This window comes from Oncorhynchus gorbuscha, linkage group LG10, assembly GCF_021184085.1.
Source record: "Oncorhynchus gorbuscha isolate QuinsamMale2020 ecotype Even-year linkage group LG10, OgorEven_v1.0, whole genome shotgun sequence".
Taxonomy (NCBI): domain Eukaryota; kingdom Metazoa; phylum Chordata; class Actinopteri; order Salmoniformes; family Salmonidae; genus Oncorhynchus; species Oncorhynchus gorbuscha.
Genome location: NC_060182.1, coordinates 16,894,759 through 16,957,424, shown reverse-complemented (window position 1 = coordinate 16,957,424; position 62,666 = coordinate 16,894,759). Strand labels below are relative to the sequence as shown.

The following is a 62,666-nucleotide window of genomic DNA, read 5'->3' as shown; positions in this document are numbered from 1 at the left end:
CCCATACCAAAGGGTCTGAATTGTTTTGCAAACATTTCTAAAAACCTGTTTTCTCTTCGTCATTATGGGGTACTGTGTGCAGACTGCAGAGAATTGGTTTTCATTTAATCCATTTTAGAAAAAGGCTGCAACTTAACAAAATGTGGAAACAGTGAAGGGGTATGAATACTTTCTGAAAGCACTGTATGTAGTCACTGGTATGGTGTTGGAGATAGTCACTGGTATGGTGTTGGAGATAATCACTGATATGGTGTTGGAGATAATCACTGGTATGGTGTTGGAGATAGTCACTGGTATGGTGTTGGAGATAGTCACTGGTATGGTGTTGGAGATAATCACTGGTATGGTGTTGGAGATAGTCACTGGTATGGTGTTGGAGATAATCACTGGTATGGTGTTGGAGATAATCACTGGTATGGTGTTGGAGATAGTCACTGGTATGGTGTTGGAGTTAATCACTGGTATGGTGTTGGAGATAGTCACTGGTATGGTGTTGGAGATAGTCACTGGTATGGTGTTGGAGATAATCACTGGTATGGTGTTGGAGATAATCACTGGTATGGTGTTGGAGATAGTCACTGGTATGGTGTTGGAGATAATCACTGGTATGGTGTTGGAGATAATCACTGGTATGGTGTTGGAGATAGTCACTGGTATGGTGTTGGAGATAATCACTGATATGGTGTTGGAGATAATCACTGGTATGGTGTTGGAGATAGTCACTGGTATGGTGTTGGAGATAGTCACTGGTATGGTGTTGGAGATAATCACTGGTATGGTGTTGGAGATAGTCACTGGTATGGTGTTGGAGATAATCACTGGTATGGTGTTGGAGATAATCACTGGTATGGTGTTGGAGATAGTCACTGGTATGGTGTTGGAGATAATCACTGGTATGGTGTTGGAGATAGTCACTGGTATGGTGTTGGAGATAGTCACTGGTATGGTGTTGGAGATAATCACTGGTATGGTGTTGGAGATAATCACTGGTATGGTGTTGGAGATAGTCACTGGTATGGTGTTGGAGATAATCACTGGTATGGTGTTGGAGATAATCACTGGTATGGTGTTGGAGATAATCATTGGTATGGTGTTGGAGATAATCACTGGTATGGTGTTGGAGATAATCACTGGTATGGTGTTGGAGATAATCACTGGTATGGTGTTGGAGATAATGAACATGTGGCGGTGTTGCCATAAGTAGTACTTCAAATTATTTTGACCTAAGTACTTAACTCCACTTATTTTATGCCAAGGTGGAGGAGCCATTATAGCCCTAGACCAAAATGAAATAACAAAATATTAACAATATTGCCAGGATGGATGCAAAATGTATAATTTATTAGGTTTTATATTGTATCTTTATTCCCCAATATGTTTCATTACGCAATACATTTTCTATAAGATATAAAATAAAACATAAAGCCATGGTGTGCTCTTGTGGTACTCAATCCTAATATATTTATTGTGTGTGTATGTGTCTGTGTGAGAAAGAAAACATGTGACTGTGTGTGTTGTTCGTGTGTGTGTGTGTGTGTGTGTGTGTGTGTGTGTGTGTGTGTGTGTGTGTGTGTGTGTGTGTGTGTGTGTGTGTGTGTGTGTGTGTGTGTGTGTGTGTGTGTGTGTGTGTGTGTGTGTGTGTGTGTGTGTGTGTGTGTGTGTGTGCGTGTGCGTGCATACATGTAGCATATGTGTTTGTGCACATTTATGTATCTGTTTATGTGCCAATGTGTGCATGGGTCTGTGATGGTCCTGTAGATAATGCATGGAAGTGAACATTTCCGCTTGCAAGTTTGTAGAAATGTGCATTTTGGCATGTGTCGTGTAGACAATGTGAACATGTTGAGCACAAGGTCAGACCAGCCTATCCCTCAGAGTACGCTTTAAAAAGATAATTTTGAGAGAAATGCTGGGGGAAGGGGAACTATGGGAGCGATGTGCCCTTGGCCATGCCAAAGAGGAAATGGTAAAGGGAGAAAAAGAGTAGTGTTGGTGTGTACGTGATCACCCCAAGCCATCCAGTCAGTCACCACCTACATTCATAACTTCTGCCTTAGGCATGGCTCAGCACAACCAGGCATTCAAATGTTGGTTACCGTAATTTGACTGGCAACCAACAGCATAACAGCATCCTGATTTAAATGTCAGGTCTGATGGTACAAAGAAGCAGTGAGCATCTGGTTTAATTTACTGTAGACCCATTGAATGTGGAACAATGGGCAGTATGGGGCTGGGCTGAAGATTGCCTTTAATTGTTTGTAGGCCTATCAAACATGTTCATTTCAATAGTTATTTTACTACTATTTTCACCCCAATGCCACTTGTCTCGAATTTTCTCCATGTAAAATAGACTAGGCCTACTCTTTCCAGTCCAGTCGCTATATAATGCAGGAATGCTCTTTCTTCAGAAACTACAAATCCCGTGAAAAGTCATATCTTATTGCAATTTATTGCAATTTTATTTTACCTTTATTTAACTAGGCAAGTCAGTTAAGAACACATTCTAATTTCCAATGATGGCCTAGGAACAGCGGGTTAACTGCTTTGTTCAGGGGCAGAACGACAGATTGTTTACCTTGTCAGCTCCGGGATTCGAGGGAAATTATAGGAAATTACCTGAAGGCAAAGCCCATTAAACCACTCTAAATATTCAAATCGATGTGAAGATTGTATAGTGTGGTTGTTGATATTACTATTTTTGGCGAGTTTATATTTTATATCCATAAATCAGCACATAAAATGATCTAGTCAATTTGAAGAACTTCCTGGTGGCACGTAAAAACTACAACTCCCTGCTAGTTCAAACAGGAAGCAGAGTTGTGATGTGGCCAACATGCGATGAAACAGAAATGGATGTGCAAGTATTTTCTCTTAAAACCATCGCTTTGCTGTTTTAAAAGCATTATTTGAAGAATGAAAGGCTCCGCGTATCATCTTGTTATTTGTCTTTTGTTGACGTGGCCAAATTTGTTCACGACAGAACGAGTTGAGAGACAAAAATCGTTGTTAGATTTGCACGACAGAGACGATGTTGGATTGGAACAGGATCATACAATTATTCCTGATGACAACAAAAAATCATCGAGAAACGAAGGAAATATAGCTGCTGCCAATCCTCAACAAGACGGCCACGCAGAGCAATCAACCAGGTGTGATTATAGCTTTTTAATGCGTTGCCCTTGACTGCAACTGGTGAAACAGCTGTCGTTATTCGTGGATGACGTGTGTAGAGCAAGGATAGGGGTAGCTGACTAAACTCCACTCCATGGTGATGAAGTTAGAGTTCATCAGACACTTCCTTAACCGCGGAGTTTATTCGGCTACGGTCATGTTTGTTAGGCCAAGGTGACCCATTGCATACTCTTGGTAGCCTAGCTAAAATGTAGTCTCGTTTGCTTCCTCCTCAAGCCTGGGGATGAGGTTACCTAAAATGTAATGTCAGTAATGATATTCCTTTACATTGAGACACATTCTTATCACACAGGATAAAAACACACATTGACAAATTACTCTCAAATGACACCCATGTACACAGGCATAGAGCAGGCTGCACTATGCCTGACCAGAGCCAGGTGCACTTCTGTTTTAGCCATAGGATGTCATTTGATAGCCTATTTACCCACGTGTCTCAAAATGATAACTCTTATTCTGTCTCTTTGTTCCAGCCTGTTAAATGACACAGATAACTCCAGTAATGACACCCTCCACGCTACCACTGTGGGTGTCAAGGCAACCCCTAAGCCAACCCCGAAGCCCATCCTGCCAGGTGCTGGGGTCAAGGCCCAGGAGGAGGAACAGTCTAGTGGGATGACCATATTCTTCAGCCTACTGGTCATCGGTCAGTAGTGTCTGTCCATCAATCTTCTGCATATTTTTATTATTATTATTATTAAAGCGCCTATAGATTTTGAATCTTAAAAACAAAAAAACAAAAAAATTAGAGAAGTACTAAATTGTATAGCCTATATTCCATGTTCATGGCTCTATCCATACCCCATCGTTGCAGCACTAAAACACTACCACTCCCTCCGATTAGGGGGATCCCTTCACTACACTTAATCCATAGATTGACCTTTGTAGGAAGGATTGTTGACATATGTTTGACATTTGTATCTTAAAGCATAATTTAGAAGTAATTAATTGAAGTGGGAGCATAATGCTGTATGGATTAAATTGATACAATCCATAAAATCGTGGTCTTTTTGTTCTAGTTTAATTCAAAGTAGTGTTTTGGAGGAAGCAAGGAATGGATGATGGGGAATGATGTGGCAGCACTTCAGACGATCTAAAGAGGACATAAGCCTACATGTTCTGCCTCTTAGGAATTCCAGTCCTCTGCATTAGTATCGATTAGTGCAGCCTCTAGAGTTTGAAGATATATTCTAAATCAGACGACCAGTGTTTCCCAAATGGTGGGTCAGTCAGAGGTTGTGGCTGAATCATTTTGTCAAGGCTTAGGACTGGATCCTAGACTGGTTCTTAGACTAGATATAGCATATTTGTTGTGTTAACTCAGTGGGTCACAAGTACATAAAAGTTTAGTTGCAATGTCGGCCGAGCACAATAAAAAAAATATCCATATAATTAATTCAACAAAACCAAATACTCTCACATTGCATCTGCAAAACAATTGTATTGTATATGAGACTCTACCAGGAAAGCTATCCTATACAATGCTTAACACTTCCTTGAGCTGCCAATTCATCTTTGGTGAAAGTCAATCTTTAAGTGAGAGGTTTAAATGGATTGAGTGCTTCCTTATTCCTAAATACTCGTTAGTCTATTGTCTACACTACAGCTTTCAGGAAATGACTCAAGACCCGCAATCATTATTCTAGCTCATTAGTAAAAGGGAAAACCAAAGTATTTGGTCCACAGATTGATGCAAGTGTTCTACCCTGACGGTTTTCAACTTTTTGTTTTCACAACACACAAATGGAAGCAGTGTTGATCAGCACAATTCAGTATGTGGATTCCCAGCACTTTGGGAGATAAGAGGTTAGACGTCAGACTGTTCACAGCATCAAACTTGGGAGTCTGGTTGGACACTATTTGGATGTTCAACTAAGTTGATTATTGCAGATTAGTTTATGATGGTCTAAACACATGGATTGGTTCCATTTGAAATAAAATAGTGAAATGAAGCTATAATAACTTAAATTCATTCCACAGCATTTTTGATTTTCTTGAAGTCAAATTGTTTGGATGCTCTCAAATACTGTATTTTGTCCATTTTTAACATGTGATCTTAACTATGTTTCATTCTCAAATTGACACTGTCCCATTGTATCGGTTTTCTCAGGTATCTGCATCATATTGGTGCACCTGCTTATTAAGTTCAAACTACATTTTCTGCCGGAGAGTGTGGCTGTTGTGTCCTTAGGTAAGTACCACGTGTGATGTGCAATCTGTTGCACTACTTTAGATTCATACTGTTTGAGCACTCATTGGACCTAAATCTGTTTTCTTGTCTTACAATTTTGTTTTATTCATTTATTACACCATTATTTCTGTCTCCCAACCCCAATTGGGTTGGGCTGTATGTCAGATATCTCCATTTTAGATCTTTGCGAGGGCACGGCATCTGAAACAGAAATAGCCTTGCAGGTTGACAGAGTAGAATAGATTTTTGTGTAAGATATTACACAGAGAACACATCTAGATGGAGAAGATACTCAACTGTGAGGTAATTTCCCAGATTGAAGTTTTTCTGGAGAGGAAATAGTGTTGTATAATTAAGCAATAAGGCCTGTGGGGGGTTTGGTATATGCCCAATATACCACGGCTGTGGGCTGTTCTTATGCAAGACACAACGCGGCGTGCCTGGATTCAGTCCTTAGCTGTGGTATATTGGCCATATACCACAAACTCTGAGGTGCCTTAACGCTATTATAAACTGGTTACCAATGTAATTAGAGCAGTAAAAATAAATGTTGTCATACCTGTGGTATGCATTCTGATATACCACTGCTGTCAGCCAGTCAGCATTCAGGGATCGAACCACCCAGTTTATAATGCCTGTCGCACACACACAAACAAACTAACCCCTTTCCCCTGTGCCCAAGGGGACTTCCACAAAGAAACGTTATTAGACAATAGCTTTCTTATTCTTTTAAAGATAATACATTAATGCCCTACTTGGTTAACATCCACACACTAATGGTCTTTAGGAGTTGGTATTTCCATTTCAAGGACATGTGACCTTTTCTTAGCTTTGATAATGTGAGACCTTTAAAACTGTCATGGAGATGAGTTTTTTTATGTGTTGGTGAACTCTTCATTATATCTTGTGGTTGTCTTTCTCTTCCAGGGATCCTGATGGGAGGCTTCATAAAGATCATTGAGTTTCATGAGCTAGCTAATTGGAAGGTACACTACACACTTTGCTGTAAATGTTTAATTCCTGCTTGTTGAATAGAGTCCCTTAAAAGGGCCTTTTTATTCTAGGAGTAGACTGATTACTCATGCACAGAATATGTGAATGTTTGAGATGTTGTCTTGTTTTTACAACTTTCTTAGTGTCTATTGGAGTCTGTGTCTGCCCCAGGTTCCCAGTACCCGTGCGTCTGCCCCAGGTTCCCAGTACCCGTGCGTCTGCCCCAGGTTCCCAGTACCCGTGCGTCTGCCCCAGGTTCCCAGTACCCGTGCGTCTGCCCCAGGTTCCCAGTACCCGTGCGTCTTCCCCAGGTTCCCAGTACCCGTGCGTCTGCCCCAGGTTCCCAGTACCCGTGCGTCTGCCCCAGGTTCCCAGTACCCGTGCGTCTGCCCCAGGTTCCCAGTACCCGTGCGTCTGCCCCAGGTTCCCAGTACCCGTGCGTCTGCCCCAGGTTCCCAGTACCCGTGCGTCTGCCCCAGGTTCCCAGTACCCGTGCGTCTGCCCCAGGTTCCCAGTACCCGTGCGTCTGCCCCAGGTTCCCAGTACCCGTGCGTCTGCCCCAGGTTCCCAGTACCCGTGCGTCTGCCCCAGGTTCCCAGTACCCGTGCGTCTGCCCCAGGTTCCCAGTACCCGTGCGTCTGCCCCAGGTTCCCAGTACCCGTGCGTCTGCCCCAGGTTCCCAGTACCCGTGCGTCTGCCCCAGGTTCCCAGTACCCGTGCGTCTGCCCCAGGTTCCCAGTACCCGTGCGTCTGCCCCAGGTTCCCAGTACCCGTGCGTCTGCCCCAGGTTCCCAGTACCCGTGCGTCTGCCCCAGGTTCCCAGTACCCGTGCGTCTGCCCCAGGTTCCCAGTACCCGTGCGTCTGCCCCAGGTTCCCAGTACCCGTGCGTCAGCCCCAGGTTCCCAGTACCCGTGCGTCAGCCCCAGGTTCCCAGTACCCGTGCGTCTGCCCCAGGTTCCCAGTACCCGTGCGTCTGCCCCAGGTTCCCAGTACCCGTGCGTCTGCCCCAGGTTCCCAGTACCCGTGCGTCTGCCCCAGGTTCCCAGTACCCGTGCGTCTGCCCCAGGTTCCCAGTACCCGTGCGTCTGCCCCAGGTTCCCAGTACCCGTGCGTCTGCCCCAGGTTCCCAGTACCCGTGCGTCTGCCCCAGGTTCCCAGTACCCGTGCGTCTGCCCCAGGTTCCCAGTACCCGTGCGTCTGCCCCAGGTTCCCAGTACCCGTGCCCCAGGTTCCCAGTGCCCCTGCCCCAGGTTCCCAGTACCCGTGCGTCTGCCCCAGGTTCCCAGTACCCGTGCGTCTGCCCCAGGTTCCCAGTACCCGTGCGTCTGCCCCAGGTTCCCAGTACCCTGCCCCAGGTTCCCAGTACCCGTCTGCCCCAGGTTCCCAGTACCCGTGCGTCTGCCCCAGGTTCCCAGTACCCGTGCCCTGCCCCAGGTTCCCAGTACCCGTGCGTCTGCCCCAGGTTCCCAGTACCCGTGCGTCTGCCCCAGGTTCCCAGTACCCGTGCGTCTGCCCCAGGTTCCCAGTACCCGTGCGTCAGTACCCGTGCGTCAGCCCCAGGTTCCCAGTACCCGTGCGTCAGCCCCAGGTTCCCAGTACCCGTGCCAGCCCCAGGTTCCCAGTACCCGTGCGTCAGCCCCAGGTTCCCAGTACCCGTGCGTCAGCCCCAGGTTCCCAGTACCCGTGCGTCAGCCCCAGGTTCCCAGTACCCGTGCCAGCCCCAGGTTCCCAGTACCCGTGCGTCAGCCCCAGGTTCCCAGTACCCGTGGTCAGCCCCAGGTTCCCAGTACCCGTGCGTCAGCCCCAGGTTCCCAGTACCCGTGCGTCAGCCCCAGGTTCCCAGTACCCCCCAGTTCCCAGTACCCGTGCCCCAGGTTCCCAGTACCCGTGCGTCAGCCCCAGGTTCCCAGTACCCGTGCGTCAGCCCCAGGTTCCCAGTACCCGTTCCCAGGTTCCCAGTACCCGTGCGTCAGCCCCAGGTTCCCAGTACCCGTGCGTCAGCCCCAGGTTCCCAGTACCCGTGCGTCAGCCCCAGGTTCCCAGTACCCGTGCGTCAGCCCCAGGTTCCCAGTACCCGTGCGTCAGCCCCAGGTTCCCAGTACCCGTCGTCAGCCCCAGGTTCCCAGTACCCGTGCGTCAGCCCCAGGTTCCCAGTACCCGTGTTCCCAGTACCCGTGCGTCAGCCCCAGGTTCCCTGTACCCGTTCAGCCCCAGGTTCCCAGTACCCGTGCGTCAGCCCCAGGTTCCCAGTACCCGTGCGTCAGCCCCAGGTTCCCAGTACCCGTGCGTCAGCCCCAGGTTCCCAGCCCCAGGTTCCCAGTACCCGTCGTCAGCCCCAGGTTCCCAGTACCCGTGCGTCCAGCCCCAGGTTCCCAGTACCCGTGCGTCCAGCCCCAGGTTCCCAGTACCCGTGCGTCAGCCCCAGGTTCCCAGTACCCGTGCGTCAGCCCCAGGTTCCCAGTACCCGTGCCAGCCCCAGGTTCCCAGTACCCGTGCGTCAGCCCCAGGTTCCCAGTACCCGTGCGTCAGCCCCAGGTTCCCAGTACCCGTGCGTCAGCCCCAGGTTCCCAGTACCCGTGCGTCAGCCCCAGGTTCCCAGTACCCGTGCGTCAGCCCCAGGTTCCCAGTACCCGTGCGTCTTCCCAGTACCCGTGCGTCAGCCCCAGGTTCCCAGTACCCGTCCCAGCCCCAGGTTCCCAGTACCCGTGCGTCAGCCCCAGGTTCCCAGTACCCGTCGTCAGCCCCAGGTTCCCAGTACCCGTGCCTCAGCCCCAGGTTCCCAGTACCCGTGCCCTGCCCCAGGTTCCCAGTACCCGTGCGTCTGCCCCAGGTTCCCAGTACCCGTGCGTCTGCCCCAGGTTCCCAGTACCCGTGCGTCTGCCCCAGGTTCCCAGTACCCGTGCGTCTGCCCCAGGTTCCCAGTACCCGTGCGTCTGCCCCAGGTTCCCAGTACCCGTGGTCTGCCCCAGGTTCCCAGTACCCGTTCTGCCCCAGGTTCCCAGTACCCGTGCGTCTGCCCCAGGTTCCCAGTACCCGTGCGTCTGCCCCAGGTTCCCAGTACCCGTGCGTCTGCCCCAGGTTCCCAGTACCCGTGCCTGCCCCAGGTTCCCAGTACCCGTGGCTGCCCCAGGTTCCCAGTACCCGTGCGTCTGCCCCAGGTTCCCAGTACCCGTGCGTCTGCCCCAGGTTCCCAGTACCCGTGCGTCTGCCCCAGGTTCCCAGTACCCGTCGTCTGCCCCAGGTTCCCAGTACCCGTGCGTCTGCCCCAGGTTCCCAGTACCCGTGCGTCTGCCCCAGGTTCCCAGTACCCGTGCGTCTGCCCCAGGTTCCCAGTACCCGTGCGTCTGCCCCAGGTTCCCAGTACCCGTGCGTCTGCCCCAGGTTCCCAGTACCCGTGCGTCTGCCCCAGGTTCCCAGTACCCGTGCGTCTGCCCCAGGTTCCCAGTACCCGTGCGTCTGCCCCAGGTTCCCAGTACCCGTGCGTCTGCCCCAGGTTCCCAGTACCCGTGCGTCTGCCCAGGTTCCCAGTACCCGTGCCTGCCCCAGGTTCCCAGTACCCGTGCGTCTGCCCCAGGTTCCCAGTACCCGTGCGTCTGCCCCAGGTTCCCAGTACCCGTGCGTCTGCCCCAGGTTCCCAGTACCCGTGCGTCTGCCCCAGGTTCCCAGTACCCGTGCGTCTGCCCCAGGTTCCCAGTTCCCAATCTGGAGCCAACCTAAACCATTCCTTGTCTGATATACGCACGGTCTTGTTGTTTTCTGTGTGACAGTGACTCAACCTTCAGTATCTGAGAGTTATTTCATGAGTCTCTCACGCTCCTACTCTTTCTCTATCTGGTACTGGCAGACTTTGCGTGGATTGGATTGCCAGATCGGTGTCTTTGGGATGCCGTTTCTCACTTACTGCAGTTGTGATCCATGCGTACTGGTTCGAATCTCCATATCCACAGTGCTAACCTCACACTGAGCTGTTTCTTTGGCACTACCCCTTCCCCCCCAGGACCATGCTGCCAACTGCCAAGGCCACACTCTACCAACCCCTCAGGCAATGACATCCTGTCTTCACTGGCTATGCTCTCATCCTTTTCCATTCATCCCTCTATCTCTCTTCTCCAACATGTCTACTTTTCCCTTATGTGCTTCCCTCCTGTTATCCTTTCACTCGCTGCCTCCTTCTCCTCCCATTTCTCCTTCTCCTCCCATTTCTACTTCTCCTCCCATTTCTACTTCTCCTCCCATTTCTACTTCTCTTCCTGTGTCGTTCCTTTGCCGGCAGTCCTTTTTTTACCGCATCATTTCCTCCTTTCCTCCTCCACTCCAACCTGTTGGCTCTTCCCGTATGTCCTTTCCTCCTCCACTCCAACCTGTTGGCTCTTCCCGTATGTCCTTTCCTCCTCCACTCCAACGTGTTCTTCCCGGTCCTTTCTTCCACTCCAACGTGTTGGCTCTTCCCGTATGTCCTTTCCTCCTCCACTCCAACGTGTTGGCTCTTCCCGTATGTCCTTTCCTCCTCCACTCCAACGTGTTGGCTCTTCCCGTATGTCCTTTCCTCCTCCACTCCAACGTGTTGGCTCTTCCCGTATGTCCTTTCCTCCTCCACTCCAACGTGTCTCTTTCCTCCTTTCCTCCTCCACTCCAACGTGTTGGCTCTTCCCGTATGTCCTTTCCTCCTCCACTCCAACGTGTTGGCTCTTCCCGTATGTCCTTTCCTCCTCCACTCCAACCTGTTGGCTCTTCCCGTATGTCCTTTCCTCCTCCACTCCAACCTGTTGGCTCTTCCCGTATGTCCTTTCCTCCTCCACTCCAACGTGTTGGCTCTTCCCGTATGTCCTTTCCTCCTCCACTCCAACGTGTTGGCTCTTCCCGTATGTCCTTTCCTCCTCCACTCCAACGTGTTGGCTCTTCCCGTATGTCCTTTCCTCCTCCACTCCAACCTGTTGGCTCTTCCCGTATGTCCTTTCCTCCTCCACTCCAACCTGTTGGCTCTTCCCGTATGTCCTTTCCTCCTCCACTCCAACCTTGTTAGCATTGCTGACAAAAAAATACCTTCCTTGCTGAGTTTGCAAGGAAGGCATTTCACTGTACTTGTGCATGTGACATAAAACATGTGAAACTAAAATTGCATTAGAAGATTTAACTGAACTAGAAACAGTTCCTAATTCTTATCCAGAATATAAAGTGTCAGTCTATCTACTTCCTCTTATTTAGAGTGGTAACACAATGTACCTTAGTAGTCAAGCCTTATGACTAATCAACCTTCTCTATGGTCAGGATTAGATAGACCTGTTTGCTCAGAAATCTGCTTTGCATGTCCAAACTGCCCTGTCAGCACAAAGCAGACAGGTTAGCCTAGTAAAAACAAATGACAACATCAAAGATCCACCACCATATTTTACAGTAGGGATGAAGTATTTTCTGCATATGCATTGTTCTTTTGAGGCCAAGCCCACCTCTGGTGTGCGGTGGGTTTGAGTATATCTCTAATTTCTTGTCATATGACCATGAGCACTGGTTCCAATCCAAGTGCCAATGCCGTTTCGCACCGCCTGGAGTTTTCTATGTTCAGAGGACAGGAAAAAGAGCTGTTTGGACGCACGCACCAATGTCCTTCGAAAGAACAATGCAGAAAATACCTCATCCCTACTGTAAAATATGTTGGTGGATCTTTATGGGGCTGTTTTGCTTCCACTGGGCCTGGGGCCCTTGTTAAGGTCAATGGCATCATGGAATTTACCAAGTACCAGGGCATTTTTATCCCAAAACCTGGTTGCCTCTGCCAGGGGGCTGAAACTTTGCCTCAAGTTATCTTCCAGCAAGATAATAACCCTAAGCACATGTCAAAATCCACAAAGAAATAGTTAATTAACCACAAAATCAACATTTTGCGATCTCCATCTCCGGACTTGAACCCTATTGAAAACCTGTGGTTTGAAGAGGGCAGTCCATAAGTACAGGTGCAGGTTTTCAAGGATCTGGAAAGATTCTGTATGGTTGAATGGTCTAATATCCCTCCCAAAGTTTTCTCCAATCTCATAAAACATGATAGAAACGCTGTATCGTTATCCTCACAAGGGGAGGGTTCTGGAGTATTGAAAACAGGGGATCCTACTTCTTCGTCTCTCCCTGAATGATTTGTATTATAATTTGTATTAAATTTTTTAGCAAGCAATATAGCTCAGTATTTGTATCATTTATTTTAAACTTCTGTGCCACACTGGATATGGTATTCAGGTTGACTATGCATAACAATAAAATGATTGTACACACTTAGTTACACCTGAATCACTAACATGCCGTACTTACTGTCACGCATGTTGATATTTATAGTCAGCATCGATATAGTGAGGCGATTTACAATCCCCACACACAACGTAATGCAACAGCACATGACGCCTACTCCTGATCCAGGAGCCCAGACATTTTAGCTGAGAGCCAACAATGATTTCATTATATCCCATTAACCTAACGTAGCAGGTGTACAAGAAACGCCTGAGCGGAGTCCCCACATCCGGTTTTCAGGGGAAACGGAAGCTAGGTTGAAGATGCTGTATCCCGGGAAAACCGGATGTTTCCCCCCCGCATAACTGATGCGAAAGAGGTCACAGGTCAGGGTACAGTGTGAGTCAGATAAAGTACCATAAATCTGAGTGTGTACATTATGTATGCATGACTAGGTTTGTAGACGTGTGTGCCCCTGAGGGGCTTATCATGTGCGTCATGGTGGTGCTAGGCTAGGTCAAACTCAGTCTTGTGCCGCTAAGGGGAGCCTCACTATGATTCATTAGTGTGTGTGTGTGTGAAGCTCTCTTGAAGTCGAACTGAAAGATGTGTTTTGACAAATCGAGGTCTGTTGCTAACTTATGTCTTTCCTGTCTCCTATTTTCATTTTTTCTCATCCTTTCCACTCGCTCCCACTGACTGCAGTCACCTGAATTATTTTGTTGCAAAAATCATTGCTAAAGATGAAACGAGGTTGAGTGTGTTAACCACCATGTCCCCTGATAGGAAGAGGAGATGTTTCGTCCCAACATGTTCTTCCTCCTGCTTCTGCCGCCCATCATCTTCGAATCAGGATACTCTCTACATAAGGTGTGTGTGTACTTGCGTACGTGTGTGTCTACGTGTGTTTACGAGCGTGTCTACGTGTGTTTACGAGCGTGTGTCTACGTGTGTTTACGAGCGTGTCTACGTGTGTTTACGAGCGTGTGTCTACGTGTGTCTACGAGCGTGTGTCTACGTGTGTCTAGCGTGTGTCTACGAGCGTGTGTCTACGAGCGTGTTTCTGTGTTTACGAGCGTGTGTCTACGAGCGTGTTTCTGTGTTTACGAGCTTACGTGTTTCCTCTTGGTGTATTGGGATATTTGGTGCTCATCTTTCCACCTCCATGTGTTCTGGTTGCCAGGGTAACTTCTTCCAGAACATTGGTTCCATCACACTGTTTGCTGTCATTGGGACAGCCATCTCTGCCTTCATCGTAGGTGGAGGGATCTACTTCCTAGGACAGGTGAGGCTTCTAGAAATCTATAGGGTTGTTGGGTCCCCTGCAATTCCTGGGACCGATGGGCTTCTAGAACTCTATCTCCCCATTCCACATCTGTTTGAGCTAATCCACCACCAGGGCTTTACTGATGAGTAGTTCGTTTAGTTAGTTGTCTAGTTTTGGACTTTAATGTAGAATGTCTTGGAAATCGCTGTTATAGAATATCTTGGGTACCCCGGAGACTGGCTTGGAAATCACTGTTATAGAATGGCTTGGGTACCCCGGAGACCGGCTTGGAAATCACTGTTATAGAATGGCTTGGGTACCCCGGAGACCGGAGACACTGTTATAGAATGGCTGGAAATCACTGTTATAGAATGGCTTGGGTACCCCGGAGACCGGCTTGGAAATCACTGTTATAGAATGGCTTGGGTACCCCGGAGACCGGCTTGGAAATCACTGTTATAGAATGGCTTGGGTACCCCGGAGACCGGCTTGGAAATCACTGTTATAGAATGGCTTGGGTACCCCGGAGACCGGCTTGGAAATCACTGTTATAGAATGGCTTGGGTACCCCGGAGACCGGCTTGAAATCACTGTTATAGAATGGCTTGGGTACCCCGGAGACCGGCTTGGAAATCACTGTTATAGAATGGCTTGGGTACCCCGGAGACGGGCTTGGAAATCACTGTTCAAGAATTAAATTGATTCGCAATTAATTGATTTGTGTATAATAATAAAAAACACATTCAAGATGTACAATGTATTCCTCTGGGAATATGGCACTTAAAAGTATGAATTAGAACGCATGTTTCCAAAGGTGTCCTCAATAGTAACATGTTTTTGGTAACATTTTTCATATATTACCAAACATTTCACTGGCATTGACACAAGTGTGATTGCATTGTCAGTCTAGGAATATGTGTGAGAAACTGATAAACCTTTTACAAAACAACCACGAAACAGTAGGGCATGTGAGCAATCACTTGAGACATGCAGTCCTCAGTGTTGCAAACTGTTGTGCAATGCTGCAATATTGAAAAAATCGCACAAAATGGTTTCTATTGTAAATGTGTGATGTGTCCTATCTTTCTCGCTTTCTCACAGGCTGATGTGATCTACAAGATGAGTATGACTGACAGGTGAGGAGATCAGCATGACTGACTGGTGAGGAGATCAGCATGACTGACTGGTGAGGAGATCAGCATGACTGACTGGTGAGGAGATCAGCATGACTGACTGGTGAGGAGATCAGCATGACTGACTGGTGAGGAGATCAGCATGACTGACTGGTGAGGAGATCAGCATGACTGACTGGTGAGGAGATCAGCATGACTGACTGGTGAGGAGGTGGAAATTAGCAAGACACCCCCAATAAAGGAGTGGTTCTGCAGGTGACCACAGACAACTTCTCAGTTCCTATGCTTCCTGGCTGATGTTTTGGTCACTTTTGAATGCTGGCGGTGCTTTCACTCTAGTGTGGTAGCATGAGACGGAGTCTACAACCCACACAAGTGGCTCAGGTAGTGCAGCTCATCCAGGATGGCACATCAATGCGAGCTGTGGCAAGAAGGTTTGCTGTGTCTGTCAGCGTAGTGTCCAGAGCATGGAGGCGCTACCAGGAGACAGGCCAGTACATCAGGAGACGTGGAGGAGGCCGTAGGAGGGCAACAACCCAGCAGCAGGACCGCTACCTCCGCCTTTGTTTAAGGAGGAGCAGGAGGAGCACTGCCAGAGCCCTGCAAAATGACCTCCAGCAGGCCACAAATGTGCATGTGTTTGCTCAAACGGTCAGAAACAGACTCCATGAGGGTGGAATGAGGGCCCGACGTCCACAGGTGGGGGTTGTGCTTACAGCCCAACACTGTGCAGGACGTTTGGCACTTGCAAGAGAACACCAAGATTGGCAAATTCGTCACTGGCGCCCTGTGCTCTTCACAGAGGGTCAGTCATGGTGTGGGTTGGCATTTCTTTGGGGGGCACAGCCCTCCATGTGCTCGCCAGAGGTAGCCTGACTGCCATTAGGTACCGAGATGAGATCCTCAGACCCCTTGTGAGACCATATGCTGGTGCGGTTGGCCCTGGGTTCCTCCTAATTCAAGACAATGCTAGACCTCATGTGGCTGGAGTGTGTCAGCAGTTCCTGCAAGTGGAAGACATTGATGCTATGGACTGTCTCGCCCGTTCCCCAGACCTGAATCCAATTGAGTACATCTGGGACATCATGTCTCGCTCCATCCACGCTTTAGTCCAGGTCTGGGAGGAGATCCCTCAGGAGACCATCCGCCACCTCATCAGGAGCATGCCCAGGCATTGTAGGGAGGTCATACAGGCACGTGGAGGCCACACACACTACTGAGCCTCATTTTGACTTGTTTTAAGGACATTACATCAAAGTTGGATAAGCCTGTAGTGTGGTTTTCCACTTTAATTTTGAGTGTGACTCCAAATCCAGAACTCCATGGGTTGATAAATTTGATTTCCATTGATAATTTTTGTGTGATATTGTCAGCACATTCAACTATGTAAAGAAAAAAGTATTTAATAAGAATATTTCATTCATTCAGATCTAGGATGTGTTATTTTAGTGTTCACTTTATTTTTTGGAGCAGTGTGTGTGTGTGTGTGTGTGTGTGTGTGTGTGTGTGTGTGTGTGTGTGTGTATATATACAGTGCCTTGCGAAAGTATTCGGCCCCCTTGAACTTTGTGACCTTTTGCCACATTTCAGGCTTCAAACATAAAGATATAAAACTATTTTTTTTGTGAAGAATCAACAACAAGTGGGACACGATCATGAAGTGGAACGACATTTATTGGATATTTCAAACTTTTTTAACAAATCAAAACTGAAAAATTGGGCGTGCAAAATTATTCAGCCCCTTTTACTTTCAGTGCAGCAAACTCTCTCCAGAAGTTCAGTGAGGATCTCTGAATGATCCAATGTTGACCTAAATGACTAATGATGATAAATACAATCCACCTGTGTGTAATCAAGTCTCTGTATAAATGCACCTGCACTGTGATAGTCTCAGAGGTCCGTTAAAAGCGCAGAGATCATCATGAAGAACAAGGAACACACCAGGCAGGTCCGAGATACTGTTGTGAAGAAGTTTAAAGCCGGATTTGGATACAAAAAGATTTCCCAAGTTTTAAACATCCCAAGGAGCACTGTGCAAGCAATAATATTGAAATGGAAGGAGTATCAGACCACTGCAAATCTACCAAGACCTGGCCGTCCCTCTAAACTTTCAGCTCATACAAGGAGAAGACTGATCAGAGATGCAGCCAAGAGGCCCATGATCACTCTGGATGAACTGCAGAGATCTACAGCTGAGGTGGGAGACTCTGTCCATAGGACAACAATCAGTCGTTTATTGCACAAATCTGGCCTTTATGGAAGAGTGGCAAGAAGAAAGACATTTCTTAAAGATATCCATAAAAAGTGTCGTTTAAAGTTTGCCACAAGCCACCTGGGAGACACACCAAACATGTGGAAGAAGGTGCTCTGGTCAGATGAAACCAAAATTGAACTTTTTGGCAACAATGCAAAACGTTATGTTTGGCGTAAAAGCAACACCCTGAACACACCATCCCCACTGTCAAACATGGTGGTGGCAGCATCATGGTTTGGGCCTGCTTTTCTTCAGCAGGGACAGGGAAGATGGTTAAAATTGATGGGAAAATGGATGGAGCCAAATACAGGACCATTCTGGAAGAAACCTGATGGAGTCTGCAAAAGACCTGAGACTGGGCTGGAGATTTGTCTTCCAACAAGACAATGATCCAAAACATAAAGCAAAATCTACAATGGAATGGTTCAAAAATAAACCTATCCAGGTGTTAGAATGGCCAAGTCAAAGTCCAGACCTGAATCCAATCGAGAATCTGTGGAAAGAACTGAAAACGGCTGTTCACAAATGCTCTCCATCCAACCTCACTGAGCTCGAGCTGTTTTGCAAGGAGGAATGGGAAAAAATGTCAGTCTCTCGATGTGCAAAACTGATAGACATACCCCAAGCGACTTACAGCTGTAATCACAGCAAAAGATGGCGCTACAAAGTATTAACTTAATGGGGCTGAATAATTTTGCACGCCCAATTTTTCCGTTTTTGATTTTGATTTGTTCAAATTTGAAATAACCAATAAATGTCGTTCCACTTCATGATTGTGTCCCACTTGTTGTTGATTCTTCACAAAAAAATATAAAACTGTATCTTTGTTTTGAAGCCTGAAATGTGTCAAAAGGGCGCAAAGTTCAAGGGGGCCGAATACTTTCGCAAGGCACTGTATGTGTGTATATATATATATATATATATATATTACACACACACACAGAGTATACATAACATTATGAACACCTGCTCTTTCCATTATGTAGAGTGACCAGGGGAAAGCTGTGATCCTTATTGATGTCACTTGTTAAACCCATTTAAATCAGTGTAGATGAAGGGGAGGAGTCTGGTTAAAGAAGGATTTTTAAGCCTTGAGACATGGATTGTGTATGTGTGCCATTTAGAGGTTGAATGGGCAAGACAAAAGATTTAAGTGCCTTTGAACGGGGTATGGTAGTAGTTGCCAGGCGTGCCAGTTTGTATCAAGAACTGCAACGCTGCTGGGTTTTTCATGCTCTAGTTTCCTGTGTGTGTATCAAGTATGGTCCCAGCATCCCTGTGGAATGCTTTTGACACTTTGAAATGTCTCTGCCCAGACGAATTGAGGCTGTTCAGCGGCATAGCTGGAGCCCTGTGCTGGATATAATTTTATTTGTGATAATTTATTATAGATGGTTAACAGTGGCACACCCTCCCTCAATACATCTAACACTCAAGCCTAGTAGCTACAGTGTCATCACGTAACAATAGTGTATCCTTTCATAGAAAGAGCAGATATTTTCCTCTTCACATTTGATTTATTTCACCTTAATTTAACCAGGTAGGCCAGCTGAGAACAAGTTCTCATTTCCAGCTGCGACCTGGACAAGATAAAGCATAGCGGTGTGACAATAGCAACACAGTTACCCATAAACAAACAGTCAATAGCAGTCAATAACACAAAATAAATTAAAAGGGAAGAATCTATGTACAGTGTGTGCAAATGTAGGGAGATAGGCAATAAATAGCCCGTAGAGGCTAAAATAGTTACAGCTTAGCATTTATACTGGAGTGATATATGTGCAGATTACGTGCAAGTAGAGATACTGGGGTGCAAGAGGGTAAGTAGTATGGGGATGAGGTAGTTGGGTGTGCTATTTACAGATTGGCTGTGTACAGGTACAGTGATCGGTAAGCTGCTCTGACAGCTTATGCTTAAATTTAGAGAGGGAGACAAAATTCGTTCTAGTCTTTGGCAGCAGAGAACTGTAAGGAAAGGCGGCCGAAGTTGGCTTTGGGGAAGATCAATGAAATATACATGCTGGTGCGTGTGCTACGGGTGGGTGTTGCTATGGTGACCAGTGAGCTGAGATAAGGCGTGCTTTACCTAGCAAAGACTTATAGATGACCTGGAGCCAGTGGGTTTGGTGACGGATATGTAGTGAGGGCCAGTCAACGAGAGCATACAGGTCGCAGTGTTGGGTTGTATGTGGGGCTTTGGTGATAAAACGGATGGCACTGTGATAGACTACATCCAGTTTGCTGAGTAGAGTGTTGGAGGCTATTTTGTAAATGACATCACCGAAGTCAAGGATCGGTAGGATAGTCAATTTTACGAGGGTATGTTTGGCACCATTAGTGAAGGAGGCTTTGTTGAGAAATAGGAAACCGATTCTAGATTTAATTTTGGATTGGAGCTTAATTTGAGTCTGGACGGAGAGTTTGCAGTCTAACCAAACACTTAGGGATTTTTCGTTGTCCACATATTCTAGGTCAGAACCGTCCAGAGTAATGATGTTAGTCGGGCAGGAGGGTGGGGGCAGCAATCGGTTGAAGAGCATAGTGTCCAAAGAAGGGCCAGATGTATACAGAATGGTGTCGCCTGCATAGAGGTGGATCAGAGAATCACCAGCAGCAAGAGCGACATCATTGATATATATACAGAGAAAAGAGTCGGCCCGAGAATTGAGCCCTGTGGCACCCCCATAGAGAATGCCAGAGGTCCAGACAACAGGCACGATATGACACACTGAACTCTATCTGAGACGTAGTTGGTGAACCAGGCGAGGCAGACATTTTGAGAAGCCCGGGCTGAGCATATGGATTGAGCATATTTCCAAAGGAGGGCAGCAGCTTTAGGATAAGGAAGTGGTGTGTTTGAATGTTCACCCAATGTCTCTGTAGTCACATGCTGTGGTGTGTATTTACTGTAGTCAGTCTGTTTTCGTGAGTCACTCTCTGCCTTTTCTGTCTATATGTTTTCACTGACTGTGTTATCTACCCCTTTCCTACTGTTTTTAACCATGATTTAAACAGCCTGTAAAATAAGTCCAAAGCTTTGTCCAATAAATTCTTGTCCCTCTCCCTCCTCAAGCTTTGCGTTTGGTTCTCTGATCTCGGCTGTGGACCCCGTAGCAACCATCGCCATCTTCAATGCCCTCAACGTGGACCCTGTCCTCAACATGCTGGTGTTTGGAGAGAGCATCCTCAACGATGCTGTCTCTATCGTACTCACAAAGTACGTACTCCTCCTCCTCACCCCCTCTTTCCTCTTCCTCCTCATAATGTTTTATCAAGGCACTATATTTGAGCAAGGCACTACATGTACATCTTCTGGTGAAGGCCAGTATAATGTGTGTAATTCTTAGTCCGTGCACTCGCCCTTTGTCCCTGTGTTGTAATTCTAAATGTCAGATGAGCTACCATGCCTTGGAGTTGGTACCCACCTTTTGCGGCTATAACAGCCTCTTCTGTTCTGGGAAGGATTTACACTAAATGTTGGAACATTATTGCAGGGACTTGCTTCTATTCAGCCACTAAAGCATTAGTGAGGTCGGCCACTGATATTGGGTGATTAGGCCTGACTCGCAGTCAGCCTTCAAATTCGTCCCAAAAGTCTGCGATGGGTTTGAGGTCAGGGCTCTGTGCAGGCCGGTCAGGTTTTTCCACACCGATCTCAACAAACCATTTCTGTATGCACCTTGCTTTGTGCGCTGGGGCATTGTCATGCTGAAACAGGAAAGGGCCCTCCCCAAACTGTTGCCACTAAGTTGGAAACACAGAATAATCTAGAATGTCATGGAATGCTGTGGCGTTAAGTTTTCTCTTTACTGGAACTAAGGGGCCTAGCCCGAACCATGAAAAACAGCCTTTCCGCCCCCAAGATTTACAGTTGGCACTATGGATTGGGGCAGGTAGCTTCTCCTGGCATCGGCCAAACCCAGATTCCTCTATTGGACTGCCAGATATTGAGGTGTGAATCATCACTCCAGCGAAAGCGTTTCCACTCCTACAGAGTCCCATGGCAGTGAGCTTTACACCAGCTAACGCTTTTCACTGCGCATGGTGATCTGAGGCTTGTGTGCGGCTGCTCGGCCATGGAAACCCATTTCATGAAGGTCCTGAAGAACAGTTTGTGTGCTGACGTGGCTTCCGAAGGTAGTTTGTAACTTGAGTGATGCAACCGAGGACAGATGATTTTTACGAGCTACATGCTTCAGCCCTCAGTGGTCCTGTTCCTTTAGCTTTTGTGGCCTACAACTTTGTGCCTGAGCAGCTGTTGCTCCTAGATATTCCACTTCACAATAACATCGCTTACAGTTGACCAGGGCAGCTCTAGCAGGGCAGAAATCTGACGAACTGACTTATTGGAAAGCTGGCTTCCTATGACGGTGCCATGTTGAAAGTTACTGAGCTCTTCAGTAAGGCTATTCTACTGACAATCTCTCTCTGTCATGGTGCTCTCGCGTGTTGCCTCGCCTTTATACATTAAATGAACCCATGTACAGTTGGCCACTGATAGCGGGTGACCACGCCTTGACTTGGGAGGACGATGAGATCACGGATTAACATCAGATTAACTTGAATACCCTACTGCTTGAAGTTTGCAGTTCAATGTGCACTTTGCACTGTTTCTCAAGAGTTAAATATGATCAAGCCTAAACTGTGCGATGTAGTAGGGAGTTGTAGTTTCCAACAGGCCAATATTCCACGTAGTTTAGTGTAGAAAATGTGGTAATTGACTACAATGACCAACTTTGTATAGTCTTTGTTTCTTTTATGCCTACTACACTAGGTTGTAGCTTCGGGTGTTGCAGACACTGAGAGTGATGAGACAGAAGAGGGATAGAGAGTAGTTGCTACTGTATCTCTTCCTGAAAATGCACGTTCTAAGAGTGAGTGATAGTTGGTATCCAGCAGTCAAAAAATATGCCTTATTTACTTTGAAGAACTACAAAATAGTGATTTTGTCAGACAGCGTAGGCAGCAACGTGTTACAACGTTCAACCCATATAATGCGGATTGCATTTAATGTAAAAATAAATAAATAAATCAATGTCAATCAATTTTTTTATGATCTAACTAAAACCGAACCGACCTCCAAAAGCACTAATCACTCAGTACAACAGGTTAGTTTTAGAGTTCTCCGAGAATGACCTTGTTTGTATTCATACATCAGATATACTGTGTTCCTTGTGTCATCTTTGACTGGCTAGGTCACAGGAAAATACTTGTCACGTCTCCGATGTGTACAGAGCAATCTGATAACCCTGTGTTGGGAGAACAGGTTCTCACACAGACGGAGAGGAAGACACACACATGCACTTGTGCACATTGCAGATAGTAGATTGAGAGAAGGTTAAACATTAGGTTTTGGTGATGCAACGTGACTGCCCTCTTGGGTGACATCATATTAGTGCATGAATGAATGAATGAAAATGTTTATTTTCGTGTCAAATCGCCAATTGGCAACCCATCCCTTATGGTATTTAATTGACACATAAGCAAACATTAAAACAATTCACTATGGTAATAAAAAATAAAAAAATTCTTCCTGTGTTATCTGCATTGCGCATCGCATATGGAGTGAAAAAAAAAACTGCATGTTGGATGAGTTACACTATGGCCTTCTGGCAAAATAAAAAGCATATACACTTGCAGCCTGAGTCTTTTAGGTCAAATGGGTTACGTATTCCCTCCCTAAGGTAATCTATTATAATGTATTATATTTCCCAAGTAATTATTGACTAACAAAACCATATGAAACGCTCTATACCTAACATCACCATGATGTATTCTTTTCCCTCTTTATGTCATTGTGTCGTTCAGTACGGCCGAGGGCTTTGCCCGGGATGATAACTCCATGGTAACGGGCTGGGAGACATTCCTCCAGGCGTTGGGATACTTCCTCAAGATGTTCTTCGGTTCCGCTGCCCTCGGAACCCTCACTGGACTCATATCAGCCATTGTATCTTCTCTGTGTGTGATTGAGTGTTTTGTGTAGTATGTTGATAATATTCCCATTTAACATGTTCATACACCTTGTAAACACGAGCCTGTTACTGTTTTACCCTTGACCCCTGTGCCAGTTCCTGAAACACTTTGACCTGAGGAAGACTCCGTCTTTAGAGTTTGGCATGATGATCATCTTTGCCTACCTGCCCTACGGCCTGGCAGAGGGCATTAAACTCTCTGGTGAGTCCTCTCATGTCAGTGTAATATCAAGCACACAATGGAATGTCATGAATTTTTCTATGCATTTCCTACCCTCTCGTTCACCCCTCTATCTCTCTGTGCAGGTATCATGTCTATCCTGTTTTCGGGGATAGTGATGTCACACTACACCCATCACAACCTGTCTCCTGTCACTCAGATCCTAATGCAGCAGACCCTCCGCTCGGTGGCCTTCATGTGTGGTTAGCACTTGTCTTTCTGCCTCACGAGTCCTTTCCCCCATATCCTGTTGTAAAAAACAATGACTTGTGTTATTTATTTTTAACCAGGTAAGAACCATTGTCCTATTTTTCGAGGGCAACCTGGCAAGAAGGCAAAACAGGGAAATAGCAGCGTGTACATAAAATATTACAAATACGAAATACACACACAAGACAGTGTCACACGTTTGTTTTCTTCTCCACAGAGACTTGTGTTTTTGCTTTCCTGGGTCTCTCCATCTTCAGCTTCCCTCACAAGTTTGAGCTTTCCTTCGTCATCTGGTGTATAGTAAGTACTCCCAGCCTGTAGTGACCAGGTATAGCCTAGCATTACTCCCAGCCTGTAGTGACCAGGCATAGCATAGCATTACTACCAACCTGTAGTGACCAGGTATAGCCTAGCATTACTACCAACCTGTAGTGACCAGGTATCACCTAGCATTACTACCAACCTGTAGTGACCAGGTATAGCCTAGCATTACTACCAACCTGTAGTGACCAGGTATAGCCTAGCATTACTCCCAGCCTGTAGTGACCAGGTATAGCCTAGCATTACTCCCAGCCTGTAGTGACCAGGCATAGCATAGCATTACTACCAACCTGTAGTGACCAGGCATAGCCTAGCATTACTACCAACCTGTAGTGACCAGGTATAGCCTAGCATTACTACCAACCTGTAGTGACCAGGTATAGCTTAGCATTACTACTAACCTGTAGTGACCAGGTATAGCCTAGCATTACTACCAACCTGTAGTGACCAGGTATAGCCTAGCATTACTACCAACCTGTAGTGACCAGGTATAGCCTAGCATTACTACCAATGTGTAGTGACCAGGTATATCCTAGCATTACTACCAACCTGTAGTGACCAGGTATATCCTAGCATTACTACCAATGTGTAGTGCCCAGGTATAGCCTAGCATTACAACCAACCTGTAGTGACCAGGCATAGCCTAGCATTACTACCAATCTGTAGTGACCAGGCATAGCCTAGCATTACTACCAACCTGTAGTGACCAGGTATAGCCTAGCATTACTACCAACCTGTAGTGACCAGGCATAGCCTAGCATTACTCCCAGCCTGTAGTGACCAGGTATAGCCTAGCATTACTACCAACCTGTAGTGACCAGGTATAGCCTAGCATTACTCCCAGCCTGTAGTGACCAGGTATAGCCTAGCATTACTACCAACCTGTAGTGACCAGGTATAGCCTAGCATTACTACCAACCTGTAGTGACCAGGTATAGCCTAGCATTACTACCAGCCTGTAGTGACCAGGCATAGCATAGCATTACTACCAGCCTGTAGTGACCAGGCATAGCCTAGCATTACTCCCAGCCTGTAGTGACCAGGCATAGCCTAGCATTACTACCAACCTGTAGTGACCAGGCATAGCCTAGCATTACTACCAACCTGTAGCAATGTTCCCACACAGAGAAACACGAAATGTAACTTTTCCCCGTTAACACTATCATTTCCCTTTACTGTGGGAATTGTGATCGAATCAACACAATATTAGCCACTTTTCAATGCAACATACCAAAACTGACTATGCAATAGGACATGAAGCTAGGGGTAGAGGTTAGGGGTTTAACCAGGATGTGGACATGAAGCTAGGGGTAGATGTTAGGGGTTTAACTAGGATGTCCAAATCAAATCAAATTTATTTGTCACATACACATGGTTAGCAGATGTTAATGCGAGTGTAGCGAAATGCTTGACGTGAAGTTAGGGGTAGAGGTTAGGGGTTTAACCAGGATGTGGACATGAAGCTAGGGGTAGACGGTAGGGTGAAGGGCAAAGGTTACTGTTTGTGCTGAGCTTTGTATTCTACCTCTTTCCAGGTGTTGGTATTAGTAGGTCGGGCCGTGAACATTTTCCCGCTCTCCTACCTGCTCAACTTCTTCAGAGATCACAAGATCACGCCCAAGATGATGTTCATCATGTGGTTTAGTGGTAAGTAGACCATTTCTTCACTACTCTAATACACCTCCCTCAGTTTGGCTCTGTCCATCCCTCTCTCCCCTTGTCTCGCTCCATCCCTCACTCCTTTCCTCTGTTAGGTCTGAGAGGTGCCATCCCCTATGCCCTGAGCCTTCATCTTGGTCTAGAGCCAATAGAGAAGCGCCAGTTGATTGGCACCACCACCATCATCATTGTCCTCTTCACCATCCTCCTCCTCGGCAGTGGGACCATGCCCCTCATTCGCATCATGGACAACGAGGAGAGCCAATCCCGACGCAAGAGCAAGAAGGACATCAACCTCAGCAAGACTGAGAAAATGGTAAAAAAGAATATCCTGTCAGTGATTTACCCTAGTTCATGTTGACATACACAAGCAGACAGATGTTAATGAACACACCAGCAATCTCTTTCTGGTAAAGAGGTATCTTGTGGTGTTGTCTCTGTATTACTTTCTTGCTCATTCTAAACCCAACAATACAGTAATAAGTACCAATGTAATACTAACGATAACATAAGGTAGAAAAAAAAAACACAAGTAAGAACAGGAGAAAGTAAGAAGCTATCTACAGGGTCAGTTCCAGTATCATATTTACAATGTGCAGGGATACTGGAGTGGTAGAGGTAAATACTGTTGTACATATAGTGTATGTGGACACACCGTCAAATTAGTGGCTTCGGCTATTTCAGCCACACCCGTGTATAAAACCGAGCACTCAACCGTACAACCTCCAAAGACAAACATTGGCAGTGGAATGGCCTTACTGAAGAGCTCAGTGATTTTCAACGTGACAGTCAGTGGATGCCACCTTTCCAACAAGTCAGTTTGTAAAATGTCTGCCCTGCCTGAGCTGCCCCGGTCAACTGTAAGTGCTGTTATTGTGAAGTGGAAACATCTAGGAGCAACTTGACAGAACGGGACTGCAGATTGTTGAAGCGCATAGCGTGTAAAAATTCTGTCCTTGGTTGCAACACTAACTACCGAGTTCCAAACTGCCTCTGGAAGCAACATCAGCACAATAACTGTTCGTCGGGAGCATCATGAAATGGATTTCCATGGCTGAGCAGCCACACACAAGCCTAAGATCACCATGCGCAATGCAAAGCGTCATCTGGATTGGTGTAAAGCTCGCTGCCATTGGACTGTAGGAGTGGCAACGCTTTCTCTGGAGTGATGATTCACACTTCACCATCTGGCAGTCCGATAGAGGAGTCTAGGTTTGGCGAATGCCAGGAGAACGCTACCTGCCCGACTGCATAGTGCCAACTGTAAAGTTTGGTGGATTAATTATGGTCTGGGGCTGTTTCTCATGGTTCGGGCCAGGCCTCTTAGTTCCAGTGAAGGGAAATCGTAACACTACAGCATACAATGACATTACAGACGATTTTGTGTTTCCAACTTTGTTGCAACAGTTTGGGGAAGGCCCTTTCCTGTTTCAGCATGACGTGTTTGAGCGTGAGTGTGTAGAGTCCTGTCATTTCAGTGTTGTGGTGTTGCCTCTCCTCTCGTATGGCGTCAGGTATTTCTAGTCTGTGTTGTGGTGTTGCCTCTCCTCTCGTATGGCGTCAGTCACTTCTTGTTGTCTGTGTTGTGGTGTTGCCTCTCCTCTCGTATGGCGTCAGTCATTTCTTCTCTGTGTTGTGGTGTTGCCTCTCCTCTCGTATGGCGTCAGTCATTTCTTGTCTGTGTTGTGATGTTGCCTCTCCTCTCGTATGCCGTCAGTCACTTCTTGTTGTCTGTGTTGTGGTGTTGCCTCCTCTCATAAGGCGTCAGTCATTTCTTGTCAGTGTTGTGGTGTTGCCTCCTCTCGTATGGCGTCAGTCACTTCTTGTTGTCTGTGTTGTCTGTGTTGTGGTGTTGCCTCTCCTCTCGTATGGCGTCAGTCACTTCTTGTTGTCTGTGTTGTCTGTGTTGTGGTGTTGCCTCTCCTCTCGTATGGCGTCAGTCACTTCTTGTTGTCTGTGTTGTGGTGTTGCCTCTCCTCTCGTATGGCGTCAGTCACTTCTTGTTGTCTGTGTTGTGGTGTTGCCTCTCCTCTCGTATGGCGTCAGTCACTTCTTTTTGTGGTGTTGCCTCTCCTCTCGTATGGCGTCAGTCACTTCTTGTTGTCTGTGTTGTGATGTTGCCTCCTCTCGTATGGCGTCAGTCATTTCTTGTCTGTGTTGTGGTGTTGCCTCTCCTCTCGTATTAGCGTCAGTCACTTCTTGTTGTCTGTGTTGTGGTGTTGCCTCTCCTCTCGTATGGCGTCAGTCATTTCTTGTCTGTGTTGTGGTGTTGCCTCTCCTCTCGTATGGCGTCAGTCATTTCTTGTCTGTGTTGTGGTGTTGCCTCTCCTCTCGTATGGCGTCAGTCACTTCTTGTTGTCTGTGTTGTGGTGTTGCCTCTCCTCTCGTATGGCGTCAGTCACTTCTTGTTGTCTGTGTTGTGGTGTTGCGGTGTTGCCTCTCCTCTCGTATGGCGTCAGTCACTTCTTGTTGTGGTGTTGCCTCTCCTCTCGTATGGCGTCAGTCACTTCTTGTTGTGGTGTTGCCTCTCCTCTCGTATGGCGTCAGTCACTTCTTGTTGTGGTGTTGCCTCTCCTCTCGTATGGCGTCAGTCACTTCTTTTTGTCTGTGTTGTGGTGTTGCCTCTCCTCTCGTATGGCGTCAGTCACTTGTTGTGGTGTTGCCTCTCCTCTCGTATGGCGTCAGTCACTTCTTGTTGTCTGTGTTGTGGTGTTGCCTCTCCTCTCGTATGGCGTCAGTCACTTCTTGTTGTGGTGTTGCCTCTCCTCTCGTATGGCGTCAGTCACTTCTTGTTGTCTGTGTTGTGATGTTGCCTCCTCTCGTATGGCGTCAGTCATTTCTTGTCTGTGTTGTGGTGTTGCCTCTCCTCTCGTATTAGCGTCAGTCACTTCTTGTTGTCTGTGTTGTGGTGTTGCCTCTCCTCTCGTATGGCGTCAGTCACTTCTTGTTGTCTGTGTTGTGGTGTTGCCTCTCCTCTCGTATGGCGTCAGTCACTTCTTGTTGTCTGTGTTGTGGTGTTGCGGTGTTGCCTCTCCTCTCGTATGGCGTCAGTCACTTCTTGTTGTGGTGTTGCCTCTCCTCTCGTATGGCGTCAGTCACTTCTTGTTGTGGTGTTGCCTCTCCTCTCGTATGGCGTCAGTCACTTCTTGTTGTCTGTGTTGTGGTGTTGCCTCTCCTCTCGTATGGCGTCAGTCACTTCTTGTTGTCTGTGTTGTGGTGTTGCCTCTCCTCTCGTATGGCGTCAGTCACTTCTTGTTGTGGTGTTGCCTCTCCTCTCGTATGGCGTCAGTCACTTCTCGTTGTCTGTGTTGTGGTGTTGCCTCTCCTCTCGTATGGCGTCAGTCATTTGTTGTCTGTGTTGTGGTGTTGCCTCTCCTCTCGTATGGCGTCAGTCATTTGTTGTCTGTGTTGTGGTGTTGCCTCCTCTCGTATGGCGTCAGTCATTTGTTGTCTGTGTTGTGGTGTTGCCTCTCCTCTCGTATGGCGTCAGTCATTTGTTGTCTGTGTTGTGGTGTTGCCTCCCTCTCGTATGGCGTCAGTCACTTCTTGTTGTGGTGTTGCCTCTCCTCTCGTATGGCGTCAGTCACTTCTCGTTGTCTGTGTTGTGGTGTTGCCTCTCCTCTCGTACGGCGTCAGTCACTTCCTGTTGTCTGTGTTGTGGTGTTGCCTCTTAATATGGTGTCAGTCCCTTCCTGTTGTCTCAGTGAGAGGAACACTTCAAAGGCCTCACACAAGCATCAGTCACAGACCAAAGGAAGATTTCGTCAGCCTTTCTTCCTCCCTCAATCTCTTTCTCACTAGTTCATTCATCCCTCCGCTTTCCCTCTTCCCTCTTTCTTGTCCCCCCCTCCCTCCCTTCTCTTCCCTGATCCCCAGGGTAATGCCTTAGAGTTGGAGCACCTGTCTGAGTTGACAGAGGAGGAGTATGAGGCTCAGATCTTCCAGAGACGGGACCTGAAGGGCTTCATGTGGCTGGACGCTAAATACCTCAACCCATTCTTCACACGACGACTCACACAGGAGGTAACAGCCATTTCAACAGCAAGTGTGTGAGACATGTAATCCCACCTTGGTTTTAGCTGTGCCACTCTCCCTGACGCCATGTTTTATTGGTGTATACACGTGCATGCACACATGTTCATACTGGATTCATAAGCACCCAGTCATATTCGTTTGAAAGATGCCTATATCCCCCTTGACTTTCTCAGATGTATTCTGTTGCTGTGAGTTTGAGTTTGTTTTCTCTGTGTGTGTTCCAGGACCTCCTGCATGGTCGGATCCAGATGAAAACTCTGACCAATAAGTGGTACGAGGAGGTCCGACAGGGCCCATCTGGTTCTGAGGACGTTGAAGACGAGAATGAGCTACTCTGAACCCAACACACAGGCACCTGAGTGTTGGTGAATGGGGCAGGAAGATGAACAGAGCGTATGTCCTGGATTCAGTGTATGAAAGGACAGGAGACTGCGGAGAGGAACGCTTGTGGAGGAAAACCACTTGTTTCTGTTTCTTCCTTGCATGTGTCACCTGTGTGTTCTTGACCACTAATGACTAGTTTCATTCTCTGTGGATGACACCACTCTGCAGCCCCCCCTCCCTCTTCACACCACTACCACTCCTCTACACTGGAGCACACTATTTGATTTGAGCCAATCCAAAATGCACTGTCTGTGATGTCTGACAAACCCGGTGAAACTGGGAACTGGCGATCACACATGAATTTGCCATTATACCATGTAATGATACTGAAATTGTTTTGACAATGAGGCTTTTCCATATGCCATCATGTTCCTACTCAGCTCTACACAGTAACTACAGATAAGGTTGATTGAATCGAGGCTAAAGGATAGTGGCCAAATTCTGGCCCTTGTGTGTCTATGTAGTTACATTTACTTTTTTTCCAAGAAAACAGATTCCATGTAACTGCATTTTATTTGAGAGGTTTTGAGGACTAGGGATAGAAAAGCAGGTTGAAAGGAACTCCTGTGAAGAGAGTAGCCTCTAGCAAAGCAATATTGGAGTTACTGTTTAGTTCACCTTTCAATGTGCTTTTACATATACTGATAACTGATGTTCTGGTAACACAATTTGAATGTTTGCTTTATAAACTACTTATAAGCATTATTGCAAGAATGTTTTTTTTGTATTATACCAGGTAATATTATAACTTTATGTAGTTATGATTATTTAATTATAATTGTGATAGTTGAAAACAGTTTATAAGCAGGATCTTTAATAAGGTGATATCAGAGTATTTTTTTTTTCTTCATGTGAATCACTTTGATGGAGACAAGGCACCAATGAATGTCTGGGTGGCGGGGAGGGTAGGGGGGGTTGAGTTTATATTTAATTTTATTTGTTGCTGGGATGAAGGCTTTTCTGTAAACTCTTACACTGTGCATTGCTGAATAACACGATGATGATAATGTGGTATTTTTAATTTAAAAGAAATTGGCTTTGAGTTATACATAATACAAACATGGCTTGTCATGTGATTCATTCTTGGCTTTAGTTATTCCTCACGCCTATCCAACCTTCTCAGATCAACGTGAAGTGCCTAGCCGTAGGGGTGAGGGGTCAATTTGGAGTCTGGTAGTAATGTATAATGCAGGTTTGTTCAAAGATGTTTAATGTTCAAAGATATATCACTTTCTGAAAGTTAACATGATGCATTTGACTTTGATTGTACACACACACACATGCTCGCTCTCTCTCTCTCTGAGCAATCTTAAACTGCTAAAGTTTCCTATACTATGACCCAAGTCACATAATCTGACCAAAGATGATGGTTGCTTTTACGAGGACGACCCCAGGCATTACTCTGGGATTGGCATAAATCCAGTTGATAATATTCATGGAAGGCAGAAGTTGTTTTATGTTCAGATATGTTTTTGTCAGTTTCATGCGAAGGAATATAAAAAAAACTACCTATTCTGTATGTTGCAATTCTAGATTTTCTAAAATTGCCCCAGACAGGTTATGCCTGTAGATGCTGGGTCTACACATGTTATCTAGATGCTGCTTAATGACTACACATGTTATCTAGATGCTTCTTAATGACCACATATTATCTGGATGCTGCTTAATGACTACACATGTTATCTAGATGCTGCTTAATGACTACACATGTTATCTAGATGCTGCTTAATGACTACACATGTTATCTAGATGCTGCTTAATGACTACACATGTTATCTAGATGCTGCTTAATGACTACACATGTTATCTAGATGCTGCTTAATGACTACACATGTTATCTAGATGCTTCTTAATGACCACATATTATCTGGATGCTGCTTAATGACTACACATGTTATCTAGATGCTTCTTAATGACCACATGTTATCTAGATGCTGCTTAATGACTACACATGTTATCTAGATGCTGCTTAATGACTACACATGTTATCTAGATGCTGCTTAATGACTACACATGTTATCTAGATGCTGCTTAATGACTACACATGTTATCTAGATGCTGCTTAATGACTGTTATCTAGATGCTGCTTATGTTATCTAGATGCTGCTTAATGACCACATGTTATCTAGATGCTGCTTATTGACTACACATGTTATCTAGATGCTGCTTAATGACTACACATGTTATCTAGATGCTGCTTAACGACTACACATCTAGATGCTGCTTCATGACTACACATGTTATCTAGATGCTGCTTCATGACTACACATGTTATCTAGATGCTGCTTCATGACTACACATGTTATCTAGATGCTGCTTAATGACTACACATGTTATCTAGATGCTGTTTAATGACCACATGTTATCTAGATGCTGCTTAATGACTACACATGTTATCTAGATGCTGCTTAATGACCACATGTTATCTAGATGCTGCTTAATGACTACACATGTTATCTAGATGCTGCTTAATGACTACACATGTTATCTAGATGCTGCTTAATGACTACACATGTTATCTAGATGCTGCTTAATGACTACACATGTTCTCTAGATGCTGCTTAATGACTACACATGTTAGGTTGAGTCTTGTCTGCTCTCCCTCCATTCCCAGGCCAGGTTGTCTTGGTTAGCTACTAGTTTGCCTGAGGTGTATTGCAATAATGAACACGTCCCTTCTCGCTCCATCTCAACCTGACAGATGACATGCTATTAATATTGATGTAAGCCTGCTTTTAGTACAAGACGTCCATATGATTTATTGACAGTTTAAGGTAGTGGATGTTTCTCTGTCGTTATCTTGTTTTCTCCACACAGCAGCATGTACAGTACAGCAGCATGAGCCAATTATCCCCAGTCTCTCCATAGAAGGTTAAAGATTATCTTGACAGGATAACAGGGGGGTTCGCTTGGCACCCTAAATAAGCACAAGATCATTAGACTACTGAAATAAGTGAGAGTGTGGTCATGCTGTGTGTTTCTAAACCTGACCAGATTATAGGAAATGGCACACACCACCGGTCAGGTCAAACCTCATCTCAGTTTATTTTGAGAAGCTTCCAGAACCATAAAATGTGCTTAATCACATTATTCAAAGATCTGAACATCCCATTTCGTCCTACACTGGGATGATCAGTAGTTGTAGTAATCAGTTCTGACCGGTAGGGGGAGCTATGTCCACAGTTTGTCCCAACATTGGGGTTTGAAGTGTGGTGTTACAGTAGTCACGTAATGGCATTCTGTAAAGCTTCTTTCAAGGCTTTCACTGTACTTTCAGAGGTGCTGTTTAAACTGTGTAAGATTAGTCAATCAAATGTACTCACCTCGCTCATCAACTCATCCCTGACCGCTGGCTACGTCCCTTCCGTCTTCAAGAGAGCGAGAGTTGCACCCCTTCTGAAAAAACCTACACTCGATCCCTCCGATGTCAACAACTACAGACCAGTATCCCTTCTTTCTTTTCTCTCCAAAACTCTTGAACGTGCCGTCCTTGGCCAGCTCTCCCGCTATCTCTCTCTGAATGACCTTCTTGATCCAAATCAGTCAGGTTTCAAGACTAGTCATTCAACTGAGACTGCTCTCCTCTGTATCACGAAGGCGCTCCGCACTGCTAAAGCTAACTCTCTCTCCTCTGCTCTCATCCTTCTAGATCTATCGGCTGCCTTCGATACTGTGAACCATCAGATCCTCCTCTCCACCCTCTCCGAGTTGGGCATCTCCGGTGCGGCCCACGCTTGGAGTGCGTCCTACCTGACAGGTCGCTCCTACCAGGTGGCGTGGCGAGAATCTGTCTCCTCACCACGCGCTCTCACCACGGGTGTCCCCCAGGGCTCTGTTCTAGGCCCTCCTATTCTCGCTATACACCAAGTCACTTGGCTCTGTCATAACCTCACATGGTCTCTCCTATCATTGCTATGCAGACGACACACAATTAATCTTCTCCTTTCCCCCTTCTGATGACCAGGTGGCGAATCGCATCTCTGCATGTCTGGCAGACATATCAGTGTGGATGACGGATCACCACCTCAAGCTGAACCTCGGCAAGACGGAGCTGCTCTTCCTCCCGGGGAAGGACTGCCCGTTCCATGATCTCACCATCACGGTTGACAACTCCATTGTGTCCTCCTCCCAGAGCGCTAAGAACCTTGGCGTGATCCTGGACAACACTCTGTCATTCTCAACTAACATCAAGGCAGTGGCCCGTTCCTGTAGGTTCATGCTCTATAACATCCGCAGAGTACGACCCTGCCTCACACAGGAAGCGGCGCAGGTCCTAATCCAGGCACTTGTCATCTCCCGTCTGGATTACTGCAACTCGCTGTTGGCTGGGCTCCCTGCCTGTGCCATTAAACCCCTACAACTCATCCAGAACGCCGCAGCCCGTCTGGTGTTCAACCTTCCCAAGTTCTCTCACGTCACCCCGCTCCTCCGCTCTCTCCACTGGCTTCCAGTTGAAGCTCGCATCCGCTACAAGACCATGGTGCTTGCCTACGGAGCTGTGAGGGGAACGGCACCTCAGTACCTCCAGGCTCTGATCAGGCCCTACACCCAAACAAGGGCACTGCGTTCATCCACCTCTGGCCTGCTCGCCTCCCTACCACTGAGGAAGTACAGTTCCCGCTCAGCCCAGTCAAAACTGTTCGCTGCTCTGGCCCCCCAATGGTGGAACAAACTCCCTCACGACGCCAGGACAGCGGAGTCAATCACCACCTTCCGGAGACACCTGAAACCCCACCTCTTTAAGGAATACCTAGGATAGGATAAGTAATCCCTCCCACCCCCCTTTAAGATTTAGATGCACTATTGTAAAGTGACTGTTCCACTGGATGTCATAAGGTGAATGCACCAATTTGTAAGTCGCTCTGGATAAGAGCGTCTGCTAAATGACTTAAATGTAAATGTAATCAAACCCAAATGCTGATACTCCAGATACTCAACTTTGCACCCCCAATTTTTCAGTTTTTGATTTGTTAAAAAAGTTTGAAATATCCAATAAATGTCGTTCCACTTCATGATTGTGTCCCACTTGTTGTTGATTCTTCACAAAAACATTCAGTTTTATATCTTTATGTTTGAAGCCTGAAATGTGGCAAAAGGTCACAAAGTTCAAAGGGGCCGAATACTTTCGCAAGGCACTGTGGGTTCAGAAATGTGAAATAGCAGTTACAAATATATGGTAAATAGAAATCAAACTGGATGGATATCAGAAATAGAGGAAGGCCTGGACTAAAAACAAACAAAATATAACTATTGTAAAATTGATTGTGTCTGTAAAATGTGTTAGTATGTATAAGCTGGAAGTAGAAGCCTAGTGTTATTGTTTATTTGATTCTTCAATTGGGGGAGGGGTGGTTGGGTTTGCAGGGAATAATACAGGAAGGTGTGTAAATATATATATATATATATATGTATATATCGTGTAAATGTATGTATGTGTATATGTTTGAATGTTTATATGAGTGTGTGTTTGTGAAATGATACAGACAATTACATTGATGGAAGCAACAATCTATCCACAATAATATTTGAGATATCAGCTGATGTACGAAGGGCTATATAAATAAATAAATTACATTGATGGAAGCAACAATCTATCCACAATAATATTTGAGATATCAGCTGATGTACGAAGGGCTATATAAATAAATTTGATTTGATTTGATTTGATAATAAAGCTGATCCACCTCCCCAAAAAATAGAAAAGAGAACCTTGGGGAACACCGAAACTTACAATTGATTTTTCCGACAGATAAGATCTAAACCAGGCATGAACTTGATGATGACAGCTTGATGAAGCCTGGGGATGTGCACATTAATTTAAGGCGGGTAGTCTGCAGGGATTGCTACCCTGTCCCCTTGACCAGGTGATGTGATTTCTTTCCTCTGTTCCTATTTTTCACCCTCTATTTATCTTTTATATTTCCTCAAGGTGTTGTATACTGTATTAGAATGAATTGCCATGGGGCATTGACCTCCCCTCTACAGTTTTATATGGAATATACATCTCATGTGATCTTATAGTGGTCCAGGCAGTCTGTCATGTTTATGGGGTGTCAGTGGGCCATGTGTTTGTTCACACACCTAGGTATATTCATTCAACACACAAGTACACATGCATGCACATACACGCCACACCCTCCCTTCCTTCTCCTCAATATTTATACCCCTCTGCAAAAGGACGCACCACACACCCCACACACACACACACACACAATCACTCCATCATCATCTTGGTATGCTGTGCAAAGCTGTGCTTTGTGAAATGTTAAATGGAAGACACAAGTCAGGTTTAATAGTGCTGCTATCCAGACCAGGGTACTGCTCACGCTGATCATTAAAAGGCCCAGTGCAGTCAAACATTTGATTTTCCTGTGTTTTATATATATTTCCATACTGAGGTTGGAATGATACTGTGAAATTGGTAAAATGTTGTTAGTGCACATTTAGTGTAAGAGCTGATTGTAAAATCGCCTGAAATTTCAGTCTGCTGGTCACATCACTAGGCGGTAGATTAGTTAATAGACCAATAAGAAATTGAGTTCCAAGCTTTTCTGCCAATAATGGCTAGTTTTCCATTTTGCCCCTCCCAGAGAGTCCTATCAAAATACAAATAGGTTATTATTGTTTCTTTTGGAACCATTGAAATTGGTTTCAGTAAGGTAGGGGATTGAGGTATTGAAAGATATACTTGTGAAGGGTATCTCTCTGATAGCTTGTGTGTTTGTGACTCTACAGATGTAGGGATCTTAATTTGATCATCCTGTTGCAGGAGAATTTCCATGCAATGCAGGACATTTTAAACTTGGAATGTATTTGAGGTTAAAAACAGCTTCTGAAGTTTATAATTTCCACTTGATTTTCCCTAACAAAAAAATGTATCAACCCCTACAAAAAAAATGTGTGGATTGGGGTGATCAGTCCTTGGTTCCAAATATTGGAAAAGATGCCAGAGCTAAGGATTTAGAATAGCCAATTGGAATTTGTGGTCTCTATATTTTATCATTTCATTAAGGATTTGGTTTGTATCTTGTCCTGTAGTTCCTTCAATGTAATTGGAGAATCCAGTGCATTCTGGTAGTCTTTAATAGTTGATTCTAAGATTTGTATTTGATCATGTATATGTTTTTGCTATTTGTTCTTTGTTATCATGCCAAAACGATTTGTGAAGAGGTTTATCCATACATCTCCGTTTTGGAAAAAACTCTTCGTGATGTCTGTTTAGTGTTTTCAAATTTGCCCAGAAGTGTTCATTCTATGGATTCTTCAATTACATTGAGGCAAATTCTGACGTGCTGTTCCTTCTTTTTCCATAGTGTATTTCTGTATTGCGTTAGTGATTCACCATAGTGAAGGCATAGACTCAGGTTTTCCATAGTGTATTTTTGTATTGCGCTAGTGATTCACCATAGTGAAGGCATAGACTCAGGTTTTCAGTAGTGTATTTCTGTATTGCGTTAGTGATTCACCATAGTGAAGGCATAGACTCAGGTTTTCAGTAGTGTATTTCTGTATTGCGTTCGTGATTCACCATAGTGAAAGCATAGACTCAGGTTTTCCATAGTGTATTTCTGTATTGCGTTAGTGATTCACCATAGTGAAGGCATAGACTCAGATTTTCCATAGTGTATTTCTGTATTGCGTTAGTGATTCACCATAGTGAAGGCATAGACTCAGGTTTTGTATTTCTCGTTTTCCGTAGTGTATTTCTGTATTGCGTTAGTGATTCATTGCGTTAGTGATTCACCATAGTGAAGGTATAGACTCAGGTTTTCCGTAGTGTATTTCTGTATTGCGTTAGTGATTCACCATAGTGAAGGCATAGACTCAGGTTTTCAGTAGTGTATTTCTGTATTGCGTTAGTGATTCACCATAGTGAAGGTGTTATGCAGGTGAATGAGGACCCAAAAGCGACTTTACAGAAACAGAGTTTATTCCAAGTCAAACCAGGAATACAGAAACCCTCTAGACAGTAGAGGGAAACAACTGAAGATGCGACCACAGACTGCAGGTCGCTTCGGGAAGGCGCAGGCCGTAGCTGATCAAGACACCTGCTCACACGCAGCATCTGAAGAAGGCAAAAAACATGACAGGACAGAACGAGGACAAGAACAGCGAACATCAAACAAGGATCCGACAAGGACAGAAGCGGAAAACAGAGGGAGAAATAGGGACTCTAATCAGAGGGCAAAATAGGGGACAGGTGTGAAAGAGTAAATGAGGTAGTTAGGAGAATGAGGAACAGCTGGGAGCAGGAACGGAACGATAGAGAGAGAGAGCGAGAGAGGGAGAGAGGGAGGGGGAGAGAGAGGGATAGAAAGAGGGAAAGAACCTAATAAGACCAGCAGAGGGAAACGAATAGAAGGGAAGCACAGGGACAAGAAGCACAGGGACAAGACATGATAATCAATGACAAAACATGACAGAAGGCATAGACTCAGGTTTTCAGTAGTGTATTTCTGTATTGCGTTAGTGATTCACCATAGTGAAGGCATAGACTCAGGTTTTCCATAGTGTATTTCTGTATTGCGTTAGTGATTCACCATAGTGAAGGCATAGACTCAGGTTTTCAGTAGTGTATTTCTGTATTGCGTTAGTGATTCACCATAGTGAAGGCATAGACTCAGGTTTTCCATAGTGTATTTCTGTATTGCGTTAGTGATTCACCATAGTGAAGGCATAGACTCAGGTTTTCAATAGTGTATTTCTGTATTGCGTTAGTGATTCACCATAGTGAAGGCATAGACTCAGGTTTTCCGTAGACTCAGGTTTTCCATAGTGTATTTCTGTATTGCGTTAGTGATTCACCATAGTGAAGGCATAGACTCAGGTTTTCAGTAGTGTATTTCTGTATTGCGTTAGTGATTCACCATAGTGAAGGCATAGACTCAGGTTTTCCGTAGTGTATTTCTGTATTTTCAGCGTTAGTGATTCACCATAGTGAAGGCATAGACTCAGGTTTTCAGTAGTGTATTTCTGTATTTCTGTATTGCGTTAGTGATTCACCATAGTGAAGGCATAGACTCAGGTTTTCAGTAGTGTATTTCTGTATTGCGATTCACCATAGTGATTCACCATAGTGAAAGCATAGACTCAGGTTTTCCATAGTGTATTTCTGTATTGCGTTAGTGATTCACCATAGTGAAGGCATAGACTCAGGTTTTCCGTAGTGTATTTCTGTATTGCGTTAGTGATTCACCATAGTGAAGGCATAGACTCAGGTTTTCCGTAGTGTATTTCTGTATTGCGTTAGTGATTCACCATAGTGAAGGCATAGACTCAGGTTTTCCGTAGTGTATTTCTGTATTGCGTTAGTGATTCACCATAGTGAAGGCATAGACTCAGGTTTTCAGTAGTGTATTTCTGTATTGCGTTAGTGATTCACCATAGTGAAGGTGTTATGCAGGTGAATGAGGACCTAAAAGCGACTTTACAGAAACAGAGTTTATTCCAAGTCAAACCAGGAATACAGAAACCCTCTAGACAGTAGAGGGAAACAACTGAAGATGCGACCACAGACTGCAGGTCGCTTCGGGAAGGCGCAGGCCGTAGCTGATCAAGACACCTGCTCACACGCAGCATCTGAAGAAGGCAAAAAACATGACAGGACAGAACGAGGACAAGAACAGCGAACATCAAACAAGGATCCGACAAGGACAGAAGCGGAAAACAGAGGGAGAAATAGGGACTCTAATCAGAGGGCAAAATAGGGGACAGGTGTGAAAGAGTAAATGAGGTAGTTAGGAGAATGAGGAACAGCTGGGAGCAGGAACGGAACGATAGAGAGAGAGAGCGAGAGAGGGAGAGAGAGAGGGGAGAGAGGGATAGAAAGAGGAAAAGAACCTAGAAAAACGAGGGAAAGAACCTAATAAGACCAGCAGAGGGAAACGAATAGAAGGGGAAGCACAGGGACAAGACATGATAATCAATGACAAAACATGACAGAAGGCATAGACTCAGGTTTTCAGTAGTGTATTTCTGTATTGCGTTAGTGATTCACCATAGTGAAGGCATAGACTCAGGTTTTCCATAGTGTATTTCTGTATTGCGTTAGTGATTCACCATAGTGAAGGCATAGACTCAGGTTTTCAGTAGTGTATTTCTGTATTGCGTTAGTGATTCACCATAGTGAAGGCATAGACTCAGGTTTTCCATAGTGTATTTCTGTATTGCGTTAGTGATTCACCATAGTGAAGGCATAGACTCAGGTTTTCCATAGTGTATTTCTGTATTGCGTTAGTGATTCACCATAGTGAAGGCATAGACTCAGGTTTTCCATAGTGTATTTCTGTATTGCGTTAGTGATTCACCATAGTGAAGGCATAGACTCAGGTTTTCAGTAGTGTATTTCTGTATTGCGTTAGTGATTCACCATAGTGAAGGCATAGACTCAGGTTTTCCGTAGTGTATTTCTGTATTGCGTTAGTGATTCACCATAGTGAAGGCATAGACTCAGGTTTTCAGTAGTGTATTTCTGTATTGCGTTAGTGATTCACCATAGTGAAGGCATAGACTCAGGTTTTCCGTAGTGTATTTCTGTATTGCGTTAGTGATTCACCATAGTGAAGGCATAGACTCAGGTTTTCCGTAGTGTATTTCTGTATTGTGATTCGTTAGTGATTCACCATAGTGAAGGCATAGACTCAGGTTTTCAGTAGTGTATTTCTGTATTGCGTTAGTGATTCACCATAGTGAAGGCATAGACTCAGGTTTTCAGTAGTGTATTTCTGTATTGCGTTAGTGATTCACCATAGTGAAGGCATAGTCTCAGGTTTTCAGTAGTGTATTTCTGTATTGCGTTAGTGATTCACCATAGTGAAGGCATAGACTCAGGTTTTCCGTAGTGTATTTCTGTATTGCGTTAGTGATTCACCATAGTGAAGGCATAGACTCAGGTTTTCAGTAGTGTGTTTCTCACCATAGTGATAGACTCAGGTTTTCCGTAGTGTATTTCTGTGATGATTCACCATAGTGAAGGCATAGACTCAGGTTTTCCATAGTGTATTTCTGTATTGCGTTAGTGATTCACCATAGTGAAGGCATAGACTCAGGTTTTCCGTAGTGTATTTCTGTATTGCGTTAGTGATTCACCATAGTGAAGGCATAGACTCAGGTTTTCAGTAGTGTATTTTTCTGTATTGCGTTAGTGATTCACCATAGTGAAGGCATAGACTCAGGTTTTCCGTGTAGTGTATTTCTGTATTGGTTTTCGTTAGTGATTCACCATAGTGAAGGCATAGACTCAGGTTTTCCGTAGTGTATTTCTGTATTGCGTTAGTGATTCACCATAGTGAAGGCATAGACTCAGGTTTTCCGTAGTGTATTTCTGTATTGCGTTAGTGATTCACCATAGTGAAGGCATAGACTCAGGTTTTCAGTAGTGTATTTCTGTATTGCGTTAGTGATTCACCATAGTGAAGGTGTTATGCAGGTGAATGAGGACCTAAAAGCGACTTTACAGAAACAGAGTTTATTCCAAGTCAAACCAGGAATACAGAAACCCTCTAGACAGTAGAGGGAAACAACTGAAGATGCGACCACAGACTGCAGGTCGCTTCGGGAAGGCGCAGGCCGTAGCTGATCAAGACACCTGCTCACACGCAGCATCTGAAGAAGGCAAAAAACATGACAGGACAGAAGGAGGACAAGAACAGCGAACATCAAACAAGGATCCGACAAGGACAGAAGCGGAAAACAGAGGGAGAAATAGGGACTCTAATCAGAGGGCAAAATAGGGGACAGGTGTGAAAGAGTAAATGAGGTAGTTAGGAGAATGAGGAACAGCTGGGAGCAGGAACGGAACGATAGAGAGAGAGAGCGAGAGAGGGAGAGAGAGAGGGGGAGAGAGAGGGATAGAAAGAGGGAAAGAACCTAATAAGACCAGCAGAGGGAAACGAATAGAAGGGGAAGCACAGGGACAAGACATGATAATCAATGACAAAACATGACAGAAGGCATAGACTCAGGTTTTCAGTAGTGTATTTCTGTATTGCGTTAGTGATTCACCATAGTGAAGGCATAGACTCAGGTTTTCCATAGTGTATTTCTGTATTGCGTTAGTGATTCACCATAGTGAAGGCATAGACTCAGGTTTTCAGTAGTGTATTTCTGTATTGCGTTAGTGATTCACCATAGTGAAGGCATAGACTCAGGTTTTCCATAGTGTATTTCTGTATTGCGTTAGTGATTCACCATAGTGAAGGCATAGACTCAGGTTTTCCATAGTGTATTTCTGTATTGCGTTAGTGATTCACCATAGTGAAGGCATAGACTCAGGTTTTCCATAGTGTATTTCTGTATTGCGTTAGTGATTCACCATAGTGAAGGCATAGACTCAGGTTTTCAGTAGTGTATTTCTGTATTGCGTTAGTGATTCACCATAGTGAAGGCATAGACTCAGGTTTTCCGTAGTGTATTTCTGTATTGCGTTAGTGATTCACCATAGTGAAGGCATAGACTCAGGTTTTCAGTAGTGTATTTCTGTATTGCGTTAGTGATTCACCATAGTGAAGGCATAGACTCAGGTTTTCCGTAGTGTATTTCTGTATTGCGTTAGTGATTCACCATAGTGAAGGCATAGACTCAGGTTTTCCGTAGTGTATTTCTGTATTGCGTTAGTGATTCACCATAGTGAAGGCATAGACTCAGGTTTTCAGTAGTGTATTTCTGTATTGCGTTAGTGATTCACCATAGTGAAGGCATAGACTCAGGTTTTCAGTAGTGTATTTCTGTATTGCGTTAGTGATTCACCATAGTGAAGGCATAGTCTCAGGTTTTCAGTAGTGTATTTCTGTATTGCGTTAGTGATTCACCATAGTGAAGGCATAGACTCAGGTTTTCCGTAGTGTATTTCTGTATTGCGTTAGTGATTCACCATAGTGAAGGCATAGACTCAGGTTTTCAGTAGTGTGTTTCTGTATTGCGTTAGTGATTCACCATAGTGAAGGCATAGACTCAGGTTTTCCATAGTGTATTTCTGTATTGCGTTAGTGATTCACCATAGTGAAGGCATAGACTCAGGTTTTCCGTAGTGTATTTCTGTATTGCGTTAGTGATTCACCATAGTGAAGGCATAGACTCAGGTTTTCAGTAGTGTATTTCTGTTTTCCGTTGTATTTCTGTTTGCGTTAGTGATTCACCATAGTGAAGGCATAGACTCAGGTTTTCCGTAGTGTATTTCTGTATTGCGTTAGTGATTCACCATAGTGAAGGCATAGACTCAGGTTTTCAGTAGTGTATTTCTGTATTGCGTTAGTGATTCACCATAGTGAAGGCATAGACTCAGGTTTTCAGTAGTGTATTTCTGTATTGCGTTAGTGATTCACCATAGTGAAGGCATAGACTCAGGTTTTCAGTAGTGTATTTCTGTATTGCGTTAGTGATTCACCATAGTGAAGGCATAGTCTCAGGTTTTCAGTAGTGTATTTCTGTATTGCGTTAGTGATTCACCATAGTGAAGGCATAGACTCAGGTTTTCCGTAGTGTATTTCTGTATTGCGTTAGTGATTCACCATAGTGAAGGCATAGACTCAGGTTTTCAGTAGTGTATTTCTGTATTGCGTTAGTGATTCACCATAGTGAAGGCATAGACTCAGGTTTTCCATAGTGTATTTCTGTATTGCGTTAGTGATTCACCATAGTGAAGGCATAGACTCAGGTTTTCCATAGTGTATTTCTGTATTGCGTTAGTGATTCACCATAGTGAAGGCATAGACTCAGGTTTTCAGTAGTGTATTTCTGTATTGCGTTAGTGATTCACCATAGTGAAGGCATAGACTCAGGTTTTCCATAGTGTATTTCTGTATTGCGTTAGTGATTCACCATAGTGAAGGCATAGACTCAGGTTTTCCATAGTGTATTTCTGTATTGCGTTAGTGATTCACCATAGTGAAGGCATAGACTCAGGTTTTCAGTAGTGTATTTCTGTATTGCGTTAGTGATTCACCATAGTGAAGGCATAGACTCAGGTTTTCAGTAGTGTATTTCTGTATTGCGTTAGTGATTCACCATAGTGAAGGCATAGACTCAGGTTTTCAGTAGTGTATTTCTGTATTGCGTTAGTGATTCACCATAGTGAAGGCATAGACTCAGGTTTTCCGTAGTGTATTTCTGTATTGCGTTAGTGATTCACCATAGTGAAGGCATAGACTCAGGTTTTCCGTAGTGTATTTCTGTATTGCGTTAGTGATTCACCATAGTGAAGGCATAGACTCAGGTTTTCCGTAGTGTATTTCTGTATTGCGTTAGTGATTCACCATAGTGAAGGCATAGACTCAGGTTTTCAGTAGTGTATTTCTGTATTTCTGTATTGCGTTAGTGATTCACCATAGTGAAGGCATAGACTCAGGTTTTTCTAGTGTATTTGTATTGCGTTAGTGATTCACCATAGTGAAGGCATAGACTCAGGTTTTCAGTAGTGTATTTCTGTATTGCGTTAGTGATTCACCATAGTGAAGGCATAGACTCAGGTTTTCAGTTTTCAGTGTATTTCTGTATTGCGTTAGTGATTCACCATAGTGAAGGCATAGACTCAGGTTTTCAGTAGTGTATTTCTGTATTGCGTTAGTGATTCACCATAGTGAAGGCATAGACTCAGGTTTTCCGTAGTGTATTTCTGTATTGCGTTAGTGATTCACCATAGTGAAGGCATAGACTCAGGTTTTCAGTAGTGTATTTCTGTATTGCGTTAGTGATTCACCATAGTGAAGGCATAGACTCAGGTTTTCAGTAGTGTGTTTCTGTATTGCGTTAGTGATTCACCATAGTGAAGGCATAGACTCAGGTTTTCTGGATCTCTGATTTTGGTTGGACAGGTTTCTCAAATGTCTTTCTTACGTTTTTGGCATTTTTCATCAAATCATTTGTCATTGTTGTTCATTTTCTTAGGTTTTCAACTTGAAATTTTTAGATTTGGTAGGGAAGCTGAGGTCAAATATATTATTTAGGTTTTCTACTGCCAAGTTCAGACCTTCACTAACTATTGAATTAGTTATTTCTTTCCTTCCATTTATAGAATTTCTTAAGAAACTCTAAATATGTTTAGATTTCAATATCCACAATAGAAATGACATCTATTGGTGTTGTGCTTAGTTGGTTAAAGTACCTGTCTAGCAAACAGGACATCCAGAGTTCGAATCTCTGCAGTTCCTTTACAAACACTTCATTGTACCAATTGGTGGAGAATGTCAGCGGATCCCTAATCATTTGGTAGCGTGAAGCGATTGTATAGTGGTTAGTACTCTACCTTGTGGCCGCAGAAACCCAAGTTTCAATCCTGTTCACGGCACTGAAATGAACAAAGACATGGCAATAGGTTTGTATTTTTAACTACTTAATAAAACGTACTGTGTAAGCTGGGAAACACAAACTCTGGCATTTGACAAAAAAACCCAGCTCATGGAACATTAGTGAGTTACATGAACTGGTTCATCTGCTGTTTCAGAGATTCTTAAGAATTTTCAGTATGACACTCAGTTGATACTGTTACTGTCCTCAAAATACCCAAATGAATAAGAAATAGTGTGTGATTACATCTGTGGGTGCTGTGGCATAGTTGAAGTTCCTGTTTTGCAAACAGGAGATCCTGAGTTCAAATCCCAGCCGTGCCTTTCCAAGTTCTTCAATGTAGTCATTGGTGGAGAAAGTATGATGAGAGGGCTCTCTGTTTCTCTGATCCAATTGGTTTTGATAAGTAAGCGAGGCCAATGGGGAGAAGATATGAGAAGCATGCAATTGAGATCATCCTATGTCACGTAAAAATTGCAATGTTTGAATGGATTGAAACGTACCAACTGAGTAAAGCTGAACTGGCTAACCATTCCAGCGTTTAGCCTTCTTGTACACATCACTGTGCCAACATGAATAGACTCCCCAAGCAAGCTGTGACTGTATAGTGGTTAGTTGTCTTAAAATCCTGGTCATGGCACTGACAAGGATTTACATATTTTTGTGCTGTGGCTTTTTCGGTTAAATCACTTGTCTAAGAAACAGGCAATCCTGAGATTAAATCTCAGCAATACCTTTACCATTGCTTCATTGTAACCGTTGGAGGGATAGAGTCCTCTATTTTTCTCATCCAAGGGGTTTTACATTTACATTTTACATTTAAGTCATTTAGCAGACGCTCTTATCCAGAGCGACTTACAAATTGGTGCATTCACCTTATGACATCCAGTGGGACAGTCACTTAACAATAGTGCATCTAAAACTTAGGGGGGGTGGGGTGAGAGGGATTACTTAACCTATCCTAGGTATTCCTTAAAGAGGTGGGGTTTCAGGTGTCTCCGGAAGGTGGTGATTGACTCCGCTGTCCTGGCGTCGTGAGGGAGTTTGTTCCACCATTGGGGGGCCAGGGCAGCGAACAGTTTTGACTGGGCTGAGCGGGAGCTGTACTTCCTCAGTGGTAGGGAGGCGAGCAGGCCAGAGGTGGATGAACGCAGTGCCCTTGTTTGGGTGTAGGGCCTGATCAGAGCCTGGAGGTACTGAGGTGCCGTTCCCCTCACAGCTCCGTAGGCAAGCACCATGGTCTTGTAGCGGATGCGAGCTTCAACTGGAAGCCAGTGGAGAGAACGGAGGAGCGGGGTGACGTGAGAGAACTTGGGAAGGTTGAACAGGCGTGGGCAAATGGAGAGAAGACGTGAGGAGCCTGCAATTAAGATATTCAAATGTCACGGAAAAAGGGTCCTTTTTGAATGAATTGAAACGTACCAACTGAGTAAAGCTGAAGTGGTTAACAGCTCTAGCGTTTAGCCAGCTTGTACATATCACTGTGCCAACATGAATACCATCTACAAGCAAGGTTTGGTAGCTCACAGTGATGGTATAGTGGTTGGGACTATACCCTTGACTGGGAGACTCATTAGAGTACATTGTTTTGCTCCCTCTAAGAAAATAAATATATCATTTAATATTTTTATTTAACTAGGCAAGTCAGTTAAGAACAAATTCTTATTTTCAATGACAGCCTAGGAACTGTGGGTTAACTGCCAGTTCAAGGGCAGAACGACAGATTTTGTACCTTGTCAGCTCGGGGATTTGAACTTGCAACCTTCCGGATACTAGTCCAACGCTCTAACCACTAGGCTACCCTGCTGCAACCTGGCATTATTTACCAATTAGTAAGAATGTCTCACCCCATTTTCAAGAATGGCCTTTTTCTCGCTCAGTGTAAGTTATTTGAAAAAGAAATCATGTCCAAAATGTTTGTTATATTTTTTCAAGTTATTATTATTATTAATTATATAAAAGCCTATTGGATATGCTCACAGACATATTATTAACCCTGTTATTAGCAGGACAATATATATTGGTCATATTGGTCATGGCACCCGAGTGGTGCACAATGGGATTGCCTTGTAGTGGGCGCGTGAGGTTCAAGGCACAGAAGACCGGCCTAGCCCGTGGGGAAGGGAGGAGGAGAAAGGGGGAGGGGTTCAGTATTGCTCTGTGCTACCTCGCCCCACTGGGTAGCACAGAGCAATACTTTAGGGGACACGGGACTAATAATGACGCTGACAAGGGAAACGTTCCCGCTGTTCCAGTCTGCACATTCAAACGGTTAGGCTCTAATTCTCAGAGTAAAAACTCACCGGACACTATGAAAGCTCAAACCAAGTTAATTCTGCCCAGAGGATAAATACAGCTGCATTAGACAAGTGCATGTTTACAATAGTTGTGGTATATGTACCCCACTTCGGGTGGAGTCTCCTCCTTCTCTCTAAATATTGTATTTATTGCTAGGCAGAACACTAAGTGATGCGGGTAATAAACGTTTCTTCTCCCTTAATGTGACCTGTCCTTGACCCCCTTCATCACTAATCCATGGCTCTCTCCCCTTATCAATGCCTGCCACATGTGATCACTTTCCCTCAGTACATTCCAAGCTCAATTGCACCCACCATATACACTACCATTCAAAAGTTTGGGGTCACTTAGACATTTCTTTGGTTTCCATGAGAACATATATGAAATGAGTTGCAACATGAATTGGAAATATAGTCAAGACGTTGACAAGGTTATGAATAATGCTTTTTAATTGAAATAATAATTGTGTCCTTCAAACTTTGCTTTCGTCAAAGAATCCTCCATTAGCAGCAATTACAGCCTTGCAGACCTTTGGCATTCTAGTTGTCAATTTGTTGAGGTAATCTGAAGAGATTTCATTCCATGCTTCCTGAAGCACCTCCCACAAGTTGGATTGGCTTGATGGGCACTTCTTAAGTACCCAACGGTCAAGCTGCTCCCACAACAGCTCAAAAGGCTTGATGGCCACTCCATTATAGACAGAATACCAGCTGACTGCTTCTTCCCTTTTGGCCTGTACAAATCTCCCACTTTACCACCACCAAAGCACCCCCAGACCATCACATTGCCTCCACCATGCTTGACAGATGGCGTCAAGCACTCCTCCAGCATCTTTTCATTTTTTTTGCGTCTCACGAATGTTCTGCTTTGGGATCCAAACACCTCAAACTTAGGTTCGTCTGTCCATAACACTTTTTTCAATCTTCCTCTGTCCAGTGTCTGCGTTATTTTTGAAATGGTCGTCGTATGAAGAAGGTGTGGACCAAAGCGCAGCTTCGTACGTGTTCATGATTTTTTATTTACTGAACACTGAAATACAAAATAACAAGGGCCCTTTTTGAATTAATTGAAACTTACCAACTGAGTAAAGCTGAACTGGCTAACAGCTCTAGCGTTTAGCCAGCTTGTACACATCACTGTGCTAACATGAATAGCTTCTTCAAGAAAGCTCTGGTAACTTGCAATGATCATATAGTGGTTAGTACTCTCCGTTGTGACAGCAGCAAACCAGTTTTGAATTTTGAACTATCTCAGCATTGCCATTAGAAGCGTTTCATTGTACACATTGCTGAAGGTCAGAGGGAGGAATCTCTATTTTTCTCATCTAATGGGTTTTGAGAAGTATGTGAGGCGAGAGGAGAGGAGAGGAGAGGAGAGGAGAGGAGAGGAGAGGAGAGGAGAGGAGAGGAGAGGAGAGGAGGAGTAAGCCAGAAGAAGAAACTCAACAACATTTGACAAGGTCCCCCAGCCGTTGAATATTATTCACTTCCTTTCTTTGATGCCTCATGACTGTGTATTGCTCTGTTCAAGTACACTGTGATTTTGCTGTGGTCTGATAGGGGTGTTAGTGGACTGGCTGTGAACGCTCTAAGAGACACTGGGTTGAGGTCAGTGATAAAGTAGTCTACAGTACTCCTGCCAAGAGATGAGCTATAGGTGTATCTACCGTAGGAGTCCCCTTGAAGCCTACCATTGTCTATGTACATACCCAGGATGGGACAGAGCTGCAGGAGTTCTGACCCGTTATTGTTATCGTAGTTGTGCATTGGGGGGCATATGGGGGAGGGATAGCGGTCACCTCCAGGTAGGTATTTGTTCCCCTGTGTGCAGAGTGTCAGGTTCTTCTCCTATTCTGGCAATAACATGTATGTTTGCTCCAATTGGGGCAAACAGGGTAATAGAGAAAAAAAGAAAACATATATTTTTTTAAAGATACGTATATATACTGTATGTATGTGTATTTGTGTGTGTACAGTTGAAGTCGGAAGTTTATATACACTTATGTTGAAGTCATTAAATCGATTTTCAACCACTCCACAAATGTCGTGTTAATAGACTATAGTTTTGACAAGTCGGTTAGGACAAATTTTGCAACAATTGTTTACAGACAGATTATTTCACTTATAATTCACTGTATCAAAATTCCAGTGGGTCAGAAGTTTACATACACCAAGTCGACTGTGCCTTTAAACAACTTGGAAAATTCCAGAAAATTATGTCATGGCTTTAGAAGCTTCTGATAGGCTTATTGACAGTCAATTGGAGGTGTACCTGAGGATGCATTTCAAGGCCTACCTTCAAACTCAGTGCCTCTTTGCTTGACATGGGAAAATCAAAAGAAATCAGCCAAGACCTCATGAAAACAATTGTAGACCTCCACAAGTCTCGTTCATACTTGGGAGCAATTTCCAAATGCCTGAAGGTACCACGTTCATCTGTACAGACAATTGCATGCAAGTATAAACACCATGTGCACACGCAGCCGTCATACCGCTCAGGAAGGAGATGCGTTCATTCTTCTAGAGATGAACGTACTTTTGTGCGAAAAGTTCAAATCAATCCCAGAATAACAGCAACGGACCATGTGAAGATGGTGGAGGAAACAGGTACAAAAGTATCTATATCCACAGTAAAACGAGTCCTATATCGACATAACCTGAAAGGCCCCTCAGCAAGGAAGAAGACACTGCTCCAAAAATGCCATAAAAAAGCAAGACTACAGTTTGCAACTGCACATGGGGACAATATCGTATTAAATTGAGAAATATCCTCTGGTCTGATAGAACATAATGGCCATAATGACCATTGTTATGTTTGGAGGAAAAAGGGGAGGCTTGCAAGCCGAAGAACACAATCCCAACCATGAAGCACGGGGGTGGCAGCATCATGTTGTGGGGGTGTGTTGCTGCAGGAGGGACTGGTGCACTTCACAAAATAGATGGCATCATGAAGAGGGAAAATTATGTGGATATATTGAAGCAACATCTCAAGACATCAGTCAGGAAGTTAAAGCTTGGTCGCAAATGGGTCTTCCAAATGGACAATGACCCCAAGCATACTTCCAAAGTTGTGGCAAAATGGCTTAAGGACAACAAAGTTAAGGTATTGGAGTGGCCATCACAAAGCCCTGACCTCAATCCTACAGAACATTTGTGGGCAGAACTGAGAAAGCATGGAGGCCTACACACCTGAATCAGTTATACCAGCTCTGTCAGGAGAAATGGGCCAAAATTCTCCCAACTTATTGTGGGAAGCTTGTGGAAGGCAACCCGAAACGTTTGACCCAAGTTAAGCCATTTAAAGCCAATGCTACCAAATACTTATTGAGTGTAAGTAGTGGTGTGGGGGCTGTGCTTTGGCAAAGTGGGTGGGGTTATATCCTTCCTGTTTGGCCCTGTCCGGGGGTGTCCTCGGATGGGGCCACAGTGTCTCCTGACCCCTCCTGTCTCAGCCTCCAGTATTTATGCTGCAGTAGTTTATGTGTCGGGGGGGCTAGTGTCAGTTTGTTATATCTGGAGTACTTCTCCTGTCCTATTCGGTGTCCTGTATGAATCTAAGTGTGCGTTCTCTAATTCTCTCCTTCCCTCTTTCTTTCTCTCTCTCGGGGGAGACCTGAGCCCTAGGACCATGCCCCAGGACTACCTGACATGACTCCTTGCTGTCCCCAGTCCACCTGGCCGTGCTGCTCCAGTTTCAACTGTTCTGCCTTATTATTATTCGACCATGCTGGTCATTTATGAACATTTGAACATCTTGGCCATGTTCTGTTATAATCTCCACCCGGCACAGCCAGAAGAGGACTGGCCACCCCACATATGCTCTCTCTAATTCTCTCTTTCTTTCTCTCTCTCGGAGGACCTGAGCCCTAGGACCATGACCCAGGGGTCCCAGGGGTTTGGGGTTTTAGGCTGGGTTTCTGTACAGCACTTTGAGATATCAGCTGATGTACGAAGGGCTATATAAATAAATTTGATTTGAAGTAAACTTCTTGCCACGGTCATCGTCTGGTGAAGAATCGGACTAAAGCGCAGCGTGGTAAGTGTTCATGATATTTATTTGAAAACTGAACACTAGAATAAAAAATAACAACGTGAGAACCGAAACAGTCCTATCAGGTGCAGAAAACACGAAACAGAAAATAACTACCCACAAAACATAGGTGGGAAAAAGCTACATAAGTATGGTTCCCAATCAGAGATAACGATAGTCAGCTGTCCCTGATTGAGAAACATACCTGGCCAAAACAAAGAAATACAAAACATAGAAAAAATAATATAGAATGCCCATCCTGAAATCACACCCCGACCAAACCAAAATAGAGAAATAAAAAGCTCTAAGGTCTGAGTGTGACAATTCTGACCAATTGGGAATGTGATGAAAAAAATAAAAGATGAAATAAATCATTCTCTCTACTATTATGCTGACATTTGACATTCTTAAAATAAAGTGTTGATCCAAACTGACCTAAGACATGGACATTATACTAGGATTAAATGTCAGGAATTGTGAAAAACTGAGTTTAAACGTGTTTGTCTAAGCTGTATGTAAACTTCCGACTTCCGACTATATATATTTATGTGTGTGTAAACACAGCAGAAAAAGAAACAGCCCTTTTTCAGGACCCTGTCTTTCAAAGATAATTTGTAAAAATCCAAAGATCTTCACAGATCTTCATTGTAAAGGTTTGAAACACTGCTTCCCAAGTTTGTTCAATGAACAATAAACAATTATTGTACAAGCCCCTGTGGAACGGTCGTTAAAACACTAACAGCTTGCAGACGTTAGGCAATTAAGGTCACAGTTATGAAAACTTAGGACACTAAAGAGGTCTTTATACTGACTCTGAAAAACACCAAAAGAAAGATGCCCAGGGTCCCTGCTCATCTGCGTGAACGTGCCTTAGGCATGCTTCAAGGAGGCGTGAGGACTGCAAATGTGGCCAGGGCAATACATTGCAATGTCCGTACTGTGAGACGTCTAAGACAGGACGGACAGCATATCATCCTTGCAGTGGCAGACCACGTGTAATAACACCTGTACATGATCGGTACATCTGAACATCACACCAGTGGGACAGGTACAGGACGGCAAAAACAACTGCCCGAGTTACACCAGGAATGCAAATTCCCTCCATCAGTTCTCAGACCGTCTGCAATAGGCTGAGAGAGGCAGGACTTAGGGCTTGTAGGCCTGTTGTAAGGCAGGTCCTCACCAGACATCACCGGCAACAACGTCGGCTATGGGCACAAACCCTCCATCGCTGGACCAGACAGGACTGGCAAAAGTGCTCTTCACTGATGAGTCATGGTTTTGTCTCACCAGGGGTGATGGTCGGATTTGCGTTTATCATCGAGGGAATGCGCGTTACACCGAGGCCTGTATTCTGGAGCGGGATCGATTTGGAGGTGGAGGGTCCGTCATGGTCTGGGGCGGTGTGTCACAGCATCATAGGACTGAGCTTGTTGTCATTGCAGGCAATCTCAATGTTGTGCGTTACAGGGAAGACATCCTCCTCCCTCACGTGGTACCCTTCCTGCAGGCTCATCCTGACATGACCCTCCAGCATGACAATGCCACCAGTCATACTGCTTGTTCCTGCAGGACAGGAAATTCAGTGTTCTGCCATTGCCAGCTAAGAGCCCGGATCTCAGCCATTCCCCCAAGAAATGTCCAGGAACTTGTGGGTGCCTTGGTGGATGAGTGGGGTAACATCTCACAGCAAGAACTGGCAAATCTGGTGCAGTCCCTTTGTTCAGGGACACATTATTCCATTTCTGTTAGTCACATGTCTGTGGAACTTGTTCAGTTTATGTCTCAGTTGTTGAATCTTGTTATGTGCATAGAAATATTTACGCATGTTAAGTTTACATTGTCACAGTTGACAATGAGAGGATGTTTCTTTTTTTGCTGAGTTTATATATATATTCGCAAGAATATACATGAGGTTTGGAAATTATGCAGAAAATTGCATTGATGGAAGCTACAGTCTTTCTGCAATATTAAAGCTGATCTACTCTGTAAATAAAAAAATAAAACAACCTGCCTGTCTGCCTGTCTGCCTGCCTGCCTGCCTGTCTGTCTGTCTCTTTTAGCCCAACTCCTGTCAATCGGCTGATTATTGAACCTCCATTTACAACATGCTTCTCAGGATGTGGAAGATTAGATTCTCCTCTACCTGGATGGCCGGGCGCGGAGCAGGGGTAGGTAATAGCAGGCTGTTGTTCCTGCCCACGACTAACATGCTTGATTCAGGGGGAGGGGAATGGGGTTGTGGTCCAATGCAGATTGACAGCAGAGCAGAGCTCAGTGTGACTTGCCACCTGAGTGGATGCTATCTGGCTGGGTTTGTTTGGGAAAATGAGGACTCCGGTGTGCGATGTTGGCAGCTGGTTATAAATTAGCCACTCAAATGTGATATTTTTATAGGGGACAAGATACCAATATAGATTCCCCTCTGGCTGTGTCATTGATTAGGATTATAAATCCACCAGGAGAGCAGACCCACCATACAACCTGCCTGGACAAACTGCAAAGAACCGGATTTAGAGAACTGTTCAAAAACGTAACTTTTCCAAAGTGTATGAAAATCCTACAGTGCAGTAGATAGGACTAACCAAGTAACCTCACCACCCACACGTCTCTATGGTCTCTCTTAATCATGGGTTCTGAAAATCCAACTCACAGGACTGCTGGGTCTCTTTTTCTACCTGATTCCAGATGTCCCACGTCTTATAGAGAGAGAGAGCGAGATTATGAAATTCTTAAACTACTAGAGGATTTAAATATAGTGTCTCACCCCTTGTTAGGACGTTTTGGTAACACTTAATTTGACAAGTACAGTGGTTCCTCCTTTAAAAGCTGCGAGCTTACACTGCGGGACTTAGAGGTATCCAGCGTCACGGCTTCATTGCTCCAGACCACCACAAGGGGGTGTAAGAGCACTCATTATGCATTTGGGTCCCAAGGTTTTTACAAGGGGGCGGCAGCGTAGCCTAGTGGTTAGAGCGTTGGACTAGTAACTGGAAGGTTGTGAGTTCAAACCCCCGAGCTGACAAGGTACAAATCTGTCGTTCTGCCCCTGAACAGGCAGTTAACCCACTGTTCCCAGGCCGTCATTGGCCGTCATAAGAATATGTTCTTAACTGACTTGCCTGGTTAAATAAAGGTAAAAAAAAAAAAAAAAAAAAAAAAAAAAATGTCCAATCATATCGAGTGGGTCCATGACGAATTTGACGTGAGCCACCCATCCCTGGTGACTTTCTTCAGCAAAGATGGCTGACAAAACATTACGGGGAAGCAAATGTAAGTAAATATAACGTCATAATGAGTTAAGCAAAACAATTACAATTGAGAGTAATAATATATTAGTATTGTAAAGACAAAAGATTGTGCATATTTTTTGTCATAAAGTTAATATACAAAAATGGCTATTTAGCAATTTAGCTGACTAGCTAACATTAGCCAAATCAAATTATATTGGTCACATACACATGGTTAGCAGATGTTAATACGAGTGTAGCGAAGTCATTGTGCTTCTAGTTCCGACCATGCAGTAATATCCAACAAGTAATCTAACAATTAAGAGTGGGTGAGGTGGCGATGACGGGACTGGCTTCCTCTCTCACATCAAAACATACCTGCAGACGAGAGACAGATGTATAGAGAGAGAGAGAGCATCACTAAGCCTTGTTTTTTAAAATTCGAACACGGTCAGTCATCATATAATCAGCAGTAGGTGAAATGCAAAACTGACCTTGGATCATTAACTCTGGGACTACATCTCTATCTGTATTTCAATGTAAAGCATCTCTTTAATAATACTTCCTGTTGACCCAACCAAGTGACCTCTCACCTATGATCATGCTGTGCCCTCTGTGTCAGCCAGTTCAGATGCGGGAGGGGTTCACCAACACAGCTCATATAACCTAGAGGATTTAGGGAGAAGGGGGAGAGGGATGAAGTAAAGGAGAAAGACTGTTATTGTGTGTGTGTGTGGTCTCACCTGGTGTCCACACTAAGTGGCACAGAGTACTTTATGCTGAAAAACAGACACATGAGGACAAACAATAGAAGATAATGTCATTATTAGACATAAATACCACTTGAAGCTTGATGATGACTTGATCATTTGAATCAGCTAAGGCTGATTTAGTGCTAAGGCAAAAACAAAAATGTGCACAGGTGTTTGAAGCATTCTGATTTGCCACAGCTGGTTAGGTATCAGGTTCGCCTCTGTACCTATTAAAGGGTGATTATTCTAACCCTCTGTGAAATGCTGCAGATCTGCTCGCAGACAAGGTAGGAACACATATCCCACAAAGAAGTGATGGATAGAATTCGACAGGCCAAGGTATCATTCTCCCTCTAAACTCTGCATGTGAGATATGTTCCATGTACAACAAGACTACAACAGTAAGGGAGAGAACAGAGCGGTTGTGGACAGAGCAATTCTTGTACCAGGCAACCGGTCAGGATGCTCTCGATGGTGCAGTGGTAGTATTTGGAGAGGACCAGGTGCGGCATGCCAACTTTCTTCAACCGCCATAGGAGGTCGAGACACTGTTGCGCCCTCTTGACAAGAGCGGTGGTGTTGTTGCGTGTGACGACCCTCCCACTCTGTCTGCCGTATTCTGTCTTTGTTCTTGTTTCCTTATTAGGATGCCGGTGGGCGGAGTTGAGAGGGTCGTCAGCTACATGGGAAACACCTGGGTCAGGTGTCTCCCAGGATAAATAGACCTCTTCAACATTCATGGAGGAGACTCTCTCCATGCAGACACCTGTTGTAGATTGTGGTGTGGTTCTTGGTGGCCTTTTTGTTTGTGTGCTTTGGCACCTTTCAACACCCTGCATTATCACATTCATGCATGCAAAACACTCACTTACACTACGGACTACTGATTACACACACCATTGGATATTTTCCTTAGTTGCTTTAGTTAATAAATATATCTTTTGTTACTCCTTATCTCCACGTTGTCTCCCTTTGTTACGGGCTTTGAGCCGGTTCGTGACAAGTGGGGGCTCATCCGGGATCTTTGAACTATTGGTTTGGGAGACCGTGGAGGTACGTGTTTGGTTTGAATATGGTGTTTGAGTGTGATCAGCCCATTATTGGTTGCCTTTGTTGTTTGGTTTGTGTGCTATGTTGGAGAGAGTATAATGGTTAGTTTCCAGGCCCTGCCTAGCCTGAACTCTTGTTCTACTTTCTGTTGGGACGTCAGTCTGAAGTGAGTAATCTGCTGTGTACCTCGGTGGGAGATTTGGGTAGGGTAGTGGAACTTGCTACCCGGAGCTATAGCCTTTTTCTCCTGATAGGCTTAGCGACGTGTTTCAATTTTGGACATGTTGGGCATGGTTAAATGTTTGTTATTTTTGTGTGGTGTCTGTGGACTGAGCAGTTGTCTCGGGGGCACGTCCGTGGCTTGGTGGAATTTGCCAGCATGCTGGGGAGTTCTATTTCCTTGCCAGCGGGCTACAGTGCGTAAATACCCACCGCAAATCTGCACGAAGACTAGGGTTGAGTTATTGTAGGTTTTGGGGAAGCTCCGTATCTCATCTCTCTTCTGTGGTGCTCAGGGTGATTGTCATTTCTCTGGTTGTGGTCTGATGTGCTCAGCAGAGGGGTTGAGCAAGATTACTTACTTATGACTATGGTGTCTCATGTATACAAGTTCATTTGCTTTCCATCAGAGGACCTGTTAGAATTATGTACTTAAGAACAGCTGTTGAAGATCGCTGAACACTACAAGCTTAAATGATTGAAATTAGTGAAATTCTGTTTCGTTGGAAGTGACTATGAATCGTTGGAAGTGACTATGAATCGTTGGAAGTGACTATGAATCGTTGGGAGTTGTAAAAATTAAGAAGGACCCTGATGTTCTTTTCGTTGGAGTTTGTAGCTGTTGGTCTTTTGTGCCATGTTCCTGAATGTTTACGTGACTGACCATTGTTTTGGGTTGTCATGTTCTGGTTGTCATGTTCTATCTTTCCTGTCTGTTCCCTCCTGGTCTTGTGTTCTTCTTTCCTCTTAAATATTGCTTCCTATGCGCAAAGGTTGCTGAGGTCTGAGGAGGAGGAGGTTGGTTGGGGCAGGTGGAGGTGTGAACACATAACCCCTCACCAATTTGGGACGCGGGAGGCCTGTGTCAATTTGGGACGCGGGAGGCCTGTCAATTTGGGACGCGGGAGGCCTGTGTCAATTTGGGACGCGGGAGGCCTGTGTCAATTTGGGACGCGGGAGGCCTGTGTCAATTTGGGACGCGGGAGGCCTGTGTCAATTTGGGGCGCGGGAGGCCTGTGTCAATTTGGGGCGCGGGAGGCCTGTGTCAATTTGGGACGCGGGAGGCCTGGTCAATTTGTTCCGGGGTCCTTGTTGGTCCCCGGTTTTATGGGGGCCTGTGTGACCCTCCCACTCTGTCTGCCGGAGGCTGTCTTTGTTCTTGTTTCCTTATTAGGATGCCGGTGGGTGGAGTGAGAGGGTGTCAATTTGGGAAACACCTGGGCCAGGTGTCTCCCAGGATAAATAGACCTCAATTCATGGAGGAGACTCTCTCCATGCAGACACCCGGTAGATTGTGTTGTGGTTCTTGGTGGCCTTTGTTTGTTTGCTTTGGCACCTTTCATCACCCTGCATTATCACATTCATGCAAAACACTCACTTACACTACTGATTACTGATTACACACACCATTGTATATTATACTTAGTTGCTTTAGTTAATAAATACATATTTTGCTACTCCTTATCTCCACGTTGTCTCCCTTTGTTACGGGCTTTGAGCCGGTTCGTGACATGCGCCATGACAAGTCCTCATGATGTGTGCACCGAGGAACTTAGAACTTGTGACTCTCTCTACTGCAGTCCCTTTGATGTAGACAATCAACTACTTTGTTTCGCTGACGTTGAGGGAGAGGTTTTTGTCATGACACCGCAATACCTGTCCACTTACCTCCTCCCTATAGGCTGACTCGTTGTTGTTGGTAATCACGCCTACAACCGTTGTATCGTCAGCAAACTTGATGATGGAGTTGATGTCATGCAAAGCCACACAGCCATGGGTGAATAAGGAGTACAGCAGAGGATTGAGGACACCCCTTAGGGGGGCCCCTGTGAGAGTGGAGGAGGTGTTGTTGCCAAACCTCACAGCCTGTGGTCTGACCGACAGGTAGTTCAGGATCCAGTTGCAGAGGATGAAGTCCAGACCCAGGTTTGAGCTTGGTGTTGAGCTTGGAGGGAACAATAGCGTTGAATGCTGAACTGTAGTCGATTAACAGCATTCTTACAGAATAATTATTCTTGTTCAGATGTGTTACGGCCGTGTGAATAGCAATGGAAATGACATATTCCATCCTATATAAGATGGCAGCGCTGAGGAGGACGTGTGTCTTGCTGGTTCCTGCTCAACTTTGCAATTTTATGCCTATTTTTGTAATAATTATGACTTTGTTTCCTCAGAATGTTTGTGCAATCATATCCTATGACCGACATTCACTTCTGAATCATGAATCGGAAGTTCCACACTTCTCTCTCAGCTTCCCAGATTAGGAATACTACATTCCCTGTTCCCTGAATAGCAGGCTCACCTGTTGCTACTCGCCTCAGTTTCTCCCCGGTGCCTGTTCCCTGAACAGAAGGCTCACCTGTTGTTGCTGGCCTCAGTGTCTCCTGGTGTCTTTGTCCTGATCACAAGCTGCTAATTTAACTATCTCTGGTTAGACTGAGAGAGACAGCAGAGACGGGATGCTTCCACTCACTGAGATAAGCAGCTTCATTCCCACACACACACACACACACACACACACACACACACACACACACACACACACACACACACACACACACACACACACACACACACACACACACACACACACACACACACACACACACACACACACACACACACACACACACAGAGTTATGTTTCTAACCTAATCACAACTGTACTGTCCCAGCCCCCATTCTTTCGCTCTCTTTAAAGTCTGCTGTCGGTCTCTTATTTATTACAAGTGTGAAAGAAAGTATATTAGAAGGATAGAGGGAGATGTGTTTGTGTGAGGAAAGAGTTATATTGATGATATGTCACACCCTAACACTCTATCTCTCTCTGTATCGCTCTATATTTAGTTGACTCTATTTGGGGATCATGTGGTGGTGTAATAGATTCCAGAGGGTGGATCAATTTAAAAATGTCTCCCTTAAAACCACACAGAATTGTAATTTCAATTCATTTTTCAAATACTTATATTATATTATATTCCCTTGTTGTGTGTGTGTGATCTGAGAGTCCTCTGGTCCAGGTGAAGGGAGGAAGGTGTGTGTGATCTGAGAGTCCTTTGGTCCAGGTGAATTGAGGTGGGTGTAATATGAAGAAGTGGCTACTGACATTCATTTAATTGAGATGCTTGATGCTGACACCTGTATGTTAGTCAAATCACCTGCATGTCTCTGATTCTCATAATTTTGACCTTATTCCCCTCTCTCTCTCTCTCTCTCTCCCGGTCTCTCTCTCTCTCTCTCTCTCCCGGTCTCTCTCTCTCCCGGTCTCTCTCTCCCGGTCTCTCTCTCTCCCGGTCTCTCTCTCTCCCGGTCTCTCTCTCTCCCGGTCTCTCTCTCTCCCGGTCTCTCTCTCTCCTTGTCTCTCTCCTCCCTGGTCTCTCTCTCTCCCTTGTCTCTCTCTCTCTCCTCTCTCTCCTCTCTCTCTCTCTCTCTCTCTCTCCTTGGTCTCTCTCTCCCCGGTCTCTCTCTCTCTCCCGGTCTCTCTCTCTCTCCCTCTCTCTCTCTCCCTGTCTCTCCCGGTCTCTCTCTCTCTCTCCTCTCTCTCTCTCTCTCTCTCTCTCCCGGTCTCTCTCTCTCTCCCTCTCTCCTCCTTGTCTCTCTCTCTCCTCTCTCTCTCTCTCTCTCTCTCTCTCTCTCTCTCTCTCTCTCTCTCTCTCTCTCTCTCTCTCTCTCTCTCTCTCTCTCTCTCTCTCTCTCTCTCTCTCTCTCTCTCTCTCTGTCTCTCTCTCTCTCTCCCTGTCTCTCTCTCTCTCTCTCTCTCTCTCCCTGTCTCTCTCTCTCTCTCTCTCTCTCTCTCTCTCTCCCTCCCAGCCCTCTGTCTACTTGTCATCCTCCTCCTCTATGTAATCCATCCTTTGTTCCTCTAGTCTTTATTCCCTCCCTTTGGGTCTTCAATTGATCTTCACTTGACAAACACACACGCATTATTGCCTAGTTAAATGGAAATGTATTTTGTGATGTCGGGTTACAAATACACAAACAAAAACTATAATACCTGCAGTACCGAAAACACTGGAAAGTTAGGGCACAAGACACACATATTCAGATTCTCTGCAGCCTACTCTCCGTCCATAGTGATGTAATAATATCGTCCTCCCTTATGGAGCTAGAGGAGGTTGTACTAAGTACTTCTGGGCTGCCTCTGTTTTCCAAGAGTAGCTTCTTAACTTTATTTCCTTTACTTCATCTGCACTGATGTGAAATCGGTGAAAAGACACTTGAGACAATTGAATGTCAAAAGACACTCCTCTTAGTTATCTTCATTGCTTTCACCCAGTGAAGATATCGGATTCACTCGCTATGAACACAGATAAAAAACTGATATGGTCAATACACTTATATGGTGTGTGTGTGTGTGTGTCGCGGCACTTACGTTTTCCAGATGTCTCTCGTGTCCTCTCATGCATTTCAACTCATCTACAATCACAAAAGAGGTGGATACAATATGCTGAGCCCTGTCCTGAGAATTACTTTCGCCTCTGTAGATCTGACAAATCATTGCAGATGAAGTGACTGGGATGAGGAGATGAGATGAAGTGAAGGGGATGAGGAGATGAAGTGAAGGGGATGAGGAGATGAAGTGAAGGGGATAAGGAGATGAGATGGAGTGAAGGGGATGAGGAGATGAGATGAAGTGAAGGGGATGATGAGATGAGATGAAGTGAAGGGGATGAGGAGATGAGGTGAAGGGGATGAGGAGATGAGGTGAAGGGGATGATGAGATGAAGTGAAGGGGATGAGTAGATGAGATGAAGTGAAGGGGATGAGGAGATGAAGTGAAGTGAAGGGGATGAGGAGATGAGATGAAGTGAAGGAGATGAGCTGAAGTGAAGGGGATGAGGAGATGAATGGAAGGTGATGAGGAGATGAAGTGAAGGGGATGAGGAGATGAGCTGAAGTGAAGGGGATGAGGAGATGAAGTGAAGGGGATAAGGAGATGAGATGGAGTGAAGGGGATGAGGAGATGAAGTAAAGGGGATGAGGAGATGAGATGAAGTGAAGGGGATGAGGAGATGAAGTGAAGGGGATAAGGAGATGAGATGGAGTGAAGGGGATGAGGAGATGAAGTAAAGGTGATGAGGAGATGAAGTGAAGGGGATGAGGAGATGAAGTGAAGGGGATAAGGAGATGAGATGGAGTGAAGGGGATGAGGAGATGAAGTGAAGGGGATGAGGAGATGAAGTGAAGGTGATGAGGAGATGAGATGAAGTGAAGGGGATGAGGAGAGGAGATGAAGTGAAGGGGATGAGGAGATGAAGTGAAGGGGATAAGGAGATGAGATGAAGTGAAGGTGATGATGAGATGAGATGAAGTGAAGGGGATGATGAGATGAAGTGAAGGGGATGAGGAGATGAAGTAAAGGTGATGAGGAGATGAGGAAGTGAAGGGGATGATGAGATGAGATGAAGTGAAGGGGATGAGGAGATGAGGTGAAGGGGATGATGAGATGAAGTGAAGGGGATGAGTAGATGAGATGAAGTGAAGGGGATGAGGAGATGAAGTGAAGTGAAGGGGATGAGGAGATGAGATGAAGTGAAGGGGATGAGGAGATGAGCTGAAGTGAAGGGGATGAGGAGATGAATGGAAGGTGATGAGGAGATGAAGTGAAGGGGATGAGGAGATGAGCTGAAGTGAAGGGGATGAGGAGATGAAGTGAAGGGGATAAGGAGATGAGATGGAGTGAAGGGGATGAGATGAGATGAAGTAAAGGGGATGAGGAGATGAGATGAAGTGAAGGGGATGAGGAGATGAAGTGAAGG

At 45.0% G+C, this 62,666-nt stretch overlaps 1 protein-coding gene across 1 annotated transcript; it reads left to right on the top strand.

Annotated features, from left to right (window-relative positions):
• The first annotated feature begins 2,786 nt into the window (after positions 1 to 2,786).
• Positions 2,787 to 31,124, top strand: slc9a8 (solute carrier family 9 member 8). Its single transcript, XM_046365001.1, has 16 exons — positions 2,787 to 3,149; positions 3,666 to 3,838; positions 5,303 to 5,383; positions 6,311 to 6,369; positions 13,380 to 13,463; positions 13,777 to 13,878; positions 14,962 to 14,996; positions 20,321 to 20,464; positions 23,056 to 23,194; positions 23,316 to 23,421; positions 23,526 to 23,642; positions 23,867 to 23,949; positions 25,506 to 25,617; positions 25,725 to 25,945; positions 29,506 to 29,652; positions 29,889 to 31,124. Exons 1-16 carry the CDS (start codon positions 2,914 to 2,916, stop codon positions 30,000 to 30,002), a joined length of 1,953 nt encoding a protein of 650 aa, XP_046220957.1. The 5' UTR covers positions 2,787 to 2,913; the 3' UTR covers positions 30,003 to 31,124.
• The last annotated feature ends 31,542 nt before the right edge of the window (positions 31,125 to 62,666 follow it).

Excerpts from the sequence above, each read along its gene's own strand:
- slc9a8 (XM_046365001.1), top strand. The coding sequence starts at position 2,914 with ATGAAAGGCTCCGCGTATCATCTTGTTATTTGTCTTTTGTTGACGTGG. Across the intron at positions 23,195-23,315 it reads CTGGACTCATATCAGCCATT|TTCCTGAAACACTTTGACCT; the intron begins GTATCTTCTCTG and ends CCCCTGTGCCAG. Across the intron at positions 23,422-23,525 it reads AGAGGGCATTAAACTCTCTG|GTATCATGTCTATCCTGTTT; the intron begins GTGAGTCCTCTC and ends CTCTCTGTGCAG.